Source organism: Cupressus sempervirens, chromosome 11 (assembly GCF_028749045.1).
Source record: "Cupressus sempervirens isolate cs-2001-9-10 chromosome 11, ASM2874904v1, whole genome shotgun sequence".
In the NCBI taxonomy this organism is placed as follows: domain Eukaryota; kingdom Viridiplantae; phylum Streptophyta; class Pinopsida; order Cupressales; family Cupressaceae; genus Cupressus; species Cupressus sempervirens.
Genome location: NC_143128.1, coordinates 87,489,160 through 87,561,248, shown reverse-complemented (window position 1 = coordinate 87,561,248; position 72,089 = coordinate 87,489,160). Strand labels below are relative to the sequence as shown.

The 72,089-nt window shown below is 33.4% G+C and overlaps 1 protein-coding gene across 2 annotated transcripts; it reads right to left on the bottom strand.

Moving 5' to 3' along the window:
- Window positions 1-11,642: 11,642 nt before the first annotated feature.
- Window positions 11,643-52,206, bottom strand: LOC149528354 (uncharacterized). 2 transcript variants are annotated; one of them, XM_089811008.1, is made up of 18 exons: window positions 52,114-52,206; window positions 51,432-51,988; window positions 43,192-43,266; window positions 42,925-43,035; window positions 40,212-40,323; window positions 39,246-39,291; window positions 39,083-39,154; window positions 32,755-32,817; window positions 32,502-32,656; window positions 32,352-32,416; window positions 31,447-31,597; window positions 27,501-27,606; window positions 27,283-27,418; window positions 14,271-14,338; window positions 13,889-14,053; window positions 13,722-13,794; window positions 13,530-13,638; window positions 11,643-12,333 (listed from the first exon to the last, which is right to left on the bottom strand). In XM_089811008.1, exons 2-17 carry the CDS (start codon window positions 51,982-51,984, stop codon window positions 13,580-13,582), a joined length of 2,010 nt encoding a protein of 669 aa, XP_089667134.1. In that variant the 5' UTR covers window positions 51,985-51,988; window positions 52,114-52,206; the 3' UTR covers window positions 11,643-12,333; window positions 13,530-13,579. The 2 variants fall into 2 exon arrangements, with proteins under 2 accessions (XP_089667134.1, XP_089667132.1); XM_089811006.1 differs by having other exon boundaries at window positions 11,643-12,319.
- Between the last annotated feature and the right edge of the window lie 19,883 nt (window positions 52,207-72,089).

Genomic DNA, 72,089 nt, shown 5'->3' with positions numbered 1-72,089 from the left:
GCTTTGGTCGAGATTGGTTCAAATCACTCTCCTATTTCTATGGCATTGGACCCCTTGCATAGAAAGTGAAGTTATCCTTTTAGATTTGAAAAGATGTGGGTGGGACAGCCTAGTATCTAGGACAAGATTTAGGAGTGGTGGGCTATTAATATTAAGGGTACAACCATGTTTAGAGTTGCCAAATAATTCAAGAATGTCAAAGACAAAATAAAAATATGGAATAAGTTTGATTTTGGAAATATTTTTGAATCCAGAGCTTATATATTATTGGATATTAGCCAAATTTAGGAATCCATCCAAAAATTGGGATATGATGAAGATAGATTGACTAAAAAAAAATCCTTTCTTTCTTCCTATCATATTATAGCTAAGGAGGAATTTTATTGGAGGAAAATGTCTAGATCTATTTGGCTACGTGAGGAGATGGAAACACTAGGTTCTTTCACCACACTACTACCAAGCATAGGATGACCAACACAATTTCTATGTTGTTTAAAAATGATACAACTATCGAGGAAGAGGAAAGTATTATTAAGGAAGCTCAAAGCTTTTTCAAGGACCTCCTTACTACAGATTCTACCTTATCCAAGGAGAATTGGGATAGACTCTTGGGTCATATCCCTGTTATTATTGGAGAGGATCAAAATAAGAAGCTTAGTGTCATTTTCTCAGTGAATGAGGTGGAAGGGGATCTTTTTCCTTTCAAGGTGCTAAGTCCCCGAGTCTAGATGGTTTTCCCATGTTCTTTTTTCACCATTTTTGGAGTATTATCAAGAATGATCTAATGAAAGCTATCCAAGAATCCTTTGGTGCCAAGAATCTTCTAAAGGAGATCAATGCTACTTTCTTGGTCTTAAACCCTAAGGTGGCTAGTGCTGATTCTATGGACACATTTTGTCCCATTACTCTTTTCGATTATTTTTACAAAATCATCTATAAGGTTCTCACCTTGAGGATTCTCGAGATCCTTCCAATAATTATCTCTCTACATCAATTAGGTTTCACCCATAGAAGATAGATTCTTGATTCCATCATTCTGGTCCATGAAGTCATACATTATCTTGAGACTACTCGAAAGAAAGGGTTTCTTCTCAAGTTGGACCTTTTCAAAGGCTATGACAGAGTAGATTGGGAGTTCCTTTTGAAGATTCTCTCAGCATTTAGTTTCCACAAAAAGGTATGTAAGTTAATCTTCCAACTAGTGTCAACTTCTTCCTCGGTGGTTATGGTTAATGGGGTACCTTCTGCTTTCTTTAAACCTTCTCATGGTTTGAGGAAGGGAGATCCTCTCTCCCCTATATTTTTATTATTGTTGCAGAATGCTTGGGAAGATTTATCTCTATTGGTATTAATTTGAAATATTTGGAAGGAATTAATCCATCCTTAGATAATAAAAGTTTCTCTCACCAGCAATTTTTGGATGATGTCATATTAGGGGGAGTTGCCACTATCAAGGAAGCAAAATCTTTGAAGGAGTATTTGAACTATTATAGTTTTGTGATTGGTCAGCTTATCAATTGGAACAAGAGCTCTTTGGTTTTTATTAACACTCCAAAGGAGAGGTAGAGAAAGATTATGTGTATCTTGGGTTGTCAAATTGTAGATTTTCTGTCCATCTTCCTGGGTCTTCCTCTTGGGCTCAAACCTCCTAATTATTTTTGGGATGGTCTTGTGGAAAAATTTAAAAGGAAGTTGGCAAATTGGAATATACTCTTTAGAATCTCCCCACTTATTCTCTCAGTCTATTCCAATTTTTTTCTAAATCAACAAAGGCTATTGAGAGAGTCCAAAAAATATTCTTATGGTCAGGAGTTGAAGATCATACAAGAACACCTCTTATCTCTTTGGATAAAGTATGCCTTACCAAAATATTTGGAGGCTTGGGACCGAGAAGGATTTGATCATTCAACCAGGTTCTATTGGCCAAACAAGTGTGGAGAGTTATCCAAAGCAATGGAGCATGGGGTAGAATTTTAAGCTCAAAGTACTTGTTTAACCAACCAACCTTTTAGGATTTTCTAGGTTCTGAGGACATCTATAGGGGCTCCTTCATTTGGAATGGGCTCTTAAAGGTGAGACAGATGGCTTACTTGAAAATTAAATGAAAACTAGGTAATGGAGAGTGTACTCAGTTTTGGGAAGACAATTGGTTGCCCTCTGGAATTTTGGAGAACATTGAGTTGTTCAGTCAGTGCAAGGAGAAATATGTTGCAAGGTTTGGAACCAAAGTGGTTGATTATTGGGAGAGAGTGAATGGATTAATTTGGGGGATTTTTTCCCACCTCTTGATCCTATTTTGCCCATGCTTTCTTCTATCATCTTGAACAGGAAATATGACTCTGGTTTGGGCTGCAACAATCTTTGTAGACTTTTTTGTTGCTTCAACTTATCATGTTTCCTTAGGAGCCCAAGGTGTTCCTCCCTATTGGGCTAAGGTTTGGATTTCGGTTCTTATTCCTAAGGTGAATATGTTTTTTAGATTATCCTTCGAAATAGAATTCTCACAATTGATAGCTTGAGTAAAAGAGGTTTCTATTTACCCAAAATGTGTATCCTTTACTACTTAGAAGTTGAATCGATGAATCACATTTTTATTCAATGTTCTTATGCTAGAGACATTTGGTCTTTTTTTTGAGAAAGATCAATTTGTCTTGGATCTTCCCTGAGGAAATCACAAATTGCTTCTCTGAATGGTCCTTTCATTCTCATTCTTCCAAGGAGTTCAGAAATTTTTGGTCTCTCTCTCTTCCTCGTAATCTTTGGGGCATCTAGAAAGAGACCAATAATAGATTTTTCAAGGATAAGGTCTCCCCCCTAGGGTGGTCTTCTCTAAAATTGAGAATGCTATAGTGGAGAACCTAAATACTAAAGTATATGGTGGTATTAATCTAAGGGGGATTATTAGGAACATGAATTTTGGGAATTCATCAAAGAAGAGGAGGTTGGTCTAAGGTTAATTTTGATGGGGAAGCTAAGGGTAACTCTAGGTTGGTCGGGTGTGGGGGAGTGATAAGAAACCATTTTGGGCATTGCATAGTGGCAGTGGCACTTCCCTTGGGAATTCAATCTAACCATTTAACCAAGGGAATGGTTACCTTCAAATTACTAAATTGGCTAAGGAAAAAGATGTTACTAAGATTTAGTTGGAGGGTAATTCTTTGAACATTGTTAATTGTCTTCAAGGCCACACTAGTCCCTCTTGGACTACTGATAACATAATTAAGGAAACCATTGACATCCTTAATTCTATGGAAAATTCTTATGTTACCCATATTTATCATGAATCAAATATAGTTGTTGATTCTATTGCAAACATGGTGGTGAGGTGTGACCAAAGGATGACATGGCAGGGAAGTGTGAATTATCCTAGCAACGTCATCTCATTCATTGATTATGATAGTATTAATGAGAAAGGAGGAGAAATCATTAAAGGAAATTAAAATAATTAGAAATGATCAATTGTTGATTTTGAGAAGTAGGAAGGGGTGAAAGGACAACATTTGTAATTATACTTTTGTTCTTTCACATGATTTCTAGGTATTTTCTAGGAACCTTGGTGTCTCACTATGTGCAATCTATGCTCGTTGTTGTAGTCATTGTAAGCTTCACCTGGTATAGTTCTATGTTTATCAAATACAAGAAGAAGATCATGGGGGTCAACGTATGAGACAAGAACCTTTAAATTGTGATAAATGGAGATAGAGGACAAAGGTTTGGGAAATTCTGGAGAGAGGTGGCTTGATTGCTTTCATGGAGAGACTCCATGGTGGGAATCTGCAACTCACCGAGCTCTTCCTACAGAAATGGACCAAGGGAACATTGAATGTTGGTGGACGGAACTTCACCATCAATGAGGATCTCATCTCCAAAGTGACTATTATTTCGATTGTGGGTAGCAAATTCTACATAGACCAAATAATTTTTGATGCAACTATTGAGGAGTTTCCTAAAGAGTCGGATGAAACTGAGGCCCTTGTTAAACAAGAAGGAAAAACCCCCTTCCTCACTTGTGTCTCTCTAATTGAAGCTTCACCAGCCAGATATGTGTCATCAACAAACTGCAAGTGAGACAGGGGGTCCACACTATTCGCTACCCGAATACCTCTCCATCTATCTTGCCCCCTAGCTTTGGAGATTAACCTACCCAAAAAAATTTCCATGATAATAAACAAAAATGGAGAAAGAGAGTCACCTTGTCTTAAGCCTCTAGGAGATACAAAAAATTATTGTGGACTATCATTAAGTAACATTGAAAACCTGGGTGTAGAAATGCAGTTGTTAATCCAGTTAATCAGACAAATTTATTAAAAGCCCAGAGTAACAACTACATGCTAATTACATCATAAGCAATCTTAATATCTAATTTGACCGTCATTTTAAATAGCTTTGAAATCTTCACAGTATGTATTTCCTAGTGAGCTAAAATCATTCCCTCATAAATAGATCAATTGGGGGGGGGGGGGGGATCACTTTGTTCCTCTGAGATAACCCTTAACAAGACAACTTTTAATTTGTTTGCTAAAACTTGGGCAATAATTTTATAGATTATGTTGCACAAAGAGATAGGCCTATAATCATCAAAAGTCACCCTAGTCTCCTTCTTAGGGATTAAGGCAATAAAGGTATTATTAAGATCCTTTAGCATTACACCTCCAACCTTGATTCTTCAACTACCTCATGAACATCATTGCCCACGATATCCCAAAAGATTTGATAAAAGGTTGCAGGGCATCCATCTAGTCTTGGGGCTTACTCACCCCCCATACTAAAAACAACTTTCCTAACTTCTTCCATTGTAATAGAAGCATGTAACATCTCATTGTGATCAATAGTACTCATTTTAGGAATAACATCCACTATGTTTGAAAAAACAACATAAATCTTGGGAAGGGGGATTAAAGACATCATCGCAATTCTTGACAGTCTCCTTGTTTATATCACTACTTGAAGTCAAAGCATCACCAAGAGCATTATTGATACAAAAAAATGGATTGATGGCTCTATTAACCTTAACTGAAATGTGGGAAATTTTTGTAGTCCTATCTCTTGCTACCTACAAGGTATCCCAAGATTTTTGTCTCCAAATATTTTCTCATGAGTAAGAATTTCATAGTATTGTTTATTGAGCTCTTTCTTTCCCATAACTCCTCAACACCCATCCCAGTCTCTATAACTCTAAAGTGTAATTATACCAAATGATTTTCAAGTTTAAATTTTTCCACAAAGATATTCTTGAAAGTCTCACAATTCCAAATGTTTAATTGTTCCTTTACATATTGCAACTTCTTAAAAATTGCAAAGGCTTTATTTCCTTTCTTAACAAGAGCAACCTTCCACCAGACACTCACTCAATCATGTAAACCTTTGTGTCTCAACCACGTGGATTCAAATTACAATACTCTTTCTAGGGTAGAATCTCCATGCATCTTGAGACTGATTGGATAATGGTTTGAACCCATAAAAGGAACGATCTCTGCATAGCACACCCAATCTATAGCCCCCCAATCACTAGCCAGCATGAATCTAACTAACTTCTTGGTAATATTAGAAAAACCACACCTCCTATTAGTTCAAGTAAATTGTCCATTTTGTAGGAAAAATCAAGTAGTCCATGTGTGCAAAATTTTGTTAAATATCATTGGCTTTGACTAACCTAGCCGTGTCCCTCTTTCTTCTCCGCAAGATTCAAAATAGCATTAAATCCACCTCCCAATAGAGCTAGATCATTACCATAGTTAGAGATAACCCTTGAGAGGGACTACCAAACCTCTATTTTGCCTTTGAACTAATTGGGCCATATACATTGATCAAGTTCACATTGGTGAACAATTGCTTAACTACAATTTTAAACCACAACCATGAAGAGCCTTTGCCTTGTAATGTAGCCTCTATAGTTCCTGGATTCAACAAAATGCCAAGTCCCCCTGGAGTCACTAAAGAATTAGAAAAACTAATGAAAATTTATGCCTAAAACAATCCATATCTTCCAAATTTATCTTGGTCTCCTGTAACAAACTAAGTATGGTCTCACCTTATCCAAGCACCTTTTAATCACAAGCACTTTTTCAGGGGCATCGCAACCCATGGCATTCCACAAAAGGACCTTTGCGATGCCCAAGAAAGTGTGTAGCTCTTTTCTAATCTGAACAATCTGACCTAATAGGTAGCGCTCCCTGCTAGAACTAGCTTATCTTGAGCAAATTTAGGTCCCCATTTTTTCCTCTCTACATTATTGGGTTTACTTATATTTGATTGAGCTTGAGCCACTATTATATTCTCCAAGATATCTGGGATATCAAAAAGGCCCAAATCATCTTGATCATCCAAAATCCTCCAATAACCCTTCATCGGAATTTGAATCCAAACCACCACTACTGTCACGAGCCCCCTCAAAGGAGGATTCTAGATTTTTGATAGGAAATAATGAATGTCTTTGAAAGTTGTTCCCATTTTGCAAACTACATTATCTTGTGGTTGTTCAACCTATGATTGAAATTAGTTCATTCTTTTATTCCCCTCGCAGCCTTGGTTTGTCAGTGGAACTATCATCCTATTAGAAACAGTCCATGCCTCCAATCTCTCATGTTCTGTTAAGGGAGTAGAATTATTGCCCAACTTAAAGCCCAAAGTCCTACAAGCATTTCCCTAATGAGTATTGTTGTCATTAATCAGATTGGTTTTCCCAATCACCACCCTATTGTTTTTATCCCATTGATCCCCCTTTAAAGCCTCATAGCAATGCTCAACACGTATCCCCCCACTAAAGAGTATATCCATTTCAGGCTTTTTAGTGAAGACCTAGGCTCATGTAGAAGAGTCAACACCAACCCTCGAGCCTAAGGTCAGGAATAGAACCTCCAAAGACTAATTTACCCATTTCTCTAAAATCATGTCCTTAACAATCTATAATACCATATCATCCATTGAATTTTGCTCCAGTCCCTTTCCTTTGCCACCTATCATCCATGTATTAGTTGGTTATGATCCACTATTAAAACTATAAGATTTCTATAATCTATAAAAATGTTGTATAATTTAAGAATTCAATTCTGTAAGATTTTTTTGTCTTCTACTACTCTTGCATCTTGATGATGGATCACTAAGTGTGATCTAAAACGTTGTAAAAAAAATCTTACACAATTGAATCCAAAAATTATACAGTATGATCCACTATGATTTTCTGTTGTGAGATTCCTTCCCCAACCGGATCTATATTATGTTGCAAATGGGATAAGCTTCTTGGTAGTGTACTAACGTTCTAATGCTCGTTGTATGATCCTTCTTATCTACCCTTTCCTCATGTTTCAGATTAATTCCCACTTTATCTCCAATGATTCGCATGGTTGCTTGATCAAGATATTCAAAGGTGCAAATGTTAAAGTAGTTTCAGTCAGATAAAACTCACTCTGTGTGTGTGTGTGTGTGTGTGTGTGTGTGTGTGTGTGTGTGTGTGTGTGTGTGTGTGTGTGTGTGTGTGTGTTTAATCATGATAATTAACAAATATTATTGATAACTAATAAGAAATAAAAAGACATGCCTCTTAATACCATATACATATGCATTGAGAAGGTAACTTGAAAAACACATAAAAATCTATAAGTGTTATTACAAGTTACAGTATTTTTGGAAAATCTAGGAAAATTAACTTTATATCGCGTAGAGAATATAGTGAAAGTTTGTAGTTTCTAGAATCATTGCAAACCTAGTAACACAACTTTTGGTGGTCTCTGACTAAAAGTTAGCATGTCACTCAACATGTCCTAGCACTAGTGAATTTTTTTTTTTAAATATCTACTATGACAAAATTTTGAACCACTATTACCAAATGGGAATATTGAAGATACTCTTATTGCTAAAATTGTAGGCGCAGTCAAACTCGAAGCAAATACAATGAATACTACGTAAGGATACATATGCAACGAAAACATCAAAAACTTAAATAAATTTGGATACCTCTATTCATTAAGTTATGATATGATATTTTCTGTAAATATAATTAGTGGTTCAAGTATTACAATCATCGCATGAGGATTTATTTTTATTTTTTTTAAATGTTAAAATTTTAATTGCTTATGGAGGATAGTGAAGACAAAAATTGCACAAATCCCACAAACATAACAAGATAGCAAAAAATATCCCTTATATATGAATTGTAAAGATATTAATGAAGAAGTAATATTTGTAATAACCATCTATAAAGATGGGGTGTCCATCACCAACAATCTACAATTTGTAAAGAATTTGGTATTAGAAGATGAGTTTGAAATTGGAAGGAAGTCTTAATTAGGATCATTTAGTCCCAAATCTCATAAGGTCCAACAAGAGTCATTATAGTGGTTATATTATCTGATAATAAGAAAACTAAAGGATTAGCAACAAAAATTTATTTTAAGCATTGTGCATTTTCTAAGAATAAAGCAGCGACTGAAGTGATGATTGATACTTGGAAGATCAATATTATTTTCCTACTACAATTGAGATCGTGTAAGAAGGGTATCCTTTTGTGACTGAAGAAGCTTTAAAATTTATTTATCGACTTAGGAATTTAGAGTTTCATTAATATGGGAAACCTTCTAAATACTTGAGAGTAAGAAAAATAAGTACATAAAGAAGTTTGCCATACTTGATGTGATGTAGAACTATTCAAAGATATACGAGGGAATTTTACATTATGGGGGAATAATGACCAATCATTTCCATTTGAATCATCCTTAGTGGAGATGTCAAAAAAGACACTATCAAAGTTCCCATTTAAACCATGCTTAGAGGGAAGAGTATTCAAATGAGAGGCATCTCTCAAACAATTTGAGAGTGTACTTACTCTACAAACCTTCATAATGACAACTGGGAGCACAGACGATGTACCAAGGTTTTCAACTAAGTATATATTAGCTATTACATTTGTCTACTCATTGTAGTCTCTCTCTTATTTGTAATTCTATATGCATTTGAGTTATTTGCCTTGATCTTTTCATTTGTCTCTAGAGATGTTCTTGCAACAAAAGATGGTTGATACTTTACACATATTGTGGAGAACTCAATCTTATGACAATAGCCCCAAAGAAGCTTTTGAGTTCTAATTTGTTAGTCATCTCATGAAGCGAACATCTTTGATGATTAAGATTATGAAGCATCCTTCTATATTAAGAGGGAGCCCGACAGTTCATTAGAGGCAACCATGGACAAAGAGGGAGCAAATAGAAGATATGCTTCAATCAATTTTTTGATGACCTTGGTTGTATTGATTCAACGAGAGAAGACCATGTCGAGATGAATCCTCCAATGATTAAAAACTATAGCAGTTTAAGATTCATGGGATAAAGTTTGTTGTATGCAAGCTAGAAGGCCTAATGCTATTAGGATACCTATTGAACTAGGGAAGCATGACACGACTTGCTTACTAGGAGGTTAGAAGGATGATAACAGATTCAAAGGGAATATGACACTTCATCCAAGAGAACCTTGTACTAAGAGGTTAGAAAAGTTGACATCAGACTTCGAGGGAGGTTTGACACTTTATTAGTAACCTTGATAAGGAAGTCAAAAGGTTAGTGCTTCTTCGTGAAGAGAAATCTCCAAGTACAATACCTTGTAATACATTCTCATCTATGAGAGAAGTTCGAGGTCAAAACCTTATTATCTTATATCCTTCATGATGGATGTCATGACAACATATGACAATATCTGTGGTGGCTTCATGTAAACTTTTGATGGCATGTGTGTATGAGTCTACACCCTATGTACATGAGGAAGTGATAACTTTCAAATGATTATCACTTGTACTTGCAAAGGTTGTTGGAAGATGACAACCTTGCAATAACTTAAAATCATGTTATACATTTTATGTAAATGTTGAAATAGATCATGAAAGTCTTTATCTTCTAAACCAACAATTGGGTGTTAGATGTCATTAAATTGACGATCTATAAGTTGATTGTATAGATAAATGATAGGTATATGATGAATATCTTGCCTTGATATTATGTGGATACGAAGTTTTGATAGGCCATTACTCAAAGACAATGGTGAAAATCATGTGCTTATATTCTGATAGGCCAATACTCATGCTCTATAATATGATATATCAAAATAGTATTTGGTGAATATCATGTTGATATTCATATAGGCCAATACACATTTAATATCATACAGTGGAAGTCTTATGATTAAAGATTCCATTAATGTGTCATTCCTAAATACTATCAATGGTGTACTATTTACTTGTGTTTATCATTCTAAACTAAGAGGAAGTGTTAATGTTAGTGTAGTTTCAGACAGATAAAACTCATGGTGATTGTGTGTGAGAGAGAGATTACCATATGCTTAATCATGATAATTAACAAATATTATTGATACCTAACAAGTATAAAAGGACATGCCTTTTAATATCATGTACATCGAAATTAAGAAGTCAACTTGAAAAACACATAAAAATCTACTAGTGTTATTACACGTTACAGCAATTTCATTAAAATCTATACTGAAATCTCATTGAACTGTGTTTTTCGCAAGTTGCGAGTTAAAGTTGGGACACTGGTCTAGCATTGAAATCCCCGTCGTCAATGAAAAAGGGACCACTATTGATAACCCATTCCTTATCAGTTGTCGCTGACAGTATCACCGGAAAAAATCCATTACCTATAGGTTTAACCCTGCATCCTGCACAAAAAGTTTTAGAGCAACACTCTAATCCTAAGGTAGACCGATTCCCAGTTGACAAAAAAAGATAGAATAAAGCTGACAACATCACTCCGTTCATTTTTGTCTATGGAGACAATGGAAACCGAAGAGCGATTGAATTCGTTTATTACCGGTAGAGACTGGGTAACTGTAAAGGTATTGTTTTTAGGCCACGCCAAAACTCTTTTCGTTCTTTGAAGGTTAAGTTTTCTCTTGCCCTTGAGCCACCATAATCTTTCCCGGCCAAAATAGTCGGATCTATCTTTAAACCCCACCCCATAACCAAAACTCTCGCAGTCAGCCCATCGATTGAAATTTTGCCATCGTCGATCCTTTCAGCCAGAGAAGAACGACCCATTTGTAGAAATTAAAAACTCGTTCTAATTATGCCTATTTATGCTGAGATTGTTTCTTTGCTTCGAAATAAACCTATAATGTTTCACTAAATATATGTTTTAAGAATGCATAAGAAAAGCTACCGCCATTCATAAGCTATGCCACCCATGACCACTTGACCTTAAATATATGATACCTCGAAAACCCACCTCTACCGACCAAAAGCACAACACACAAAAAACTGGAAAATATGTCTACCATGGTTGTAAACACCATGCAAGGCAGCAAAATCGAGCATTCATCTAAACATTTAAACCAGGCCAATATGTAATGAAACCACAAATATATCCGATTACTGGCGTTAAAACCAATGCAATAAGTCATCAAACACCAAATAGAAGTGATTAATAAGCATCGACTAACCACCGTGAAAAAGCCCAGGTACAAGGGGAGTCGTTAATCCTCCCAAAAGTTGAGAATTGCAAAAATCAATTATCTAGGTGTCTTCCAGGAAATCTCAACATTAACAATGAAAAATATTTTGAACTGTCAGGCAAGCTATCTACTAGAAAGACCACCACAACCCAGGAAATAGAAAACACATCATCAATATCAAGCCCAGCAGCTATAAAAAGAAATCAATTTTTGTTAAGTCGGGCAATTACAAATGCCCAGATTCGGTACAGCTCACCAGGTTAAACAAGTTGTCAAATCTGAACTTTTGCATATATAATATAGCCAATAACACTATATTATCATTGTAATAGAGCCACTCTACATTGGTTTATTTTTGCCACTCTGCATTAGTTTATTTTTGCTGGATTGATCTTTTTGGAGAGCTATAAGAATCGCCACTGATTCCCTTTTTTATTACAGCAAATCACCAATTAGAGTTTTAATTACAAATATGTTCGGCAGATTTGAAAATGAGTCTTGTTTATATGCAAGCTTACAGTAGCCATATCAAAACACTTCCAGAGCCCAAAAAAATTGCCAATGATTTTGGCTTTTCCCACTTCATAGACAAATAGCAGAAACATTTTACCACGCTAATTATATTTTACCAAACCACTCAAAAACGTCTTTCGAGTATAAAAGATAATCTTTGATAAATCACTGCCCCTATAGAGAAAATAGATGACCAAACTCTGAAGATGCCATTAACCACAAATAATTTCTCTCTAAGCCCCCTGGCATCCCATATCTGTGCTTGCAACAACGATTACAAATTAAAAATAGGCAAGCAATTCAAGACTTTTGTGCAGGGTGTCATCCAGGCAAAAATCCCTCATGCGCATGATTCCTGCACACGCATATCTAATCACAGTAAGAAATTATAAGTGTGTTGCAAACTCGAAAAACACACAACACAACAGAAAATGTATATATGCTCCCATTTAGACACCATGCCCTAGAAATTTGACAAGCCTCTAATAAATGATGTAAAATGTCACGTTTCCTATTAAGCTCAAACAAAGAAGGATATATTTTGTCAGGAACAAGGAAATGCACATTCTCATTGAATGCGGCATAAAACATAATTCAAAGTAACACAAAAAACCTTGGCATTAATTTATTAAATCAAAATGAGCACTGGGTAAAAAATAATTACATTATTAAAGGCAAGGAACTTGTACTAATCTTGGAAGAAAGGACACAACAGAAAATGTATATATGCTCCCATTTAGACACCATGCCCTAGAAATTTGACAAGCCTCTAATAAATGATGTAAAATGTCACGTTTCCTATTAAGCTCAAACAAAGAAGGATATATTTTGTCAGGAACAAGGAAATGCACATTCTCATTGAATGCGGCATAAAACATAATTCAAAGTAACACAAAAAACCTTGGCATTAATTTATTAAATCAAAATGAGCACTGGGTAAAAAATAATTACATTATTAAAGGCAAGGAACTTGTACTAATCTTGGAAGAAAGGACATAACAAGGTGCTCTATAATCCTCAGAATGAGCTTGGTATCTTCGACAAATATTGGTGCTACAGGTTAGCCTTCCTCAATTGTGCCTCCCTTGTCATGGTTGGTCAGATCTAGAAGGTAGCTGGGAGAGATTGGATTATCTTGAATCAAGCCTTGGGATGAACAAACTATCAGTGAGCTACAGCAGCCAAAACTCTCCAAACTTGGATAAAAGAATAATGGATTTGAATGTAATTATTCATCATGGATTTGATAATGGGTTGGCCATCAAAAAAGGAAGATCAACTATGAAAGATTGTTGTTTCAATGATTCTAGAAGCGGATAAATAATTAGTTTCCAGACCTTTCTGGAGCACTTAGGCTTCAAATTGCCTTGAGAATGTTGGTCTTTTACTGCTCTTGCCCTTGTTCGGTTTTGATATGAATTTTTCAAATTTGCAGAGATATTTAGATGTAAATATATAACAAAAGGATAACACAGAATTCCAGTCCATAGTAATAATTTCTTATAAAAATACACTAACATAATTTTTATTACGGTATCATATATGTGATCTGGAAAACATATTACCAGACATTGAATCATTATGAGGGATGTAATCTCATCAAATGATGCTTCCGTTATTCATGTCTTGCAACTGTTGGTAGATTCACTATTTTCCCAATTGCAACTGTTCTACCTGCAAATAACAATACAATCAAATCAATTCTAGGACTACTCTGTAATTATATCTTGATCTACAAAACCTGCCATTTGACTAACCTTCATCCCGTAGCGTAAACCTTCCAAGTTGTGGAACATCAGAGAACTTTTCAACACAAATTGAAGCATTGACCTAAAAGTTTAATTAAAAAATGTTAAACAATAATCAGAATTTCAATAATAAAATGATCATAATTAGTATGCTAATTGACTGAAAACTTAAGTACCTGAACACGGCACACCACAACTGCACCACTTTTAACAAAAAGGACCTTCTTCTTTATTGGTTTTTTTGTCTTTTGATCAATTTGATGTAACAATTCCATAATCTCACATTCCTCCACAATGGAGTGTATATGCAATATAGCTTTATAGCCAGGGGTGAATATTGCCTGGAAAATCATATTTCAAAGTACCAGACTCAGACAACTATAAAATCAGCACAGGAATAATTAAACAGCAAACATAAGTCGATGGCTGTAAACACAACAAACAAAAATCTCATTGAATACAGTGAGGAAATTTGAGTTTATATAAGTTTGACACATTACAGATAAAATCATAAATATTTATAATGTCTAAAAGCAAATTATATAAATTTTCAAGTACCTTGTGGTCCAATAGTTCCAGTATCTGCAATTGAGCATCAAACTCGACAACAGCAGGGACAGGTCTTGCTGTAAAATGCAACCATGTCTTCCATTAAAATGAATTCACCATCCATACTTCATACTTTTGTATAAACTAATTATAAAGAGAAAACATTCAAAATGCTATTCACCACCATGCTTCTGAATAGAATAAAATTCAACAGTACACAGATTTATGACAAATGTGACAGACACCATAGTGGGCTTCAAAAGGAGAATAAAAGTTTTAAAATTTGATGGGTTGAAAAACTTGTTTACACATTCTTCAGAGAAAGATAATGTGCGCTCTACATGTATTGGCAATTGCATTTATGTTTCCAAGACTCGAAAGCAGGGATTTATGGTGTATAAATAATAAATATTACAGTAGCAAGCACAGTATTAGCACAAAGCTAAACACTCCCTGCAAGAGATTTGTTTTTGATCGCAGAATTTTCAATTCATTTTTGTTCCAAATCAAAGCATTTTCATTACAGGCTCTTCTACTAAGGCAATTTTACTAAGTTGCTGATTCAGATTTGGAGATGGGTTTGGGTACAAGAATCCACATTGGATTCGTGAAAGAAAAATATCCCACCATGATTTTATAAAAAAAATATCCCACCATGATTTTATGTATATATATATACATATATATATATATAAATGCATTATATATTAAAATATATATCTATGAGCATTATATGTATGAGTTTGGGTACGAGAATCCACATTAGATTCGTGAAAGAAAAATATCCCATTATGATTTTATATATATATATATATATATATATATATATATATATATATACAGAAATATATGCATTGCATATAAATATATATATATATATATATATGCATTATATATTAAAATATATATCTATGAGCGTTATATATATGGATTTGTGTACTTATTCCAAGTTTGGCCTGTGGGTCCCTGGGGATCCATGCAGAATTGCACCGGATTCCCCCAGGTCCACATGGACTCGTGCTGGATTCACCTGTGGCCCGGATTGACCCTCTTGGTCTGCAGATCCAGACAGCCGCACAAAGTCAAATCCAGACCCTGTGCGAATCTGGTACAAATCAGATCTGATTCACGGTGTAGATATGCAAATCCGATAACAAAGCAATTTTACACATCAAACTGTTAATTCCAACAAGAAAGGCTTGCAGCATACAAACATCTGGCCATTGATTGTATTTTAAATATCATTTCATGAGCATTAGCAAATGACAAATATAGAACATTACACATCACTTCACCCTTACACCCATTTTCAATATAATCTGTGAAGATGTCTGTCTTTACTGTGTACCCCTTAGGATGTTCCTTGTTATGAAGGGCAATTTGAGGAACCAATCAGTTGGAAAAGAACAAACAAAATAGGAACTTTAAAATAACATTTGCCATGTTTTTCAAATACAATCATATCCCAGCAATCCATGAGAACACATCCCATTATCTTTGAGGCTTTCCTGAATGTCGAAGATGTTATTGGACAAAGTGTATCTCCCCCCATGGCACATTTTTCCTGAGTTTTTTCCATTCAGAGCAAATTTAAATATCATTTTGGCATCCTCAAGTTGTTCTTTTAAGATGAGAGTTTGGGGATGGCAGTGCATTTCAAACAATGGGTTGAGTAATTATATTTGTCATCAACTAAATTAGCAGGTTCGCAAGGCATGGCCGGCTATATGATAGCAAGCTTATGGTGTTTTTGTTGTTTATAATATAGTTTAAAATATCTGTGATATACCGGCATTATCGCGGATTCAAAGTGGCCCTGTTATAGAGGACAAATATATCAGCAACAGTATATTCAAAGATATCGCTAAAAAAAATCGCAATTAATTGCCATTAAACGCAACATTCCTCCAAACATATCATTCTTCTTTCCAGTCAAACTAACATCCACGTCATCACGAAAAAGATGGAATTTTTCTGTTGTAACTTGATACCGTAAAGTAACTTCTTTGACGTGCATAAAGACTCATTCTGCTGCCGTGCAAAAACTCTCTTCTGCTGCACACATAAGTTCTTGTTGCTGCCATTTTCTAAAATTTCTGAGACACAAAGCGGAAGCCCATTGCACAAACATTTCTCAGAGGAGCGCTTCTAAAAAATGGAGATTTCTCAGAGATGACCATCGTTCATTTCTCAAAGACAGACCATCGTTGGAAGTTGGAACTTGGAGCATTTCACAGAGCAGAGATTTTGCAGACGGCTATGAATAGATTTTAAGTTCTATTGAATTTATAGTGTATGCTAGTTTAGGATTTAGTATTTGCTAAAAATTTATGTTGTGTTTAAAGTTAAATCTAATTGTGTTTATTAAATTTATACTTGTAAATGTATATTAGATCATTACATTATATATAATCATAATTTCACATTGCTTTCAAAATTGTTAGAAATTATGTTTGATCTCAAACTTATTTACTTTATGATTGTTCATTCTTGTACTTGTAGAGTGTAGACTTTGAGTGTCAGTGCAGTACCTAATACCTATAGAAACAGGCTGAATGGTAGTGGTAGAGGTATGGACCCTTTATGGAAACATGGGATCCCAAGTGTAATCAATGGACATGTCGAATGTATCCATTGCCATAAGCATGAGACTTCAGGCATAAGCCGATCGAAATAGCATCTTGCAAAGATTCTATGCAATGATATTACACTGTGTGAAGTATGTTTGGAAGAGGTTACAAGAGAGGCTTTAACAAGCCTACAAAAATATGCACAAAGTAAGGCAGAAATAAAGAGGATATTCAAGGCCATGGCAGCCCCAATGGAGACTTTTAGTTCTACAAAATCAGAAACAAGTGGAGGTTCTTCTATTGGGCCTCAGATGCGAATGGGTCTCTAGCATACTTTTGGGTTCCACGAAACACTCCTGGTGCTTAACCCGTTTTGCTAGGCACTGCATGGAACAAAGAGATACATGAGAAGACAAAGGTGGCAATTACAAGATTTTGGATCCACAATGATATTTCCTTCAATGCTTTATGTAGGTGGTAACTTCAATTTCTTTGTCGGGTAAGGGGTTCAAGCCCCCAAGTCCCTATAAGGTGAGTGGGTCATGTTGCTAGATGGCGAGGTAAGAAACATTCATCAGCTTGTGTGAGAGCAAAGAAAAGTTTGGGAAGAAAAAGGTTGCACTATTATATCTGAACATAGGAATAGGATGCTCATCAACTTTATAGTTGCTTCGAGGGGGGCAGTTGGTATTTCTAAAATTAGTTGATGTCTCTGATCAAGTAAAAAATGCAGAAAATTTGTGTAACATATTGAATGAGGTGGTAATATAAGTGGGAATGGCTAATGTCACCCAGATTGTGACTGATAATGCAGTTGCATATGTAGCAGCCAGTAGACTTCTGATAGAGATACATCCTACATTATTTTGGAGCCCTTGTGCTGCCCATTGTCTTGACTTGCTTCTTGAGGATCTAGGGAAATTGAGTTGGGTGGAGGAGGTGGTTGAAGATGGAAAGGTTCAAATTGGCTTGGACACATGTATTCGATGATTAGTTGTTGATACGGTCCTACAAGACCTCATATTTGATGAGTTGCAAAGCTACAAGAGGGAAGAGGAGCCATTGTTTTCTTCTCTTGATTGCAAATGTAGGAGATACACCTTGCAGCTACGTAAAAAAGAACATGTGTTTAGCTATATCATACCATTTATTTCGCTTGTGAAGTTTATTAGAAGTTTTACCACATCATAAATGGTTTTTAATCCTTGCAGATCTGTGGTGGGAAGATTATGATACCACAACGCCTAATCTTCAACAACTTGCCATCCAAATTTTATCGCAGCCTTGTAGTGCTTCTGGCTGCGAGAGAAATTGGAGTACTTTTCAAAACATACACACAAAGAAACGTAATAGGTTGACACAAAAGCGCCTGAATGACTTGATTTATGTGAAATACAGCCTTCTCTTGCACGAGAGGAAGGTGAAAGGGCAAGCTTCATATGAAGCACTAGACTTGGATGATATTGATCCATATTCAGCAAATTGGATTGCTCCTTCTAATGGTGAGGATGTAGATGCGGATGTGGGTGAACCTTTGTTGACAGATGAGTAGCTAGCTGAGTTTGAGAGAGAAGCAGATGACTAGGATGCAAATGTGGCAGCACGTGAGGAGGAACATAAGCTTGGTCATCCATCAAAGGCTTTTGTCGAGCATGAGGCACCTATTAAGAATATTGTAACAGCAACTACTTCAACACCACCCACCCAGCAGCAACAATCTCTTTTGAGTTTTACTCATAGATGCAATTCATGATTGCTAGTTTAAGTTTTCATTAATACTGAAACTTGAACTTATTATGTATTCAAAAGTAGTAGTTTCATGGAGTTCAACTTCTATATGTATTTTACTTATTTATATTCAGATGTTGTACTTGTTTTTTGGTATATGATTCTAGCACTATGTTAATCTACTAAGTTCTACTTGCTATGAATTTTTGTTTAACTAAAAGCTTTGATTGATATATGGTGGATATCTCAAATTATAGTATATTCTACAAATCTGGTGTGCAAGTATGTGTTTTTAAAAATATTTTAAGAAATTGTATATTTTCAAATGTTCAATAAAAGTGCTGATTTATTGCCAAATTTTTCACCGAGTTTTCGCCGATTCCGAGTTTTCAAAAATTTTGGGTTGGGCGATATATTGCCAATATCGAATTTTTTAACTATGGTTTATATGATGTTATGCGACATTTCAATCCTACTTCATATTTCTAGGCTGCATACACACACTTTTACATTGTTTTTCTACTAACAAACCCAAACCAATCGAAAACCCCATTTCAATTTTTTGCCCTACCAGCAAACCAGGTTCTTGAATAAAAACATAAATTAAAACATATTTTAGCCAAAAAGCAAAAATAACCCCAAATAAACACATTAATAAATATAATAAAGCAATAGTTTCAGTTGGCAATATAAATTTTAAAGGTCAAGCAAATATATTAAACTTCAAAGCAAAATATAGCTGTAACCTCAAAAGAGGGTAACATTAAGTACCAATTTATATGGTAACACTGAATAAATAAATACACAAGTATATCAATACTTAAAAGGATAAACAAACAAGGGGCACATGCGCCAAAGTTCCTGCCTTCATGTTTTTACGGTTGACTAAAGTAGCTTTTGCAATGATCTCTATCTTGTCAATGCCTCTGTGTTTTAAAGATGGAAAAATATGGCTCAAGATTAGTTTTTTTTGTATTTAGTGAGGAACTAATGGAAAATGTTGAAGTGTTTTTTAAAATGGAAACATTCATAACATTTTTCTGTTTATATACAACTAAGCTACTGTTGATATCAAGGATGTCTATGGCCCATGGGATAGAATGTTATAAGAAGAGAGAATTAAAAGAGAGAATGATATGTTAGTATAAGGACAAGTAAAGGTAGAATAATAGAGAGAGTTGAAGAGAATTTGAAAAATATTAATAATTTTATTATTTTCAAAAATATATAAATAATAATAAAAAATTATATTATATGGATGAACTACTCATTTCTACCCATTCAATTATAAGTTAAAATATTTAATTAAAAAATTGTTAATTATATAAATCAAAGTACCAAAATATGTAGTAAGTTTGAGGGGTAGTATTGATGGTATAAAAAAAAAGAGCAAAATTGTAAAAGTAGAAGATAATAAATGTGTTTAAAATAAGAAATATATTTAACTCTATATTTGATTAAAATATCTATATACAAATTATAGAAATAAACATCAATATAAAACTAGTAATAAATATATTTAAAATAAGAAATGTAAAACATTGAAGTCTATATTTGAACTTGGTAAGGAAAATAAATAAGAATAATTAATATTTATTAGACATATTTGTGAGGTGGAAGATTAAAATGATTTTTTTTTTTTTTAAAGTTTATCTACTTGTCACAAATTTGGAAAAGATAAAGTTGCAATTAATGCATTCATTAATAGAGGTGTTAGAAAAATGAAATTTTTTTTTAAGTTTATCCACTTGTCACAAATGTGGAAAAGATAAAGTTGCAATTAATGCATTCATTAATAGAGGTGTTGGAAAAAAAAAAATCTATTTTTGTTGAAGAAAATTGAATTTTTTCATTGCCTTTTTCATCATGAGCCAATACAATTTTTTTTAAATTGTATTTTTCAATTCCAAAAAAATATACAAGTTTATATAGCTTTTCCAAACATTAGTATATCTTGAAATTTTTAGATTATGTAACTAATATGGAACTTCATGGTTCCATTAGTTTCCTGCCAAAGGCAAGAACTAATAATTACTTGTAATGCCTTGTAATGTTGTATTCGACATTTACCACATTTCTAATAAATGTAACTCACTACTACAAATGCAATAGACATTTAAGGTGTTTAAAAATAAAGCAGATGTTTCTATTAAAGCAGAACCAGGAAAATATTGTTTTCTATAGCAAATGCAGCGTAATGCTCCAAAGTTTGCCCATACAAGAAGCCATAAAATAAACATTATAAATTTCCAAATGGCTGTACAGATACTCAAGCTTGAATAGAAAATGAAGCGAGCACAATACACATGTAAAAACAGCCGCAGCACTAACAATAATAACACCAACACCAAAATAACAGGTAAGTAGGAAGAGGCAAAGCGAGGGATGCTGGCCTTCCTACCACATTCTTCTCGGCTTTCTAACTGTAACAAAACCATTTGTACAACTCCCTCACAATTGACAGAAAATTCTCATACATACACAGCAAGGGTTCATACATACTCATAGTTAGATTTCATGATGGAGCTAACTTGAGTATGACCCAACCATAGAATTGACAGGGTAGTGTGACTTCATGAGGTGCCCAAGAAGCCTCCTATCCTAGGCCCAAGGGTGGGTACATTGTTCCCCCATGGCATCATGTGGCCCTGGCAATACATATGAGCAGGGCTACCTAGTGCGAGATCCTGCTACTGTTCTCCTTCAGCTTGTCATCCTAACTTTTAAGTTTGAGCACCCATTTACCATGGTAGGGACTGTGAGGAATATTCACAATAAGGTGCGTGAAAGCCTATCCCTCCTAAAGCCCAAAGGCAGTCCACTTTATCCCCCTCTGATCCCATATGGGTTCCCCTGTCACAACCATGATATGGCCTGCATAGGTGGGCCTCATTACCATTCTCCCAATTGCAACTACCATACTTCCCTCGCCATGATTAATTACAAAAGTAAAGAGATATTTGTTGTCTTATACACTCTTTATTAAGTCATTACACCAACAATATACCTATTATTAGATAAAATAATTAAAAATTTGACATTAAACAATTAATATGGATACATGCATATGAAAATGCTTATATACAATCACTTACTATAGTATTAGGTCTTTAAAATATAAAAGTGAAAAGAATAATTATCACCCAAAATGGTCATTATCTAATGTCTATCAAATGACCAGCAAAATATTGTAGTATGGAATTATTCTTCATCTTTCTTTCCCTTTGGTGTTCCTTTTATTTCTCAGTCATGTTCCATTGAGATTGGGATAAATTACAATTGTATATCTTGCAAACAGGGTGCATACCAAAAGACACACCTAATGACCAATTATTATTGCCTCTTCTTTCTAAATGTGCACTTAACATTTATTTTGGTTAGCAATCTTATTATCATCGATTAGTTTTTTATCGCTATTTTCCTCTATTTAATGTTTTCTTGCCTATGTTATCTTAGCCAATCTTTCCTCCTAGTCACTCCTTGGGTTACAAATGTTGATCATAATTATTTCTTAGCAATTTGACTCCTATGATCCTCTTGCTTTAAACAATCGATTATATCTCACAAAATTCTCATAGAAATCAAACGTAGGAGAAATTGTATTGACTGCTAAATTCAAACCATGTTATATGTCTCTTTCTAGTGATTTGCCAACTTTGACCTCCATTGAAGAAGATATGGTGGCGTAAGTCCATGTACTCAACATTGGAAATAAGAAAATTGGAGCTTTCTGGAGATATTATGTCCCTGAGAAAAGATAATTGGTATCACTTTGGAGAATTCATTGACTCTAGTAAAACATCGTTGTGAGGGTAACATTTTGTGCCATTGTTTTCCTTACACACATGAATATTGGTTTAGAGTTATTAGTGAAAGAGGATCGATTAATATATATTCTGTAACTTGTAATAGCATTTGTGGATATTTTATGTGTTTTCCAAATTACTATATGAATAAATATATATGTGATATAAAGAGGCATGTCTCTTTAATATATTAACTAACATTAGTTATAGTTATAACACAAGTAATATACTATCAATATATTATAATGATTATATAACAAGATATATATATATATATATATATATATAATTCCATATATAATATTTGTCATATATTATTTATATATCTCATATATATATAATATAATTTATCTCACAGAATTATAACATTAACAATCCCTCTTAATGAAGAACGATAAAACACATAGATATTACACCATAAGTAATATTTCAAAAAGAATACATGTAGAAAATCTTTGATCAGAAGATTTTCAGTATATGATACCATATAAGTATTGGCCTATCAAAATATCAACACATGATATTCACCAATTACTATTTGATATCATATTAGGTAACATGAGCACTGGCATATTAGAACATCAATCAAATGATATTCACCAAGTACTCTGAGTAATGGCCTATCAAAACATCAACCAAATGATATTCACCCTACTCAATGCGGTAATGGCCTATCAAAATATCAAGGCAAGATATTAACCAAGTACCTAAAATATATCTATACAAACAATTTGTAGATAGTCAAATTAGTGACATCTAACACCTAGTTGTTGATTTATAAGATAAAGCCTTTCATGATTTATTTCAACATTTACACAAAATGCATATCATGATACAAGTTATTGTAAGGTCGTCACCTTTCAATAACTTCTCCTAATACAAGTGACATCATTTGAAAGTCGTCACTTCCTCATGATGTACACAGGAGGTAACATATACACACATAACAAGAAGGTTCACAAACTCTCTCTAAATATGTTATCATCCTTCTGACTTCATGTCAGCATGTCATGTCATGCTTCCTTGTTCAACAAGTATCCTGATAGCATAAGACCTTCTAGCCTTCATACATGAGACTTTATCCCATGAATCATGGTCCTTTAACTACTATAGTTTCTGCTCATCAAAAGTTTGACTGAAGTATATCATCTATTTTCTCCCTCTCTTTGTCCAAGATTTCCTCTAATGAACTGTCAAATGCCCTTTTAATGTAGAAGGGTACTCAATCATCAAAGATATTCATTTCAAAAGAGCTCACTTCATCTAGCACGATTATCAAATGACTAATGAATTCTAGATCAAAACTTCTTTGGAGCTACTTTAATAAGCTCTAGTCCTGCACAATATCTGATAGCACATCCAATGTACCAATCTTCTTTTCCTGGAAGAACATCCCTACACATTGTTGATGGTGTCTCTTCTTTGACATCTTTTCTCTAAGGATAGTTCAAATGGGAATGAAACATTGTTTATTACTCCCCACCACAATGTAAAATTCTCACACTTATATTGTTGAAAAATTTGTACCACATCAAATATTGCAACCTTCTTTGTGTTCTTTTTCTTCTTCGCAAAGAATCATTCCTGGGAATCAAAGAAAAGAACAAGAACATAATAAATAAAATGACACTTATATTATAAAGGATAGTTCAAAAGGGAATGAAGCATTGTTTATTACTCCCCACCACAATGTAAAATTCTCACACTTATATTGTTGAAAAATTTGCACCACATCAAATATTGCAACCTTCTTTGTGTTCTTTTTCTTCTTCGCAAAGAATCATTCTTGGGAATCAAAGAAAAGAACAAGAACATAATAAATAAAATGACACTTATATTATATGATATAGTTAAAATATTTACTATGATATGAAAATAAAATTAGTATTCATGAGGTAATAACCAACAATATTTATCTCAAGATGTTCATTAACATCCTTCGTGATGCCATCTTCTTTATTCCTTCCTGTTTATAACGTACTCCGAAATCATTCCTCATAATCCTTTAACAACAGGAAAGGAAGCCCTTGTTTCCCAACATAGACACTCGTGAGAGATGACATTATCTTCAATGTAGAATGAATATCACAATATATAAGGAATCACTCTAGTATTACTAACACCACCTCTCTCTTTTCTAGTAATGAGTCATGAGACCAAATGACATGTCTATGGATATTTTAATTTCTACACCTTCCCATTATCATTAATTAAACAATATCCTTTCGACTATTAATTTCCATTTTATTATAGTACCTCTCCAATCCATTACTATATTTGTCATGTGTCTCATATGATTTCATTCTTTGAGATATTGACATCGATTGTTCTCCGTAACGTATACTGTCGTCACTATCATACAACGATAATAATAATTATAGTTACTGTCCTCTATAATTTAGTCAAATAATCTGATATTCCTCCATCTTTAATCTGCGTCTTTATTGCCCATCAATTATTCCTATAATTTGGAATAATAAATGTTTAAATTATTTCCATCCCTTGTCTCTTTGTATCTTGATGTTTATAATAATCCGTGATCACAGTTTCTACCCATGTAGAGCCATCCAAATATAAATAATAAAATAAATCTTCCATTTCAAGCATACCCTGAACCATTGCAGTCCATAGCATAGTCAACGTGGGTTCATTTTCAATCTGCAACCGTGACTTATGATCTAAGAACTTGATTATAGGCTGAAAGAGATCTGACAGGGAGGTTCAAGCTAAAAAAGATGTATTCACCATCGATTGTTAACTTTTGTCTGCATTCACTATGCGAGATCGCTCAGGTATTGTGAATTAAGTTAGTGTCGCAGGAGTCATTCCAAGTAGCAATAAAACATTGGCAACTTGTATTGTTCAGCATGAAATATGATGTTATAGAAGGGCCATGCCAAGTGCTAGTCAACCTTTCTAAGTCCACGTACTCCATAGCTCAAATGGGTTGCTTAATTTACTGCTAAACACTCAATCCATTTAGCGACTGAGCATTACTCAAGACCACAACCCTCGTGAATCATTTGTATCCCCATAAGATCTGCACTTGGCAAGTGGACATGAAGCATTTGATCCACTTGTAGCTTGATCTACTTATAGTGAAGGTGAAGCCACGACCAATAAATGATTATGAAGCTTGCAATCTGCATTATTAATGTGATTCCAATGCATGTATTATTAATAAAGTTAATGTGAGGATGCTATCTACAACACATATAAATGCGTCAATGTTCTATTTATATCAGTGTCTATACTCTTGGGGTGGCATTGTGTTACTACAATTTCAGATCAACTTTATGAGATTGTGGTACATGCTGACATTCAACATCTTTGAAATAACTGCGACCCATACATGCCCGAGCATTCAATGATACATGTGGTGATCAAGACAGTTTGGAACTATTGCGATATTAAATACGTGACTTCATTGATCTTCATACCCAACAATTAAGCAGTACATCTCTACATCATTGTGAACAGGAGGTCATAAAAACTAGTGAATGTATGAATGATCACAAGCAAATCTTTGTAACGTATCATACCAATGCTGCATAATGATATGATTATATAGTTCGGGTGACCATACAACACCATCAAGTCACTGTCATTCAAGATCAACATACAGATTGCCAACATTCAGATTCTCATGAGAATGATATACAGTGAATAGTTTGTTCGACACCATCCTCCTTGTTTCAACTCTTGGACTGTACCATTTTAGAAACATATTCAGATACCTATTCCATCTGAGGCATAACCATATCTTCAGATCAGATACATAATTCGTATCCTTTTGTGATTGTGTAATGGCAAGTTCACATAATTAGACCACTGTACTGCCCCCCAAAACTGCAGTGATGGAGGCTCATCTTGTCTACCAATTTAGAACCAGAATTTCCAGTACTCTGCAACAGTGAAGTGCTACATTTCTCTACATGCCAAGTCTAATGCAGAGGTTATCCTAAAAAATTCTTGATCGATAAACATCTTATTCTCATCCACAAACCACTAGCTTGACATTGATGATATCAAACTTAGATTATCCAAAACAAGTAAAATCTTTACAACTGAAATTATATATAATTTTTCCCAGGATTGAAACGTGCTCTGATACCATGTTAGTGAAAGAGGATTGATTAATATATATTCTGTAACTTGTAATAGCACTTGTGGATATCTTATGTGTTTTCCAAATTACTATACAAATGAATATATATGTGATATAAAGAGGCATGTCTCTTTAATATACTAACATTAGTTATAACACAAGTAATATACCATCAATATATTATAATGATTATATAACAAGATATATATATATATATATATATATAATTCCATATATAATATTTGTCATATATGATTTATATATCTCATATATATAATATAATTTATCTGACAGAATTATAACATTAACAAGAGTCATACCATATCAGTCTTCCTTAGCATATCGAGGGGATTAATTAAGGTGTTTAGTCTTTACTTACCACAGTTGTCTGCCAAATCAACTTATACAAATCGTATGAGTCTAAGTCACAACTCATAACCATCTACTTTGCTTATTGAGGTAGCAAGGCACATAATCCAGTGCAACATTGTAAATTGAAGGACGATAAAGAAAATAAATTTTACAGCAAATTAGAGTGACAACTTATTTACCAGGTGTGCTTAAATAAAATCTTACCACCAGATTCTACATTAAAAAAAAGAAATATCCTGACTTCTAAAAACAGAACAAAAGAAACCTATGGAAAACTCATAATCCACAAATGATCAAACACATTCACATGCATCAATTGTAGTTGTCAAATCAAAATTTATACATGAGCAACCATATCATAACAAAACAAACTTGCACAGATGGCAACTCCAATAATAACAAAATAGTGGTTTGCAAAAATCAGCTAAGTAACTCACAAATTGAAGATAAAACAAAGCCTGTTGAGATATCTTCCTCTTCAACACCAGCTAATTTTACCCGGATATTTTCACCGGGCCTTGCAATCCTTATTTCACCACTGTCTCGGTAGACAGCCACAACTTTCACTTGAGCCTGTTTAATAAAAATATTTGATACGTATCAGCAATAGTTAAAAAACAGCTTAGGACAAATGGAGCATAAGCGTGGAACTCACCCTATTTGGCATAACAATCAAACTGTCACCTACTCTTACACTGCCTGACTCCACTTTTCCCATTACTACAGTTCCCATATCCTTGAACTTATCCATTATTGGCAACCTGCACAAATAGATTCTGTTAAATTTCTTACCCCCTTCAAAATAGTAGATCTATTGAATTTATACATGAAGAAACCAATTATTTGTGAAATGAGAATACTAAATTATGTGACATCAAATGAAAGCTTGGGAATGGATTGCAAAGAAAAAACAAATTCTACAACATTTAAAATTTTACCAATCTTTCTTCCATGCTCCCTAGTATCATACGCATATTTATCAATAGGCGTTCACAAACTCCGTAAATATTTGTCAGTGTATAAGACTCAGATTTAGATGTCTATTCCTAGATCCCAAGTCAAGTTCATTTTTATTTTGTAATTAGAACGACAAAGTTGCAAAAACATTATGACTTATTAATTTTAAGGTTGTGTTTGGTTAAATGGTCAGCAGAAACATTGTTTAAAATCCAGTTGAAACTTGAAAAAGTCAAAAAAGTTATATTTTATTGCCAAAAGACCAAAATAAATCAACAGTATCCACTGGTACTAATGTAATAACATTAAATGAATCCAAAAAAATGCCTGCCAAAAAAACAAAGAAACAGCAGATATTTTTACAACTTTAACCCTAACAAAAAGTCCCTCCTCTTAGATGCCTTTCATTTCAACGAATGTGTAATGTCCCCAATATAATTAAACGGTCCAATTAAAAAGTGTTGTATGGCCCCAAAACTCAATTATAATATCTTTCAGGCCCCCTTTTATTTAAAAGTTAGTTATGTCTTTTGGCCTATCAGCTCATTTGTAACTCTTTCAAAATTTCTCAAAGCTCATATATAAGGCTGAATTAGTTGTAATCCATATATAAGGCCAAATTCATTTTAGTTGTAGGCATGGTAAATCTCATGTTTTCTTTGCGAGTGTGAATTCCAATTGGAGTTCAGGGAAGTTGCAGTTTTGGAGGTGTAATATCCTCCCTATTCAGGGTTTGCAGTTTTGTATCTCCTCACCCTATTTTGCAAATGGATCTATATGGATTCAATTATTAATTATCGCAACATTAGTCTTTTCTTTGAAAGCTGTGTAATCCCATAACACCTAATTCTGAGTTTAATCTTCGACTTGGAAACCAAAATCCACTTACATATTCATCAGCATCATTCATAGGCAGAGTTACCAGACCAAGGGTATAGTTCCATAGGGAAGAGAAGGTGAAATTGTCGTATAGAAGATCTTGTCGTACTAAGTGGGAAGACCGAAGGTATACATAGGAGAAGACTATCACTGTACCACATAACACATATGGATGGCATTCTCACTGTATGGCAAGTTGCATCTAGTTGGTAACCATATGGCAAAGACCGTACAGTCAACTGGGTAGTACATGGGACTTAAGCGAACTGTTCAGAAGCAAATAGATCATACGAAGTGGTAGAGCCATGCAGATGTGATATTTATGTGTCAAGGGAAATAAGTCTCTATTATATCTGAGTAGTAATTCAATGAAAAATGCTAAACCTAGTTCTTCCTAATAGTCTTCAATTGTTCCCAATTAGGTGCATGTCAAGTGGCTAGATTTTCTTCTTGGAGTTGAAGACGTTGATTATAATAGTGTTCTTCTGAATCTTTGTTTAAATGGAGTTCTGATTCTCCTCCTCCCAAACCCTCATAACGCCTATTATCTACCAGTCTTACTTGTTTCTCTAACAACTCAAGTTACAAACTCCATATCTTTGTGGTTAAGGGTTTTGGTCAAGACAAATATGTCGTCATACCAATATAAAAATGAAAGGATAAATTAGAAGGAAAATATGTACTATCTCGAATCATCTACAAAGGATATCTCTTCATCTGTGAATTCAATTCCTAAGTCCTTTAATATGCATATGCTGGAATTGTAAACATCTTGTTAATATCCTAGATTTTAGCATATAAATGTTTGTATCATCTAGTTTTTAGAATAATTCTCATTTCTTTCCTAAGCAAGGGCCACAAATGACTCCATCATATAATCTATCAAAAAACGTAGCATGACCAACAAGAATAGAGCATCAGCAACAAATACCAGTAAATAAGTCCATAATGGATGTGTCATGTTGGAATAAGCAGAGGTTAGAGTTGAACATGTCAAATTTCAAAATAATTAAAAGCGGAAGGAAACCAAATCCTTTTGAGTAATGCTTGTGTATGGGGGTTCCCTAAAATGGGTGTTAATTGTTGTAGTAAAGTTAAACAAAGGAGAGGAATACTCTTATCTGACTAGTTAGAAAAAGATCATTACAACCAGAAACGACTAACAATTAAAGACAGAATAGAAAGTTATTAAGCTAACTAAATGAATCAAAGAACAAAGAGTTGCAAACATTTGAATGAATAACACTAATAGGTGAATTCTTTGCAGGAAATGCAATATACTGAGGCACAGAAATGGTTAGCTTGCACTGTTTCCAAAGGCCGTTTAACCTCTAATTGCCTACTAACATGATGGTCGATAATGAAGCCATCCCTCCTACTATCCAAAGTCATAGAAGCCAAGGTAACAAGCAACTTCTCAAAATACTTCAATTTTTGTTGATAAAATCAGCAAAAAACTGAAACCTACATTTTTTATAATCGTGCAAAAATTCTTGATACTTGCAATTTTGTTCAAAAATCGTCCAAAAAAAAAAATCTGTTGCAAAACAGCACCACAATTTTCTGCAGAAGTCGCCAAACAATGCCACACTGTAAGAAGAAATCCCACAAAATTTTGGGGAAAATCATGAAAACCCCTTATTTTGTAAAAAAATGGTTAAAACCCACAATTTTGTCAATAACTTATGGAAACCAGCAACCCATCATAGATAAATAGGAACCTTACAAATCTAAAAGAAGATCTGAGGGGAAACCACGATTTTTGAGAAAAATAAAGCAAAACCCTCTAGCTCATAAAACAACAATTTGGGAAAAAATGTGGAATACCCTCCCCACTTCTATAGAAAACATCAACCCCCATGATCTTGTAAAAAATCACAGAAAAAATCAGTACTTTTGCAGACTCTAGAAATCCCAGGCATGAACCAAACAAACAGACAGCTGAAAAGCCCATTTTTAAAATTTTGCCACTCAAAACAATTTATTAGCACACGAGGAAATACATCTTTCAACCCATTTTTGCCCCTAATCCCTAAAACAATCCTGAAAGAGATGATTAGGATTTTTCTGCGAATCCATATGATTCAGATTCGGATTGATAAACATTGAATGATGAACTATATTTTAATTTTGAGATTGTGATGATTTGCTGATTTACATTGGAATCATGAACATAGACGTATATGATATGGTTTATAATCTTAGTGAATATTTAAATTTTGAATGTGAATGTGTTGGTGAAGTTATGAGTATCATACTATCAAATGTTTTAATTTTGTATATTTCTTTCATTTCTTGCATATATATTTATATATACACACACAAACACACATCCATACGCATCCACATCCACCCCCCAAAAAATCCCACTTATATAACAATAGTACTTAAATACCTATTTGTGTCCCAATTGGCAGTGACCTAAAGAACTTCACTACCTTTAAAATACTAGATAGCTAAGAAAAAAAATCATATATGGATTGAATAAATTGTTTATCATATAAAATGCCAATTGAAACCAAGTAGATATGATTGGAAGCTTAAAAATACTTAAACACTGACACAGCCAACAAAACAACCAAGAAACTTCTCATGATATCCTGAATCAACCATATATTAAATAAATTCAAAATCAAACTTTAAATAACTATCCATCATACATGAATGGACCCTTCGGTCAACAAGACAACAGAAACTTTTCATGATATTCTGAATCGGTCAAATAAAAAATACAAAATAAAAATTTCAATAACTATTCATCATACCTGAATGGACCCTTTGGATCTCTATAAGGCAACTCAACAGCATCCAAAGCTTCAAAAAGGCAAGGTCCATCCCACCATGAGCATGTACTCTTGGGTATCCTCTCTCTCAAATTAATTCCAAGAAGACCAGAAACTGGGAGATACTGCACATCTGAAACATTCTAAGAATTTTAGCTTCATGAAACATTAAATAAACAAGTACATGTACTCTTGGGTACCCTCTCTCTCAAATTAATTCCAAGAAGGCCAGAACTGGGAGATACTGCACATCTGAAACATTCTAAGAATTTTAGCTTCATGAAACATTAAATAATATATCAGAAAGCTGATCTGTACGTTCAAATCTGAAGACTGAAGAAAATGAAAGATGAATAAAAGCAATGGTCCCTAAATACACATCCCTAAATCTAATTAGAACCCTCCCATTAAGAGGCATATTTGGGATGCAAGGAAGGAGACTGGACATGCCCTCCAGGTAACTGTCTTTTGGACGAGGAGTCTAAGAGATTGTGGCATCTCACAGAATTGCCAGGCCATAACCCCTCTGTGAAAACAAAAAATGCATGTTGGCTTAATAGGTCTCAAAAGGCCCTACAACAAAAAGGTTTCCAGTTTTAACATACAAAACCCCTGCGACATATTCATCTTGTGATTTCAACATTTGCACTCTGCATTTTTATAATTTACTTTCACAAGCGAGAAGTCAATGTACAACTGACACAAGAGAAAAAAACCAGGAAAAGGGAAAGAACACATGAAATGATTCATGGGTAGCTTCTTCTTACTTACTTTAGGCTACTTTAAGTTTTCATTTTTACATATTATTATTTTAACATCATTTTTCTGGTTTTCCAAACATTAGACAATCAATATTAGAAAGAACAGAATCATCTTGTGTGACTTACCTTTTTTTACATTGTAACCACAACCCTTTAAGAATGGAATAGTCTTCTTTTCTATCTCATCAAACCTAAAAAAGTAGGGAATAAAGTTACTTCTCCCTTCATTGCAAGGTCAAAAAGGTCAAGCATGAAATAGTGCATGTGCTCTTGTACCTCTCTTTAGACCACTGGACAGAAGGCTCATCCATCTTATTAACTACCACCAACAATTTAGCAACACCCAATGTTTTTGCCAACATAGCATGCTCCCTTGTCTGTCCCCCTCTTTCAAATCCAGTTTCAAACTCACCCTTACGAGCAGAAATTACCTATTTTGAAGGCCCAAACATATAGTTAGGACTGTAAAAGTGTCTTGCTCTATGTCTCTGTAAGTCTGAAATTATTATATAGATCCACAAATTCATACCAGAACTCCCACATCTGCTTGTGATGCACCACTGATCATGTTGGGTACATAGTTTTTGTGACCCTGCACAATGACAATTATTACCATCTACGATTAAAACAATAATTATAAGCCATGAATGAAGCAGAAATCATTGTGCAGAAAACGAAACAAACAAAACTCGAGCTGAATCTATCCCATCTGCAAATGAAACACTAATGCAGCATCTGTTGTTGTCCAAAGAGCCATCAGCAGCCAGAAAAAATGACCAAAAATGGGTTGTTAAAATAGAAAACAGAGGGTGCAGAAAACACTGATTGCTATTATCGCAAAAAAGCTCCATACCAGAAGCGCAGACCAAAAAACAGCCAAACTGATGGACAAAAGGCAGCAAAGAACAGCAATTTGACCAAAAACGGGATGAACAATGATTCAAAATGAACCTTTGTTAGTTGCAGAAAAGAAATCGCAGGCATGTAGGTGTCATTTGCAGAAAACTAAAGCACAGTGGCTCAAAAGAACATACAAAATCCCTGCCAAAAATATCAGGCGAGTCTGCAAAAAATAGGTACCCAGAAAAACAATAATGTTTTTCAAAAAACTGAAAAATAAAAAAATTGATAGAAACTTTATAAAAACCAATTAATGGTATGAATGCTCTGATACCATATTTCTGTGAAGTAATTGGTGAAAAAACTTTGTTGTATTAACAAACAATTGAATAGATCGTTATCAAGAATTTACAAGAATAAGAAATCGAAGGTTTTGATTTACATATATTGCACAGATAACCATCAAAATGATCTAATAACATTCTACTAAAGCGACAGGAACTGTAGGTAGGCATTTTATTGTTTAATTTTTTTTTGTTTATACAAACTTCAAACATTATAATATAGGTGCAATCAATTTGTTAGCTGTCAGTTTGTTCCTAAACCCTAAATTTCAATATTAACTATTACAAATTTATAATAATGTGATTTAATTTAGTTATTAAATTTTATTTCCAATCTTTGAAACACAAATTGCATTCCTAATATGATGTGTATTAATAATTAATAATTAATTTACTATACATTTTCTAATTTTATTATTAATTTTCAAGGTTGCATTGGGACAGTGGTACTGGAGTACTTAGGTTACAGCTATTTTTCAAAATAGGGAATGAGAATAGTTGGGTATATCAAACTTTTTAACATTATTTAATATTTATAGAAAATCTGAGTCATGATAACAGTTTTCCAAACCAAAAACAGTGATAAAGTTTGCAGATGTAATGTAATGTTTTCAGTTTCCGATTTGCAGTATGTTTGTAATAATAATATATGACAAATGTTTAGATACATAACAGAGAAGGCAGACTTTAAACATGAACAAGAAGATCATGAATCATATAACAATGACATATTGAAAATGACAAAATTCTTCATGAACAGTGATAAAGTTTACTGTTTATCAGTATTGTATCCAAGTTTCAATCTGATAACGTATTGACTTAAGTTTGATAAACAACAAGCTGATACGCAAACAAAAAACCGAAATCTAAATCAAGGTTCTTCGCTATGATGCTCTCCACTGAGTACCCAATACTTGGGATGTGTACCCAGTACTTGAGTACATGTGTATGTGTCCCAGGGGTGTATGTCTGTGTACTCATGCAGCCCGGTTAATTTTAAATAATACATACTAATATATTATTTACATATCATATTTAACATCAATAATTTAATAAACATAATTGATAATTATTTAAATTTAATTGATTTGTATTTACATGTCTCAGGTGTCTCAGGTGTGGCACACAATATACAAAATCGTACATTTGAGTGAAAGGGTATTTGTGTGAAATTCTTGGAAAGAGAAACAAACTTTGTCCAGCAAGCAGATGCAAGGGTTCAAAGTAGATCAAGGCAACCACATAATAAAGTAAAGGGCTCACAGAGTCCACATGGTTAATCATCTCATGGTGTTACTCCTGGTATTGAAATAGATAGCCAGCCATCCATATTTGACGAGAAATGAAGATAAAGCTAGTATTCCAGAAAGAGCAAAAGTACCACTCATGAGGGCATTTAGTAATGATACTAGAGATATTTCTGACCAAGCAATCGCTAGGTCCGTCTGTGCAAGACATGGTAAGAAAAATCAACAAAGCTCCAAATGGAATACACAAGCCCACGTTATGAGAAGCTGTGTCCCACTTTATTGAAAAAAAGGGTCAAACATAAAGAAACTTCATTAGATTTCATTAAAGCCTCATGGAAAGAAACAGGTGCCTCTATAATTTCCAATTGGTGTAAGGATACAAAAAAATATACCCTTAAATAGTGTGATTTCATTGTGCCCTAAAGGGGCAATCTTTCTAAAGTTGTTGATTATGACAGCCAAATGAAGGATGCAAAGTTTATTGCTGGCATTCTTATACAATGCATTTCCTCCAAATGTTGTCCAAGTTGTAGCAGGCAATGCAAGGAATTGTAGAGCAGCTGGTATGTTAGTTGAGACACGATTCCCGCAAATATTTTAGACCCCTTGTGTCATACATTCACTCAACCTTATGCTACAAAAGCTGGGTATTGAAATAGCTTGGACTAAAGAAGTGTATGATGAAGTGCAAGAGATCCAAATGTTCATAACAAACCACCACTTGTCACAAGCTATTTTTAGATCCTTCTTGTAGTTAGAACTATAAGGTATTTCAAGTTTTGAACAATCAAATTCTATGTTATATTTGTCATACACACACACACATATAGTCTTCTTTGTTTTAAAGACTTATTTTCAAATGGGTTGCTAAGACCAAGTTCACATCGAACACATTGTCTTCGAGGGTAACAAATGTCAAGCAAAGTATTTTGATGTGGGATCATGTAGGATACCTTCTTAGTTTCACAGAGCCCATCCTAGCTTTGATGGGTTTTAATGACACGAATAAGCCATGCTTGGACTTTTATGATGGAATAGACTCAATGATTGAGAATATAAGATTGATATACCAAGGCCCTATAGAAAGCTTCTTCAAAGAGGTGCATGCAATCAATTTTTTTGTTGGGAGATGTAGCAAAATGACCAACCCACTCCATCTTCTTGCCTTTCCATCGACTCCCAAATAGTATAGAAGAGACTCTCGCTATGCCAACAAGGGTGCAACAATATTGTAATGCAAAAGTAGGTGAAGGGTTTAGGAATGTTGTTACTAAACCCTTCCCTGATACAGAAATGAAAGATACAAGTACAGAGTTTTATGATTTTGTGGCATCCATTGCATTTTGTGGTTTCCATTGGATTTTGTGGTTTCCAGTGGTCTTCATGACAGGTATAAGGAGGATGCTCACTCTTGGTACTACCAATGGCAGCCACAAATCACCACACTTTCAACAATCAAAGTTTTATCACAAGTAAGCTTATGAATATTTATCCACTCTAAATCTGGTTGTCATTTAGAACTTACTATTAGCCATTTGATTTACAAAATCCAATTACAATATTGAAAATTGTTAATTTAAATTTTAAGGACTCTAGTGAGATCTTCTTTATGTCCAATCCTATCTCACTGGCTCCAAGGGATCCGCCCCCCTTGGTGGTATTCCTTGATTGTCACTCAGAGCACAGGGGTTGCTCCTCCTGCCCCATAACGTGGAGTCATTTTCGTGATCTGATTGTGGTCAGTCATAGTTGCTCCTTTGTTACATTCGTTGTTCACTGGTTTTCTCGGCCCTTTGACATAGTGTTGTCTGTTGTCCTCCTTAGCCCAATGCCCGTTGCCTTTCGAGGCCATCTTGGTTCTATTGTGGTCTTTTTTCCTTGGGGCTGGGTTGTTGTCTCTTGTCTCTCCACGGCATGTATGCTCACTTCTCGGCTCTTCACTTTGGGCTTGTTCTGATGGTGTGGGTCTCCCTCCTTTCTCTTTCTTTTTTCTTGCATCTCAATTTTTAATGTATCGGGTGTTACCCCTTTGGTAGCAATTTGCCAACAATTTTTTTTTTAAAATGACTAGTACATATCAAAATAATTGTAATGTCCCTTCTTAGTATACACCCTTGCTTCACTTCTAACTCCCAACTTTGGTTTTGGGTTCCACTTGTAAAGGAAACTTACAATGTTTCGCCTAAGTATTCTTTGATATAATTATTTAATGACTAGTTGATAACTTGATGTGAGAGTATCATATATGATATTTTGTAATCTTATTCAAGTATCCCTCCACTATACTTTAGAATTTAATTTAATTAATACTTCAATTATTTTGATCAACCTCCTATATATGTATGCATTGTCTCCTAATCTTTTGGTCCCCTAGAAATTTACACTTCAATCAATAAATATAACCACCTTAGTTTTCTTATTATCCTATATACTTATTAAGTCCCTTTAATCTTACGTTCAATATGATAAATCATGATTCCTTAAAACATCCTTATTCACCATATATGATATGAAGCCAAGTTAACCTTGTCTTCTATCACACCTTTATCAGTCTTATTTAAAACTTACTCCTCTTCCCTTTAGCATTATGCACCCCTCTTATTCTCACTGGTCTCAACCAATTTCACTTGCTTTTGTCGAGCCATTTTGTTACCCTTTGTGCCTTATTATGAATTTGTTTTTTTATCCTTTATATGTGTTGGGATGTGGCCTTTGGTATTGACCCTCATTCCAATGTCCACTCCTTTGATCTTTTTGTTTTTAACCTTATAATTTTGCCTGTGTATATTTCCCATCAGGCCTTCTTGTTCCATCAAGGACTTGTATAAATATAACCACAATGGTCACTTCCTAAGATGACCAGTAAGCATGCATATGTTAAACAAAAAACGTTGACACCCTTAATATATGGGCCCCCAACCCGATTGGTGGCGTTTGATTATATTATAATATGATTTTTTTAAAATTTATGTAGGTTATTAGTAAATATTATTATTAAGATACATACACATGGATGGAATAGTAATAGAGTATTATTATTGTTTTTAATAGAGTATTATTATTGTTTTTAATAGACTGATATTTACTAATTGTTAAATATTATTATTGTTAATAATGACACTATTTAATTACTAAGTATTATTATTATCATATATTTATTCATTATTGTGATCACTAAATATCTCTTTCTATCAAGATTACGATATTCATCTATTATCATTGTTCCTCACTTAAATTTCAATTAGGTATGTGCATATCCCCTTAAGGGATATTTTAATATTTCTGATCCATATTAATAATATATCCCATTGTATTTTAATATTTCTGATCATGTCAAATTGTTGGGTCTCAAGGGAAGGGTCACGACGACAACTAACATTGAAAATGGTGCACAGAATTGAAACAAGAAATTGGAAAGTATCAATAAGCCTATCAATAAGAATAACCATATGCTGAACCCAGAGTTTGGGGCTAAACAATAATGTGTCAACCAAAAGGGTATCTAATAAATTATCTCATATATCTATTAGGTATATGTATATACCCTTGAGGGATATTTAATAATTATCTCATATCTCTATAGAGACACTCCATTATTTAATTATATTTTAATCATATTAATAACATAATCCATTGTATTTTAATATTTCTGATCATGTATAATTGTTGGGTCTCATTGAGGGAGGGGTCATGACAATAACAAACATTGAAAATTATGCATAGAATCGAAACAAGAAATTGAAAAATATCAATAAGCCTGTCAATAAGAATGACCATATGTTGAACCCAAAGTTTGGGGCTAAACAATAATGTGTCAACCGAAGGATAGAAAGAAGATGATTGAAAACTGTACTGTAAATTCTTCAGTCTTTTTTATGTTAAAATCTGCTAGAATAATCTCTAATTAGAGACACTCCATTATTTAATTATATTTTAATCATATTAATAACATAACCCATTGTATTTTAATATTTCTGATAATGTATAATTGTTGGGTCTCATTCAGGGAGGGGTCATGACAATAATGAATATTGAAAATTGTGCATAGAATTGAAACAAGAATATAAAAAATATTGATAAGCCTGTTAATAAGAATAACCATATGTTGAACCCAGAGTTTGGAACTAAACAATAATGTGCCAACCTAAGGGTAGAAAGAAGATGATTGAACATCATAATGTAAATTCTGAAAGTGTTTATTATATTACCCCACTTTATCATTGTAAATTCTTGAAAATAATTTCATATTGTAAGTGACCCTTCTTAAGTGGGTAATATGTTTAAGCAAATCTTAAGGCTGTCGTATCCATAATATAAATTAGTCATACAGAGCATGTTAAACATTCCACAGTTCTACAATGCACTGCTCTCTAATACTACTGTGGATGATATAGAGCATTAAAAAGGGACAAAAGTTTCTTACCGGGGCATCAAGAATTGTGAACCTTGTCTTTTCAGTTTCAAAATGAGCTCTACCAACCTCCACAGTCTTGCCCTATTGACCAAAACATCAACCATGTAATTTAAGATTTCAATGATAAACTTAGGGAAATTCCTCCTAGCCAAACTCAGAGATGCCAGTTTACCTTTGCACGCTCTTCCTCATTTGTATCCATAATATATGCCATATACCTGACAACGCCCAGTGCAATAAGAATGCCAATGTTAACCAATAGTGCTCCTAAAAGATTTACTTAACAAAACTTGCATTTTAGCATACCTTGAAACATAGAAAAATAATAAATACAAAACCAATTTACCAATGAAAGAGTGACAAAATAATATCCCCCATTAAATGAGAAGACTTTTCACATTGAACATACTTCTTAAAATCTCAATTGCGGTTACTAAAGAATCCATTTTGTACCCCAATTTATCATAATGAGTGAATGAAAGTAATTCACCTTGACGTGAAAAGACCAATCTCATAAGTATACTGGCTTAAAATTCCAACTACAGTTACTACAAAATTCATGTCATACTTCAAATGTTATTTCATTACAAGCAGAACTCCCTCCCACCACTCTCTCCATGTTAAACTTCGTTATGTGATAAAAATCCATTTTGATTTAATCAAAATGATTGTGTAACACTCTACAAACTATTTTAATTTTTCTTAATTAGTCTATTCAGGAAGATCTCTTCCCTTTGAACATAAAAATTTATACATGAATTCCCATGACAGTCGATTATGGTACAGCTCAGGGGGATCTTTGTTTCATAACAAAATTGCAGTCAATACTTCTAAGTGTCTAAAGGTTTTTTTTTAAATTTAAGAATATACTAAAACGGGATTGTGAGAATTATCTGTTAGATTCTTATAAAGAAAGCTACACATTACTTGCATTGTGTAGCTTCAATTTTTTGACAATCGATGAGATTTAAAAGTAGCAAGCAAAGCAGAACAGAAGATTAAATCATAAATCTTCTGAATTATGCATGAAAATTTTGAACCAACATTTTCCCAGGTTACTTAATTATAAGTTCAGCATTTTATTGAAGACAAACATAGAAAACCTTCAGAAACAGAAACTACAAATCAAATTACTCACCAACTTTCTCGATGCTTTTCCTTCGCTTCCTTCTCATATTTTTGAATTGTTCTCTCATCCACCATATTACTCAAGAACAATATCTGCCCACCAATTGTTGATTTGCCCGCATCTGTCCAGAAAGTTCAACAATAGCATTATCAAGTCCTTGATTTCAACAAAAAAAATCAGTATAGGTCTCATAAACTGATGGAAACCAAAACACAAGATACAGTCCATCAAATTCATTAACTGTGAAATCCTCTGTTAACATTTTAACACTTAAAACCCCAGGACCTAGGTCCAGTTTGACCCCAGTCAAGATCCAGTTGGAAGTGTGTGTGTGCATGTATGCTACATTGCTGGGTTCAGGTGCTCTATGACCGGATACAGGTAGGTATTGGTTTAAGTTGAGGTATGCTGCCTTAGGCTATGGGTATAGTTGCCATTTACCATTTTGCTTTATTTTTCTGGTATCATTACTGTTTTGCTTTGCCATTTTATCACAGGAAGCATTTTGTAAACACCGTTTTGATGTTGCATTATTCAAAACAAGGACCTCTGAATAGTGTTTTCCATTTGTTTTATCAAAAACCCCATTTTAATCCAAGGTTGCATGGGGACAGGGGTACTTAGGGTACTGGTACAATACGGGTACCACTATTTTTCATAATAGGGGACCAAGGTACTTGGGTATGTCAAACTTTATTTTTAATTATACTTTTATATTTATAAAAAATCTAAAATTATAAATCATGACAATGGTTTTTCAAAATAAGAACAGTGATAAAGTTTGCAGATGCAATGTACTGTTTTCAGTTTCATATTTGCTAAATATTTGTAATAATAATATATGAAAAATGTTTAGATGCATAACAGAGAAGGCCGACTTTAAACATGAACAAGAAGATCATAAATCATATGACAATGACATATTGCAAATGATAAATTTCTGACTTGAACAGTGAAAGTTTATTGTTGATCAATATTCTATCAAAGTTTCAAACTAATTAGATATTGAATTAAGCTTGTAAACAACAAGCTGATACGCAAATAAAAATCAACAAAATAATCAGAAATCTTAATCAAGGTCCTTAGCTATGATGCTCTCCACCGAGTACCCAGTACTTGGGATACGTGTACCTGGAACTTGGGATATGTGTATCCGGTACTGTACGTGGGTACGAGTACCAGGGATGTGGGTATGAGTACCCATGCAACCTTGTTGTATTCTGTAAGATATGGGTTACAACTTTATTCTGTAAGACATCAAATATATATTAACAAGTTGTGTTACATTTATATTCTGTAAGCGTTGTTGGAGAAATACATAATCGAAAGCCCCATTTTATTGAATATATTATTTAGTAGATGTAATTATTAATATATAAATACAATTTTAATAAGTTATTTAATAAAATACAAATGGGGCATTTGTATTACCTAGTATACAGGATGCTAGCATCTCAGGCAAGACCGGGGGTTTTCTTCCCCATACTTTTTCCCTGCTGCCTATCTGATTTCAAACCCAAACCTGATTACAAAATTTTGCCATACTGGAACACCAGGTTCTCAAACCCAAATCTGAAGCTGAACCCCAACCAGCAACTTAGATTAAAACCTTGATCCCCTTTCTGTGGATGTTTAAAAGGCACTGACAAATAAAACATGCTTTGTTTTTCAATAATGCAAAGCCATACCACCACTCTCAGCTGTATAAGTCCCCAATATATCATACACAAACACGCCAATCTATCTATCTATATCTATGTGTGTGTGTGTGTATCATAGTCACCACAAGATGGGTTCTGAAGGACGACAGAGACGGATACCAATACTGGTACAGCTAATTTTCAAAATAGGAGACAGGTACTTTGAGATGCCATTTTTTAATATAATTTGATAACAAGAATCATAAATCAGTCATACAACAGTAAATAGTAAAAGAATTTTTTCTTTAAACCATTACACTGACATGAAATCAGACATACATCCCAAAAAAAAATTTGTCAGACATGCACTAAATAAAATCCGACATAAATCAGACATATGTTATCAGTAGATCTGATCACTATGGCTTCAATCAGATTTTTGTATCACCCAAAATGTTAGCATGAAACACTACGTAAGCTTATTTTATTTCTTGGCCTTTTTTCTGCATTTTAAAACGTTTCGGTTTTTTGGTAGGAAACATCAATTTTTTGTCAGGAGACTTCAGAGATGGGCCAAAAAAACCATGCGCATCAGGACATTTTCAGTACTGGAGACATGTCTCAAGGGCTGGGAGATGATATATTTATATATGTATATATATATATGCATACCCAGCTCCAAAACAAAAAGCGCCAAGTTTGCATACCTGCAATCCCAGTACCTTAAAATGAACCAATGACTTACCTGAAATCATTTTCATGGGCGATTTGACTTTTTTTCAAATAAATTGAGGGAGAAACTCACAAATTAACTGGTCTTCTGATTGAAATCGACTAACTAGAAACACTTCAAAACTTGAAAAATAATCAAGTCTCTAACGCCCGAAAACATTTTAAAATATCGAACCAAGAAGTTCCACCATATTGCATTTGTTTGAATGTGTTGTCCAAATCACATGGATTGCAAATAATCTACTACAATTATCCATGCACGATATATTTGTAGTAGTTCACAATGAAAAAAACTTAAACAGGAGAAACCTACAAAACAAAATCTTATGTACTGGAAATAGACCACCCACCAACATGACCAATGAAAACAACATTCATGTGCTGCTTCTTTTCCAACTCTTCTGGTTCTTCAAAATCCTGGACATTTGCTACATCCAGATCTCCTTTGCTGATGCTCATTTCTGTATAAAGGACATAAAGAATGAACCAATTCTTAATTAAAAAATGGGCCAGTCGGAGAGTCTTCCAAAATTTACTTTAATATGAGTTCTCCATTAAAAGAAACAATAATGTCATTTTAATCAACGAAGCAATTTGCAAAAACCGTCATAAATTACCTTGAGTAGCTTCTTGTTTCACTTCCTCCTTTAGTTTCAAGGATTGCAAATCAGATGCCACCCGATCCTCATACCCTGTAATTTCAAAGTGAAAAGTAACAGCATTCATCAGAATATAGTTTATCCAATGAATATAGCAACCTCGTAACCTTATAGACCAAACAATGAAATAGATTATACATGTAGAAGACAAACGGCACCTCATAACCTTCAAAATTTAATGTTAATAATCTATGTTGTGGAAGTGTGCACAATGCACTATCAAATATATATATATATATTGCATTAAACTTAATAATAAATGGAACTCAAGCAATACTTAGTCCAGTTTATCTTATCTTTAAGCAATTAAAGACAATAATGCAAACCATATTTTCAAAGGTCTTACAGTAGAAAATAATCAGAACACTGTATATTACTAATACTATATATACTTTACTTACCAGATCCAGAACAGGAACTTCATCGCTGGAGACTCATAACTAATAAATGCAGCGCTGAAGATATATGTATTGCATTCTTTTTGTAAGCATATGAGTGATGGAATATTGCCCAGTATTAAAGAAGCGTTGAAGGATATAATGTACACAAGAAAAATATTGTAGCAAGACAAATATTCTAGTCGGCATATCATGAAGTATTAGTGGAAAAACGTAATACTAGATACACATCATGCCATGTACAACAACCAGTTTTGCACTATTAATATGGAATAAAATAAGAGGATGAAATTAGTAAGATACTCAATGATTAGTATGAACAATTCAATATACAAGCAGCGACACACACAGAGAACCTGATAAATCTAAGGATGTGGCAATAAAAGTTGAGAAGTAATCAGCAAGAACAATAAAATCTCCCAGGTTTGATCAATAGCAATAAAAAGATTCGAGCTGTTGTGTGTATATGCCTATGCAGCAATAAAAGTCAATCCTGCTACATCAACAAAGTAATAAGAATGTTGAGTAATTTATTGTGTATCTAATATTTCAAAATTGCCATTTATGGAACCATTCAGAGCATGGATCTTTGTGTGTTTCAACTTTGAATCATTATGATCATATGATTTCTGTTTACGTCAGCAGAGACATACACATAGAACCTGATAAATCTAAGGATGTGGCAATAAAAGTTAAGAAGTAGTCAGCGAAAACAATAAAATCACCCAAAGTTTGATCAACAGCAATAAAAAGACTCAAGCTTTTGTGTGTATATGTCTATGCAGCGATAAAAGTCAAACCTGCTGCATCAGCAAAGTAATAAGAATGTCAAGTAATTTATTGTGCATCTAATATTTCAAAAGTGCCATTTATGGAATCATTCAGAGCAAAGATCTTTGTGTGTTTCAACTTTGAATCATTATGATCATATGATTTCTATTTACTTCAGCTACAACCTAAAATTTACATTTTACGTGTAACATAGTTACATATGCGATGGATTTATCATTTATGTTTCATGTTTATGTATGTTAACTTCTATTTGATGATGTTATAGTGTGTTTAAGTTATATTCAATAAAAGGTGCATGAAATAAATTTTAAATTGTTAAAATCTCTAAATTTAAAGGATTTTTTTAATTTGCTGATTCAAAGCCGATTCATGGCCGATTCACAATACGATTCAGCCTTACCGATTTCGATCCGATTCTGATTCTCATTACTTTGATCAAAAGAGACAAACCAACAAAACAATGAAGTTGGCAAAATTACCTTAGTATTGTCTTTTATATAATACAGACAACAACTAATTAATAAAAGTGACTCAAACAGTAAACCATACAAGTTTACAGTTGTAAGCAGCCTAAAATGATCGCCTAGACTATGGGCCCCCATTCGTCAATTTATCAATTTCCTGAGTCAATGCATTGCAATATTTTATTAAATCAATTCAAATCACTTTCCTTGATCAAATCGTAATTAATTTAATTATTTCAATATTTCCTAAAATTTGATCATCTTATTCTAAATCTTATTTAATTAAAAGAAAATTTCTCTTTTAATTAAATAAAATAGCTCCTATTTAATTAAAAGAACTTGCTCCCTTTTAATTAAATAAAATCCTCACTAAATCTCTCCTTACGATGAAAAAAAAGGAAATAAATTAAATATAAATAAATAAATAATTATTTTTTCTCTACACTTAAATGCACATATTTCTAAGTGGGATTCCTCTTTCCACTTTCTTGTCAAACACCCCTCTTTTCTCATTGGTAGAATTTTGTCTCACACGGTTCAAGCCTTATTATCCCATATTGGTTGTGAGAAGCCTCCCACCTCCACAATTGACTATATAAAGAGCCCTCTCCTTCTCATTTGGATAGAGGTTAGTGGCTATAGCATTGTTATGTTGCATGTTTGGAGAGCGATTTTGGAGGAGTTTGAACATTAAGGTTTGAGCCTTAGGGTTTGGACATTGGTGCTTCATTGCAACTTCTCTCTTCTTGTCTTCTTCTCTCTTGCATCCATGGCTTCCATCATCATGTTTCATCCTTGCATTTTCATGCTAGATTGGTGTCATATTTGCTTTCATAGATTAATCTTGCATTGTTATTTCCTTTCATAGATTACATCTCCTTTTTTGCATTGCTTTGCATTGTTATCATTTAAATTAGCTTGCATCTTCATTTGCATGCATATTTTGATCTTTGAATCTCTCATTTATGGTGTAATTGAATGGGCACAAACTAGGTCAAACTAAAGGCCTCCATTACAGACCTTTGCACTCCATGAATAGAGAGCTATGAGTCGCCATTTGAGATCTCATTTTTTAGCAATCTTGGATATAATGACTCATAGAAGTGTGTCAACATTTTAGCACACAACAATAAGACATCTCATGAACAATAATGAATTTTCATAAGCAAAAAATAATGTACTTCCCAAACCCTTGCTAAGGTTAATATTGTATACCTGGGAGATACAAATTAAGAGTTGCAATGCTATTTTGAAATTTTCTATTTGTATGTAAAATTAAGGAGCACAAGCTCAATAAAATTAAAAGACATGATACTTCTTTAAGTGACAAGTAAATTTCAACAATAGGAACTCCTTAAGCTGTAAACCTAAAAATTGAGAACTAATAAAATATATCCTTAATTATCAAATACATCAAATTACTTTGCAAAAAAGTTAATATCAAGTCTTTTGCTAAATTTTATTATATAATTTCCTTGATATATGGCAATCTAACACAAGCATTTTGTAAATTTTACATGAATGGAATATAGAACATTTATGTCTAAGCATATCATGCTGAAGCAAAAAAACTCAACTTTATACACTAGATATTAAATCCAAGTGATAAAAAATCAAACTATTACTAACACTTAGGAACTCCATATGAATGTGACAGTACATTTAAAATATGCAGCCTGAAATATTTAACACTCATCTGGGATTCCTGCTACTTGGTCGAATGTTAACTCCACATTCACTCTAGTATGATATAAATACAATTTCTAATGCCACAAATAACTCTCATTTATATCATTGCATTGTAACTAGTCTTATTTTACTCGTGTCTCGTAAAAAAAATGAAGTGTAAACGGATATTTAAACCGAACAATGTGTATTATTAACAATGTATGGTACACTTTGAATATGATCACATTAGCACAACAGAAAATGTCTACCATATGAGGTATGGATGAAAAGGGACCTCTTAAAGAAATATCATCATCTTAACATGGATGCTTGTGATTTCAGAGGTGACGTCCATAAGATATGGGTCATTGTGAAAGCTGCTGCACATCACAGTACTGTTACTCATACTGCCATATTTTCCCACCCTTTTGCAATGTCATAAAGGCAGTTCAAGAAGCATCTTCCATCTTTGTCTGGGAAAGATGCAACAAGGTTTCCCACTAAAAATTCTTTATTTCTAAACAAGGAAAACAAAATGACAGCTATGTCCAAATATTTCAATTAATAGTATTATCTCCGGCAGATTAACACCAGCAGATACAAAGGAGATTTTTTCATCTACTAGGTTAAGTAGTATCACATGAAAAAGAGCACTGAGTATGTAGTGAAGTTTGGGCTCGTACACTATTTTAAACTATTTTCTGTCGGGACATCATGATGCTGGAGCATCCAAGGTGTAAGAGCAACCTTGCATCACCAAAAATAAATAAATAAATGAGGAGAGAAATATTACGAAAATGCAAGAAGGAAAAAAAAGTGGGAAAAGTCGTAAAACTGCTCTTCATAACTTTTTGTTTATCAAGGCGCAGAGGAGGCATTTTAGAAGTTTGCGAAAAGTAACTTATTTAACATAATGTTGTAGGCATTTATTAAATTACATCATCCATTTAATATTTGTCACAAGGTCCTTGCACCTTGTCTAGTGGTTAAGCTTAATCTATTTCCTTATTGGTCCATGCAAGCAATGTAATTTGGTGGTGCTTAATTGTAACTGGGTAAGCATTTAATATTTGTAGCTATGGTTATGGAAACCCTAATTAAGGCTTATGTGATTTAATCTTGGCCCTTGATTTCAATTCAATCTTGGATATTTGTTGTAATTGAGCCCCTATGTAAAGGTTTTGTCACATCATTTTAGAGGTTGTTGGTAGTTGGAGTTGTGGGAGTTGTTGGAGTGGTTAGGTTGTTTGGAGCGTTGTAAGGTCCTCGTGAAGAAAGGATCACATCCTTAGGAAGTTGTAAGCTTGTAAGCTCTAGTTTGCATATTTGAAAGCCAACTCGGCTAATAATTGTAGAGGTGGTGGAATATATATGTCAAATAAGATTCAACATTTTCTCTTGCATTCTCAAGTTGTTCTTGTGTTATTGTTGGGCTACATCTAAGGGGTGTTGTAATAGCTTCATATTATAAGAACTCTAGTGATCTCTTTCAAGAAAGTTGTAAAAATATTTTTTCGTATTTGAAAGCATTGTCAACATCCTCAATTATCATCAATCCACGTTTTGTCAAGCACTTTTACTCTCTCTTTGGCTCTATGTAGTGTTGTTGTCTTTGGCTATGAGTTGGTAAGGGTGGTGTGGCCCTTCATCACATCATGAGGTCTCATGATTAGCAGATGTAAAGGTGAACTTCAACAAAAAGAGGCAATTTGCTCATGACATTGATGCTTACAAATTAGTGATCCAGAAAGTACGATTAGACAGTATTATTGTTAAAGAAGATTATTTATTTGTTGCAGTGCCCAGGACTGATGAACATGAATCCATGTTATGTTGTCTCGACATGATGTGGATAAAGGTTCTACAGTTGTGAATTGCTTAAGGATAACCAAATCTCAAGAAGGGCAGACTGTAATGCCCTCAATTTACAATTAAATAAAAACTATCTCGCAATGCTCGGTAATAGCTGTCCTAGAATAATTGGAATCTACTAAGCATGCAGCGCTGAAGATTAGGGATGTCTATTATTTCTTTAAGAATTAGTAATAATGAAACTGATATGAAATATTAACTGTTGCCTGTTAACAAAACAATGTACATAACTAAGAATAACCAATGAGAAGGTGACATTGTTTGGGCCCAGATATTTTTTAATAACATTTTCCCTTGTTGAATATGAGTCAAGTTTCTAATCACCTGAATATGAAATCCTCTAGCCCAGAAGTAAGAACGAAACACCTTAATTCTAACATCCAAGTTAGTGGATGAAAGACCTCATTTAGGCAGGCTTAAGAGAAATTTTCATTGATATTTTATTGAAGATAATCACTGCATATCAGGGTAAGAATGATACAAGAAATAAGAGGACAAGTTCTATATTTTCTACAAATATTATAAGAACTAAGTATACATTATTTAATAAATCATCAAGCTGTAGTTTCTAAGTTAAATTCATACTTCTAATCAATTATGCTACAATTATTGAGTTAAGGACTAAGTATACATTATTTAATAAATCATCAAGCTGTAGTTTCTGAGTTAAATTCATACTTCTAATCAATTATGCTACAATTATTGAGTTAAGGATCATCATTCATAAAGAGATTCAGGCAAATTTAACAAGGGGACAATACATTTTTATATTTATATCGCCTCAAAAACATGGCACAAATTTTCTGAGATTTGCAAATCTACTCGTCCAAGCGTGTGGAGAATCATAAACAAAATTTATTCTGATTGGAAACCAGTGAGTTAAAAAGAAAATTGCTAAAATTTAGGCAAACCCAATTTTCAGAACTTTCCTTATATTATGTTACTTATAGCTTTCCAGGTATAGGGTGAACCTAGCATAGCATTTTAAGAAGCTTTGCATTTTGTATTACTTAGACTGTTATAGTAGTATATGTTTCTGCGGATGGTAGGGTTTTGTTTTTTAGTTTTGGTCAATCGGCTCTAGATGCAGGGCACCACTAGATTTCCCTTAGTAACTACCAGGTAGAGGACAGTAGGGCCAGAAGGCCCCAGTTTGCATATAAATATTTTTACACTATATGTGGAAAGAGGATTTTGTACAAACCTCCAAGGCGCAAATTACTATAATTGTTGAAAGTGGGTAGCTGTAAACTTAAGAGTGGTAGAAATTTAGCAGAATATTATAGCAACGTGCCAATGTGGTTATGTAATTATTTTCAGAACTGAATATAAACAAATGATATGTTATAATCTTTCTCTTAATGGTATGTTTCTTAATTTCAATTAGCAAAATGTTTGAATAAATTTGTTCTCAGAAATTCAATGAAAAATTAACGCTGAGGACACCGTCTATTAAAACTCTGGTTCCTCTATCCTCATCCAGATTAAGGCCTGCGTGTAACAAAATTTAAAATCTCTATGCACAATCATATGAAAGAGAAGCAATATGAAAGGAAATCAAGGAATTAAATAAACTCCTTGGACAGAGTAAAAAGGGGACTGCAAATAACAGTAAGCACTGAATATGGTGGCTTTAATAAAAGTTAAAAAAGCAAATAATCTGTATAACCTCTCATAGATGCTGCATTGTGTTAAAGTTGAGCTTAATATAAGGATAGCTATCCAGAAGGGATTAACAAAAAGATGCAAATAAAAACACTCTAACATTGTAGATAGAAGATTAACAAAAAATGCATAAAAATATCCAATATGACATTAAACCCTTTTAGAAATCGCAACAAGCACTGCAACACACGATTAGCATTCTATATTGTTACTAAGGTCATACAATTCATTCAGAAATATGTAGATTTCTCCTTTCATGGTGGATAGGTAAGCAGAGATTAAATAATGACATGTCGCAACAGGTGAATAAAAACAACATGTGAATGCAGATAAGGCTAATTCTTCTTTGAATGCTTTTCATAATGCATAACTGGCATATAAGTTATATATTTGATATTAGACTTAGCCTGGATGCTTAACGAAGGTAATCTCTGACAAATATTAAGGAAACAAAGATCATTTATAGCAAATGTTAGTGCAAGTGGCAAATAAGAATAAATTAAAAGGAACTAAGCTGCAGACAGTTATTAACTTTCATTCTGTGGAAAAAAAAATTGCCTTCGGCCCATAACTTGCCATTAAAAAAATAATCTCAGAGCATGCAGCGAATCATAAACAAAATTTATACTAATTAGAAATCAATGAGAAAGCAAGAAATGTGCTGCTGGTAGAAAATACATCTGATTTCCTAAACCCTAGCACAATGCATGTCATAGTATTAAAGTGGATTAAAAAGTGTTAGATCCAAAAAGTATTCAGAAATAACAACTTGCGGAGATAATCTCAAAAACCCATCAAGTTTTGTTTTTCAGAACTATTTCAGCTAAGTTTTTTTCTCCCTACAAATAGCAAATGGTAAGAAAAAAGTTGTACGATTGGATTTAATGATTTGGGAAAAAATATGCCAAAAACTGAAAACAAAACACCAATTCCCTGAACCCTTGCACACCATGTGCTATTCTCATTGAAGAGAATTGAATCCAGTCAAATTCAAATATGGCAGTAAGAAGCTCAAAAAGCTACTACGAATATTTTTCCTTTATAGCAAGCTTATTTTCCCAATATGAAGCAAAGATAGTAAAAAACATTGCTCGATTAAATGTCAACCAAAAAGAAACAGTCTCCAAACTGGAAAATCAACATAATACCTACTTCCCCAGATCTTTACATTCATTGTGTATCAATTTATTAAATTGGAGTATAACACAATTTCTTCCGGATAGATAAAAGCAAACAATACCATTTGTGATTGGTGATCAATGCATAAACAACAAAATTACAAACTTCATTGAAAAACAGCATACGAAGCCCCCAGTTCCCTTAAATAATTTATACGCACCATTAGTCTGTCCATTGGCAGCTGAGACAGCTTTTGCCTCGGCTTTAACGAATTTATCGTCAACCTCCATCCGTGCATCGTCGCCCCTCAATTCCCCTCTCTCAAATTCCTCGCTCTGCCTACTGTTCGCATCATTCCTTCCCTCACTTTCCGAGATTTTAACTACAGGAGCCTCCTCTACAACAATATTACCAGCGGGAGCGTGACTGCCAGCTGGCGGTGATGAATAAAAAGCAGGCGACTGCGAACCGGAGGCTATATATGGGGGGCTACGGCCAAACGATTGAGGATTAAACCCTACAGGAGGATTTCCAGTGTTTATTACAGGATTTGTTGGATTTACAAATTGTGGGCGATTCATCGGATTTACTGGATAAAAGGCAGCGGGAGCTGCCTGTGGAGGTGGATTATTATAATAAGGGTTTTGAACAGGAGCAAAAGCTGGGGCATTTATATTGAATGAAAATGAGGGGGCATTCGCATTCAGTCGAGAAGGAGCCGGCGGATTCGAAGTTTGAGCGTCCATGTCTTCCCACGAGTCTGGCTCGGCCATTTTTCTAGGGTTGTAAAAAACAAAACGAAAAAAATATCGTCCCTATCAATTCTAACCCAAATCGAGCAAGACGCAGCTCAATAGAAACAGCACAAATCAATCAATCTAAGAGGAAGATAAAATTCTTACCTTCACGCTCTGAAAATCTTCAATCTGATACTATAGGGTTTACTGGTCACGCACCCTCAAGCTTGACAAAAGCTACGATATAAAAACTGCGGTGAGGTGAAATGAATGGGAGGTGGATTACTATGAAAAGTAATTCTTATTTCTATTATTTTTATTTAGTGAGATGCTGAAGACTACGTGTACTTCAAGCGGAAAATAGAATATCTCTAGACAATAATGTCTGATATTCGATTTGGAAGTCAGTGCTTTCTGTCTTTTATACTAGCCCTTGTACCTAAGAGGTATAAGGGTCAAGCTGGTTATTATTATTTTAATTCATTTATCTCAATATCACATATGCATAAATGATAACCAGGTTTGTTATTATTATATTATACTAATGTTTTCGGTGAATCCATTTACAATTAGTTTGCATTGAAAAGTGTGCATACATATAAATAAACCACATTTCTAGTGTTCTCGTGCTGACTATTTTTATTTTGAATTTTTAGAGAAAATAATTCTCTTTTTTGATTGGTTGTTCACATTTTTTCTGGGGTTTTAATTATTTTTACAACCACAAATTCAAAAAAAAATCGTCCAACGGCAGAAAAAAATTTCAAAACCAATAATGTTTTTGAAAATTGATATGTCTCGAAGCTTTCATTGGGGTTTCTAGATTGCTCTGTGGAAGCTTCCAACATAATTTATTTTACTTTTCATCCAATCTCTTTTCGAAGATTTATCCAAATATTTAAAAGACTATGGTTGATTTAGGATAAATGCAAGATTGCCAGGTGAAAAAGTGTGGAGCTATAGTAGCAGACATAATAATTCCCTATATTGAAGCAGCAATAGTGATTTTCCATATTGAAGTATTTTGAATAATTCTATTTTTCTTGCAATACTTTGTGGACAAATGCTCGCAGTTTATTGTGGGTATGTTGTATTAAAACTCTCTATTTTTAAAAATTTATTTTATATTGATTATTAAAATAACCAGTTCTCTGTGCCTTAATATATTTTGTTTATTGTACAAAATTTGCATGATGGATATTTCTGTTTCCTTGAAAAAGATATTCTCAACTAGATATCTTTTCTCAAATCTTTTGTAAAATTGCAAAAAACATTTTAAGCTCATTTCAAAAATTTCTCATAGAAAACAAATTCATTTTCTAAAATCATGTGCTCATATGTGTTCGCTATCAATTGTTGAACTGAAAAAAATAGCATTGTACAACTCTGCAACTTTTTCATAAACTTTGAACTATGGAAACATAGAGTCTGGGTACTCCTCTATCTTTGAAATCAAGAGGGTATCCATCTTGGATCTAGCTCCTGATCAAGTAAGTGGTAAAATTGAAACCTGTACAAAGAACAAGAATTATAAGACCTAAAAATGTCATATCCCATTTTACGGTGCAAATGGAAAGCCCCTGAAGCATGATATCTTGAAACTTTACATAAATTAAAGATACAACCAGTCATGCCCAAATACTTCAAACTCATTTGAAAATGCCAACATAAAAGTGCCAAAGTACTACCATTATACAAATTAGGTATTCAAAACTCTAGATGCCTCAAAAGATGTTTTTACAATATTTTCCTCTGATCCAACAACATACCATAGATTTCAACTAATATTAGTTGTAGGCAAAAGTACTTATTAAAAACCCTCATTTTATACATGATATTTCATAACAATTTCTTCAAAATTATCATCTTATACTATCAACAGTTCCTTAGGACACAGAAGTACTCGAACCAAAGTCAAGTACATCATGAACTTAACCATTTTAATTGAGCACTCTATGCCATAGTACCAAAGTGGAATGAGCACAATTAAATCTCAAAAAATTATCTTAAAAATGACAACTTATGTTAGAATCTGAAAAGATTAATAACCCAGAAAACTAGTGCAAAGAGTAAATATCTAAACTATGAATGCAAATGATACAAAATCAAAATAACATCATAGAGTTAGTCTCCAAGAGAGTAATGCAAATGCTGGAAGCAGAATAGCATTAAGAGGATGCAAAAATAAGAGATGCAAATACAAGCCAAGTAGCATGCTTATATAGGCTCAGAAGAGGGAGGAGGTGGCAACACCAACCAATGAGGAGCAACCATCTATCGGACTAAAGATAGCAAAGTATCTTCCCAAGATAGCTAATGGATGCTCACATGTAGGAAGGTGACACCTCACAACTATTCACCTAATAAGACATGCTTTATTAACCTAAGCGATATTATTAAAAGTGTAGGAAAAACCTAGCAAAATAGGAAAAATTAAAAACTACACTAACAACTTAAAAGCACAAACATACTTTGAAAAGTCTTTTTAATACTGTAAACCATGTATGGTGTCAGTCATGATTATCATTTCCAAATTTAGATGGCTCTGTGATATTTCCCTGCAAAGAATAATCCTTGTTATTTTTTAAAAAATCAAGGAGATTTAAAACTTGAAGTGCAAAGCGTAATAGACAAAGAGAACTAATTTGGGAAAATGATTCATTTTCACCAGAGGATAATGATTTTTTACTTTCCCTGAGACTTTGATTGCTTCATTCTTGGTGTTACTGAAATTTACAAAGGGATAGGCTATCCTCCCACTAAAAGGTACCAAAAACAAAATAAAGTTGAATTTTTTTCCTAGATTCATGAAAATGTAGTGATTTTTTCCACATTTTTTGGTATTTTCGACTACAAACTATGTAGATCATGAAGATCAAAAGATGAAATTTTCAAAGAAATCCATGATGTTTTCGATCTTTTGCAAATTGATCAACTATACATTTTTGTGGGAGGATAGTTGTGCCCATTTACAAATGGTAGTTGCCTTCCAGCCTCCTCCTTTCATCACTTACACATGCAAGCTAGTGATGATTTCAAACATGCATCACAACACGTGGAAGGAGTTCACTATTTATTGGCAGCTACATACACCACTACGGTCTCCAACTTAATTAGCATTTATGCTTTCAAAATGAAATTTTTATTAGCTCCCCATAGGCTTTGTAAAGTTTCCCACCATTTCAAAATCCCTTTTATGTTCTCATGAATTCTAAAATTCACATTCATCATGTTAGGCTAATATTGTTTGTTGATGTGACTGTGAGCCTATTATTTTTATCAAGTAATCTATAGTTTTTTAGGCTTAGTTTTCCTATATATTGTTGTTTTATTTAGATTAATTAATAGATATGGTAGTAGACAAAATTCATGTCAGATAAAGTATTTTACATATATACATAGTTGGTTTCAACATTAAGCCTATATTTACTTCTATAAGAGCTTAAAAGAGCTGGAAAGTTATTTGGCTTGGTGAAAGGGAGCTTTAATTTTGATATTGAATGTGTGTTTGTTATTATACATTGATAAGATGGGTGTTCCATGATCCAAACATCTTGGATAATTGCATTGCTCTTTCGTAGAGATATTTTCTTCTATAATGATATGTAATATGTAATATTCTTTTATTCCAAATCTTTTATATAAAAGTGTTGATAGCAATCTTTTATGATTTTATGTAAAAGTGTCATGTAGAAGACTTCTTTTGAATAGATCATTGCCTTAGGCCTTAACTTGTTTTATATTCAACCTAAAATTAGCAAGACATTGTGCTTTTAAAACAAAACGAAAAAAGAAAGACTCTTGTAAAAGTTTGATATTTTAAACTATAAGTAATTTGTTGATATATTTTAATCATTTTAAATATAATATTTCACAAGCATTAAGAGCTTTATTACCAATATTAGTAGATGAGTATTGTGAATAACTTGTCAAATCTATTGGATGTAGGTCCACAACTTGAAGAATATTTATCAACGCACAAATTGATATGAATGAGTCTGGATACATCTTAAATAATATACAATTGTTTTAAAAATGATTAATTTTCTATGCAATTGATACAATTACCTCTTAAAAAACATTGTTGGGTTAGAGTAAAGAGGTCTCTAAACCTTTTTATTTTGGTAAGTTGATTTCACAATGGTGATTTGATATTGAGGGGTTCTATCTAATTCAAAGAGAATATTTTAACTTTAAAAAATACTTTTGAGAATCTCTTCTATGCTAACAAAAACCTATGTTTGCTTTGAACTTGGAAAGGAATTAATTAAATCAATTTACAATATTATTAGATTTTTTAATATTATTTATTAAAAAATTAGTTTTATAATACATATAGATAGATGAAGAGACAATTAAAAATTTTGCATGGACAACGCCTCAATATTTATTTATTAGGGACAATGTTCAATATTGAATATATAATTAGTAATAGACAACTTTCTTCAGCTTATTCTTCTCTTCAAACAACTACTAAAATGCATTATATTTCTCCAAGGCGAGACTATAGCTCTCCTGAGCTCTTGTTTGCTTTGCTAACACCGCTCTTTTTGTATACAATAACATTAGATTCCCTTACAAATTTTCTTATAGATAGTTTTGTCTTGTAAGAAAATTAATATTGCTAAACTAGTTGTCGCATGCTTTTGCACATGCAACAAGTGTGTCGATAGGAGATGAGATAGAAAAATGTAGAATGAACATTAAATAATGTAAATATAAGTTTTTTTAAAATGAAAATTAACTAGCAGTTGCGCGTTTATGTACATGCAACGATTAGCCGATAGGAATGATTTATGTAATTGAATGAAAGAAAAATGATTATGGTTAAATTTAGAATTATAATTAGATTAGGTTTTAAATTTAACATAATATTTAATTAGGGTTATAGTTAAGTTTGAGGTTACATGTTTCAAGTTGGCCAAGATTAGAGTTAGGATTATGATTTAAATATATCTTAAATTTTTTATATCACTTAGGATTAATGCTATAGTACACAAACATTTCTTAAAATTAATTACATAGTGTAGGATTAGGGTTAACTTGTTTATGTTTCAAATAGATTATGATTCAATTTGGTTATGTGTAAATATTAAAGTTAAGTTCAAAGCTTAATTTATTGGAGAAGATTTTGGACAATATTGAAAACTCATTATTTCTAGAGTAATGGTTCAATTTCTAAGTATGATTCAATAAAGCTTAATGTTGGGTTAATGGTTAATTTATTAAGATAGATGGATTTATATTTTTAGTAGGTGAATACAATTTTCAATCCATAAACAAAACTGAATTAAGTTAGGATTAACATAATGTTTAAGGTTTAAGCCATAGTTAAGGTCACATTGTAGTTACATTATGGTTAAAGTTTGGATTAAGGTTTAGCCTAGGCTTAAGGATTTGGGAAAATGTTTATGGTTAAAAATGTAACTATGAGTTTTTTTTTAAATGAAAATAAAAAATAAAAAAGTTAAAGATTAAAACATAGATATATAATTTACAATATTTAGGAAATTTGAACATTGCTTAAGAGAAGTGTTTAATAATTTCAAGATTTTACAATTAAATTCAATTTATTAAAAATGAAAAAAAAAATTTAAACAAAAAATTATCAAAAAAATTATTACCAAAAATTAATAAGAGAAAATACAAAAAAAAAATATGAAAAATAGCGACATCTCTAACAAATATTCTATTGACTAAATAAACTATAGAAACTAAAAAAAAAATTCTAAAGAAAAAACTAAACTAGTATAAAAATATATAATTTAAAGTAATTTAAAAACTAAAACCTAAATCAATTGAAAAAATCAAAAGTTTAATATAATCTAATGTGAAGATCACAAGTAATTATTTTTTAAATAAATAAGAAAAGAAAAACAACAATTAAAAGTGGATATTTAAAATATAATCTTATGTGAACAAATTAGATTATTAATTATTTTTAATTTAAATAGCATAATATATATATATTTTTTATCGATAATAAGATATTTTATTAATTAAAAGGAAATTACATAGTCTGACTACATTATCCTTTCAAAAGTTTAATCTTCCTTCATCTGAGTCTTACAAACCTCCCCTACTTACAAAAAATACATCAGTTTGACCATTTGCTCACTTTACATTTCTTTATAGCTTTAAACATAACTTTTTAAATAATGTCCCCTTTACCCAAATAAACACCAAAAGACTAAAAGCTTTTACGATTCAAACCAAAACCTGCTATAGGGGGCCAACTTATTGCATGTTCAACTCTCTGTCGCTCCAAAATGCTCCCTTTGAACTTTGTTTTCCATCCCCAGGCACACTTTTTGACATTGAATATCTTCCACCGAACGTTACCACCAACCTTGGGTTTGTCTTTCCACCTTCTTGAAACAAAAAACCAAGAAACCCAATAACCCTTTTCGCTTCTATTGTTCATATCTGGTGGCGTCAAAAAGGATTATGCCACCTTATCACAAAAATCAAAAAACCAGCGTTCACCATTCACCGATGCCCTCTGCAGACACCTCCACCCGAACACGATTTCCTTGGAATGGTCATATTTAAGGATTCATGCCTTTGCTACTCATTGAACTCCAGGATTGCATTTTTGAGAGCGTTCCATGTTGTTCGACGCTCATTTACATAGGTCTCTCAATCCAAATATCCTCGAGGGCAATTCACAAATGGTAAGATACCCTTCTCCCTACCTTCCACCTCATCTTCATAACCTTCAGAAAAATTGAAAGCCCAGCCTGGATGGGCCCATTCTAGCCATGATTCTATGTTTGGAATCAGTTCCTCTTCAAACAATTATTTCATTACCCACCCTACTACTCGTTCATGCTCTCTGATTTCTAAGCCCCAAGCCATTGCCATAGCAGCGATATCTACCTGAACTTTCCATCTGTGCTCTGAATCCTGAAAAAGGGGGCCCAATGTATCTTGTAACGCATCCACCATAGCTTGAGACGGGCATTTTACCATCTTCTTCAGCCTTTGGCCTGCAACTCTCCCAAAAAGAGCTTTCTGTTGTCATTGGGTTTTGAAAGTAAATGATGGCTCCATCTCTGCTAATTTACACCTCGCCCTCTGCAATAACTGACTGCACTATGTTTCTCCTAAAATTTAGACAAAGACAAATGCCGACTTAAAGGCAATTATTATCTCTCCCTGCTAATTATTTATAAGACCTGTGGAGACTTCCACTTGAAGGATTTCACATGCTTAACAAGATTTATGAGATCATGCCAAGTTGTCTATCACATTAATTAACTAACGTTGTCCTCCTTTCTAGCATGTGTTTTTAGGATATTGAAAAGTGCTCCTTTGAGTTTTTTAAATAACATAATATTTACTCAAATCTTTTAAATAGATTAATAAATATTATTTATTTAAATTAAATTTATCAAATATGGAAAAAATCATTTTTAAAAACTCATCAAAAATCTATTATGAAAAATTAATAAGAAAAATACAAAGAAAAAAAAAATGTCTAACAAATATTCTATTGACTAAATAAATTATAGAAGCTAAAAAATAATATTTAAAGAAAAAATTAAACTAATATAAAAAAAAAATTAAAATCTAAATCATTTTTTAAAATCAAAAGTTAAATGAATAGATCACAACATGAGCTAATGTGGGGATCACAACTAATAAATAGAAAAAAGAAAACAATATTAAAAGTGGAGATAACAAATAATAAATATCAAAACAAGAGTTAAAAGTAGAGGGAGATAAAAACTGGCTGGTAAATAATTAACGGGAATGATTTTCAATTTTTTGGCCAAACTAACAACTTTCTTGCCCAACTTGCAAATTTTCTGTCAAAAAATTAATTTCTGGGAACAAAGTTCCCAACAAATAACCTATCAGCTAAAATATATATTTTTTAGATTACTCAATGGTATGTATGTTTGAACAAAATTGATTAACTTGGCTTGTCTTACTATTTATAAATCTTAGAAGTCTTATCGTGATCTATTTGACCATGGAAAAACATTAGCTAGTATTATAAGTGACCTAAACGTTTCTATAGTTGTGAAAATCTACTTATTAATTGAATTTGACAAAGAGTATTTGCATTACATGAACGAATGACTCGAGAGAATTAACCATACAATGTTGGGATCTAAAGTATATTACACTTGATAATCATTTTGTATCCTTCATAACTACAACAATACATGTTCATCATTTCAATATTGCCCATTAACTTTGGACAATCAAGAGAAGTTACCAAATTATGAATAGTGTATTAAAAAAATTATGGTAAGCTTCAAATTATCATGTATTTGTGATCTATGCGTAGTTGTAATATTTTTTAAACGCCTAACATTAGTAATGATAACTAATTTGCACACTAAGCCATTAAACTGTGTGAAAGCAATTATCAAATTGATGTTGATGATAGTTGCGAATTTGATATATGTAACACAATATGTTTTGATTGGAGTTTGAATTATGACAAATATTGTGTTGTGTCTATTATCTTTGCCAACCTATTGTTAGTTTAGTTAACTTTGGATAGATGTTTGTCCATGTGTAGTTAATTAGCAAATAATTATTTTGCTAACTAATTTGTTAGAGTTAGGACAAATATATGTTAATTAATTGACCACTTTTAGAAGAAACTAGAAAATTGACTTGGTCAAGGTTGGTAAGTTGTTTTAAATCTTGACTATCGATTGAGAATCAATCTCAGTCTTTGGTTTTCCAACAGGAGTAGTATAAAAGGGGGTCAGGGGGGGCATTTGGAGAACAAGAAGTTTGTAGAAACATTTGTAGTGTTAGCAAATGAGTTTGCAGCGATAGCAAGCAGTCTTGCAGTGTTAGCAAGGGCACAGTGATAATGTTGGGGATAACAACAGAGGAATATCAACAGGATAAATTAGAAGATTATCTAAGTTCTACTAGTGAGAAGCAAGGAATTTTGTATATCTTGATTTGCTGAAGTTAATATAATTTCCTCATCTATAGAACTAGCTTTCCCTTAGAGGTTTTTCCAGAGACGATTTGTCCGAAAATATTGTGTTCATTGTGTTATGAATTTCTTTCTGTATTTTTATTGGTGAAGTCACAGTTGTGTTATTTTTTGATAATAGCTGAGAATTTATTTTCAGCAGTTTAATAATCATTTACGATAAGAGATTAATAATCAGTGACTGCAATAGGAATTTTCACACCTATTTGGTGGAATTAATTGAAGAGTGTGCTCTCGCATTTTGTATTTCTTATACTTTTAGAGACTAGCTAACATCATAGAATTTCAAGAGAGATGTAATTTAGGGCATGTTCTTTTAGCATGATATTCTAGCAATAATATCAATTGGCTAAAACACTTGTACACACATTTTGAAAAAATCTAGATGCTAGGTTTATTCCAAATAAATCAAGCTAAAATAATTCTTATACATTCTAATTGATACCAGAAAGTTCATAATATCAATGAAAAACAAAGTGGGGGATAGAAGGTTCATGATACTAGAATGCTACCATGAACAAGAAGATGATTATGAGAGAGAAGTTGAAGAATACCTGGATGAACCAGGGAGAAGATGTCACAAGTTACCTCACTAGGCTTAGACTTGTCAAGGACGAGTTAGCAACTATTGGAGATAGCCATAGTGATGACGAGCTAGTGAGAATAGCCCTAAATGGGTTTACTAAACAATGGAGTGTCTTTGTTCAAGTTGTTAATGGATGAGATACCTTACCAAGTTGGGATCAACTATGGATTGATTTCACTCAGGAGGAGTTTAGACTAAGTCTTGTCAATGGGGCCAACAAGAGTCAGAAAAGTGAGGTGGAACAGGAGAAAGTCGCCTTGGCAGGGAAAGGGAAAAGCAAAGAAGGGGTCTAGTAAAGCATCAAATTCACAAAGTGAGAAGAAGAAGAAGAATGATATTTGTAAGGTCAAGTGCTTTGGTTTTCATGAGTATGGTCACTATGTCAGTGATTGCCTAGAAAGAAAGAATGCAAAGAAGCATGCGACAACTTCAGTAAGTGTAGAAGAACTCTTCAATAGAATGGAAGATGTGTTTGCACTTATAGGTTGTATGGTGAGCTCAACCTCACAGACTATCTGGTCTATAGATAGTGAGGCATCATTTCATATGATAGGTGTTAAAGAGTACTTCTCCAATTATAAGGAGGAGAACACCAATATCCAGATTTCTATGGGAAACTTGTCCAAACTCAACCTAGTTGGGAAAGGAACTATTCAGTTTCAAAGGGAGAATGGAAAGATAATTCTACTTCATGATGTGTTGCATGTATTAGGTTTGGGTATGAATTTGATTTCTATATTTGTTCTTCAGGATAGGGGGTATAATGTACTTTTTAGAGGGACACATGTGTTGATTAAGCACAAGGATTGGAAATCACCCATAACTATTGGAGTTGGGAGTGGTTGCCTTTATAGGTTGCAGTTTGATACTCCTAGGGCACTTATGAGCAACAAGAATCCTAGAGATCTTAGAGAGCTATGGCATAAGAGGATGGGCCATATTCATCATGGAGCACTCAAATTGCTTCGTGAGACGGTGACAAGTGTTCCAGAAGTGAGCACAAAGCATGATAATGTATGTAAGGGATGTGTGTTGGGGAAGTTTGCAAAAGCATCTTTTCCATTTGAGGGTGTTCTTGATCTAGTGCATTTAGATGTATGTGGATCGATATCGACAAAGTCTCTCAGAGGATATGAGTACTATGTTACTTTTATCGATGATCTCTCTAGAAAGACCTGGATATACTTCTTGAAGACCAAGGATGAGGTTTTCGATCGATTCCAAGAGTTCAAGGCTCTTGTGGAGAACTTGACAAGAAGGAAGATAAAGGTTCTTCAGTTAGACAATGGAGGTGAGTACAAAGGAAATAACTTATAGGATTTATGTACAAGAGAAGGAATCAAGAGAGAGTGGATTGTTCCTTATAATCCACAATAGAATGGAGTTGCTACGAAAAAGAACCATTCTATATCAGAGGCAACAAGAGCTACGCCACATGACCAAGATATGCCCCACTACTTATGGGCAAAAGCATGTAGTACAACAGTCTACATTCAAAATAGGGTTCCACACAAGGTACTAGGGAGGATGACACTAGAGGAAGCTTTCACAGATAAGAAGCTTGATGTTAGTCACTTCAAAATATTTGGAAGTTTAGCATATTGTCATATTCCAGGTGATACACGTACCAAGTTAGATCAGACTATAGAGAGGGGGTACTTTGTTGGGTATAGTGAAACCTCAAAGGCATATAGGATTTTTATCCCCAGGACCAAAAGAATTATTGTCATGCGTGATGTAAAGTTCATGGAGGACAAGGCATGTAGAAGGTCTAGAGACTTGCCAACAGATGATCAGAGTAAGCAGCCAACAAAGCTCCAAGGCTTAGTTAAGGGTAGCAAAGCACAAGTACAGTTACTAGTACAAGTGTAAGCTCAGGTGGTGAAGATTCACAGAGTATGGAGCAATACGTGCAACAGGAAATGCATCTAGAAGACTTAGAGGTTGATATTTCATCCTTTATAGTTGGCAGCAAGAACCATGAGGTTAAAGAGAAATAAAGGGATACGCAGGAGTTTGTGGGAGCTCCTAGAAGGAGTACTAGAGAGTGGAGACAACCAACCACTTCAATGACTATGTGGCATCAGTTAGTCAATCGGTAGATAGTGAGCCTTCCAGCTATCAAGAGGCTATAAAGCATAAGGTATGGTGAGATGCTATGGTTGAGGAGTATAACTCAATTATGTAGAATGATGTGTGGGAGGTAATGCCTAGACCAAAAGATAGAGCAGTAGTTGGATCACGCTAAATCTATAAGATAAAGCACGATGTAGATGGTAGCATCAAGAAATACAAGGCAAGGTTTGTGGCCAAGGGGTTCTCTCAGAAGGAGGGAATAGACCACGAGGAGACATTTGGTCCAGTTTCTATACAAGTTGTGATCTCATTTGCAATACAGATGGGATGGCATATCCATCAAATGTATGTCAAGACAACATTCCTTAATGATGAATTGAAGGACGAGGTATACATAGAGAAACCATAAGGCTTTGTAGCACACAGTAAAGAGACCCACATGTGCAGATTGAAGAAACCCTTATACAGACTCAAGCAGGCTCCCAGAGCATGGAATGAGTGCATTAATACATACTTGTAGGAAATGGGCTTTGTGAAGAGTGAAGTGGGTGCTAACCTCTGCTACTTGATGGTTGAAGTTCTTATTCTTGTTCTTTATGTGGATGACCTATTTCTTATAGGTGCACTAGGGCTTATAGAGGATTACAAGAGGGACCTTGCAAAAGAGTTTGAGATGAAGGATTTAGGACTTATGCAATACTTTCTAGGCATGGAGGTGTGGCAGATAGATGGAGAGATTTTCATTGGTCAAGGAAAATATTGCATTGACATCTTGAAGAGATTTGGGATGGAGGATTGCAAAGCCATGTCTACACCCATGATCACAAATTGGAAGAAGGTAGCTACATCTAAGGAGAAGGATGTAGATCCCACTTTATATAGGTAGTTGATTGGTTTGCTTATGTACTTGGTCAACAGCAGGCCAAATATTGCATTTGTAGTGAACTCACTTAGTTAGTTCATGGTTGAACCAAAGACAGTGCATTCGATAGTGGCCAAGCATTTATTGTGTTACTTGTGTGGTATAGTTGAGTATGCGATCAAATATGTTTAAGGTGAAGGTATCAGGTTGATGGGCTATACTGATGCAGATTGGGTAGGAAGTACAACAAATAAAAGGGGCACTTTAGGGTGTTGTTTCAGTTTGGGATTAGGAGTTGTATCTCGGTTCAACAAGAAGTAGAAGTTTGTGGCTCTGAGTTCAGCAAAAGCAGAGTACATAGTAGTTAGCATGGCAAAATGTGAAGCTTTATGGCTTTGAAAGTTGTTGGTAGCCTTGTTGGGTCAGAAGGTTGAGATTACTGTGATACACTACGATAATCAAAGTTGCATTGAGTTGTCTAAGAATCCAGTATTTCATGATAGGTCTAAACATATAGACATTAGATATCACTTCATCAAAGATTGTGTACAATGAGGGGTTGTTTAGCTATAGTACATACCTATAGAGGAGCAAGTAGTAGACATTTTGACTAAGGCATTAGGGAAGGCAAAATTCATCTTCTTCAGAGATAAGTCAGGTGTCATGCAGAATAACTTCCTCGCTAAGAGCGAGTGTTAGTTTAGTTAGCTTTGGACAATTGTTTATCCATATGTAGTTAATTAGAAAATAATTGTTTTGCTAACTAATTTGTTAGAGTTAGGACAAATATTTGTTAATTAATTGACCACTTTTGGAAGCAACTAGAAATCGACTTGGTTAGGGTTGGTAAGTTGTTTTAAATCTCGACCATTGATTGAGAATCAATCTCGGCCGTTGGTTTTCCAATAGGAGTAGTATGAAAGGGGTTTGGGGGGGGCATTTAGAGAATAAGAAGTTTGTAGAAGCATTTGCAGTGTTAGCAAATGAGTTTGCAATGATAGCAAACAATCTTGTAGTGTTAGCAAGGGCGTAGTGATAGTGTTAGGGATAACAGTGGAGGAATATCAACAAGAGAAATCATGAGGTTGTTTGAGTTCTACCAATAAGAGGCAAGGAATTTTTTATCTCTTGATTTGCTGAAGTTAATATAATTTCCTCATTTGTAGAATTGGTTTCCCTCAGGGGTTTTTCCAAGGACGATTTGTCCAAAAATATTGTGTTCATTATGTTGTGAATTTATTTTCGTATTTTTATTAGTGAAGTTGCAGTTGTGTTATTTTTCAATATTAGCTAGGAATTTATTTTCGGTAGTTTAATAATCATTTATGATGGGAGACTGATAATCAGTGATTGCAATAGGAATTTTCACACCTATTTGGTGGAAACAATTGAAGAGCATGCTCTCACATTTTGCATTTCTTATACTTTTAGAGACTACCTAACATCAAAGAAATCCAAGAGAGATATAATTTAGGGCATGTTCTTTTGGCCTGCTATTCTAGCAACAGTATCAATTGGCTAAAAGACTTGTACACACAATGTGAAAACTAGATGCTAGGTTTATTCCGAATAAAGCAGGCTAAAATCATTTGTATACATTCTAATTGATATTAGAAGGTTCATAATATCAATGAAAAACAAAGTGGGGGATAGAAATTTGTGAACCGATCAATTATTTGGAAAATCAAATAACCGAGAAATATTAAATACACTTAATTAAATGTTTGAATGAATATTTGTGAGAGGGTGAGTTGAAAATTAAAAGCATCCTTCTACAGATTAGGTCATTTTTTAATGGTGGCAAATTTCTCTGATAGGGAGGAGGACATGCATGCAGGTGGACTTCCTTGTTGAGAGTACGAGGACGATATTGATTCATCATTTTTCTCATTGATGAATTTTGTGTTCTATTACTATTTTTAGATTGGTTTTCTTTTGCCTTTCTAAAAGAAGATGTTATTTTGAAGAAACCATTATCTTTAAAATTTATAGTTTCATTTTGCTAAAGGCAATGATTAAAACCCACATTTAATCTTTCATTAATGAAAATGGGAAAACATAGAACATTATCTTTCTATTGTTTTAATCTTTTTTTTTGGGATTAGGATTTCTACATTTATCAAGTGTTTTATTTATTTTTTTGATCGGTAAATGGCCAAGGCCATGATAACTTTTATTAATAACAAGAGAGTAACAAAAGCTTTCCTCGTTCAAGTGGGCACTGGTAGGAAAGAATGGAGAAGAAAACCTCTAGTCTAGCCCGGGACAGAAGTCCTATATCATTACATATCATGAAAGGGGCATACCCCAGTGACCTAATTACTAGTTTATAATAATTACATTGCGATCAATGCAAGGGTACACCTCTTACAATTTATTTCATCTGGTCTCCATAGAGATGTTGCTATATAAAAGAGTACCAGACTTGACCGCAACTTGCAGCAATACAGATCTACCAAACAAAGAAGCTATCCAGCTAGCTAAACACCACAGGAGGTTAGAGTACAAATAGATAAAAGGCTCTAAAAACAATCCTAATAAATAATTGCTATAATTAGATTAGAAACTGGCATAAACAAAAAAGTCTCAAAGGAACCAAAATGCTTAAATTATCATCTAAAGCTGCCAAATTAAGTAATGATATTACAAGAACTATTAACTATTCTATCCATACTACATCTATCAATGACATAAGGAAGACCAGAACATCTGGCATGACCACATACTTTGTTAGAAAATCAATAATCAGAGAATTTGGATATCTGACCCAAAGATGATTTCAACTTAAACCATACTCTCCTACACCAAATCATTTAAGCTCAAAATCATCTTAACTTGCATACCACCTATAAATCTATAACGAATGCCTTCAAACATTACCATTCCTCTGTATATTCAAACTGAAAGCATAGATAAGAATGTGCATATTCAAACCGAGGGCAAGGATAAAGATATAACCAAAGAAACATGATGGATCTGATCAGGCCAACCCTCCAAGAAGCTCCTTTCTTCAACATTCCATAATAAAATTGCAGGGATACCAACTAATAATGTAACCACAGGGGAATACCAATCCATCAAAGATAATAATAATGATTTCAGAAGCCAACTCGAAACACGAATTAACAATAATCGAAAAAATTAGAAGCGACATAAAGCTAATCTTTTAGGGATCCTAAAAAACTTGGCAATGACTCTAGAGGCTATAGAACATGTAGTGCCTGCCCCTAGTTTACATTTTTCGAGCTACATTTATGTTATGATTGCCAAACTCTTTTAGGCCAATTTATGTTTGATGAGTAGTATTATTATTTTAGAGATTATCAGATGATGTTTACACTCAGTTTATTATATGATGAGATTACTTGGTACTCTATATTTCATGCATGTATGATGATTATTCAATGGTTTTAGTTATCGATGATGATTAGTTAGATGCCTTATTATTTCATGTGCCTCTTATGGATACTTACCCCATACTGCATGTGTATGGTGTGCGTGCTGTTTTATTTATGTATGGTGTTTCTGATATGGTTAAGGAAGGGAGTCGTAGTCACCTGCTAGTCGGGATCTACACGATGCACCACTTCCTACCATTGCCTGTTTAGCTTAGAATATTGTGTTTGTACATGCGTGGATTTTATGCAGGTTGCAGGTACCGGGTATCGACTTCCTTGAATTGTCAGGATGAGCGTACCCTATCGCACTGTCTCAATGGTAAGAGAGGGGAGATAAACTCTTAAGTCCAAATCCTAAACCCTCTAGCCAATTGTCCTAATTGATAATTAGGACAAGTATCTGAGTTAGTACCCTCCGAATGCATCAAATGATGTAATTTTGTGATTATAACCTTTTTGTTTGATGTGGTATGTATTTTTCTATGATGGGTTTTCGTATGTTGCTTTATGAGTCCTTGGTGTATTTTCTATTAACTAAGTCTAATTAAAAAGACTAATTAATGATTTAATTTAATAAGGAATTAATTATGATATCTTTATATTTAATTAATTAATTAATTAAATAAATAAAAGAATTAAAGTTGGAAATTAAAGTTTAAAATATATTTAGAACAGGATAATATTTATTTAATTTAATAATAATATATTTGGAGTTCATTTTTAAATAAATGCTAAATATTATTGTTATTTAAATTAATTAAATATGTTATCAATTAAGTTCTAAAATAAATTAAAAAGTTGAAAGATATAAATTTATTAAGAATTCTAGATCGCATGATCTAATCATGAGTTAAATATAAGAATTAAATTAAAAGATTAAATTATAAAAATTAATAATGTTATTTTAATTTCTTAAAAGTGCACATAAGATTTAAAATAATAAATTAATTAAGAATTGAAGTCAAGTGAAATTTTAAATAGAGTTATTTAATAATTCAACTTATTGTGCATGAAAGTTGAATGCAAAAGAATTAGAAAAGATAATAAAAGTTAATTTGAGTTAACTGAGTTGTGCAAAGAGTCTTCTCGGGTAAACACACAATTAGTGCCCCGAATTGAGGAGAATTTTCTTATCACAACTTTGGGGGTTCATTTTCGTAGGATACGAATTTGGACGAGAATTTTTGGGAGGAAGACAATTTTTGGAAGCAAATTTCAGAAGGCTGATACGAAGAAAGTCTTGAAGGGGAAGGTTATTGAGAGGAGCGAATTCGCATACAGTTTTCTGGAGGTTGCATAATAGCATCAGGATCAGGTAGGGTCTTGTGTTTTTTATCCATTAAATATGCAATTATCCCTTCCTGCCTTCTTCGTGTCTGCGGTTTGAAGATCTGTATTCTCTGTGATAAAAGTTTTAAGCTTTCAATCTTGTGAAGCTATTAATTATTCGTCAATAATTTCTGTATCCATGGAGACTGGATGAATTAATTAGAACCCTTGTTTTCTTGATTTAGAAATTAAGATCTAATTTGATAAGGGTTTTGTTTTAATGATATTGAAAAGTTCTAGATAAAAAAATAAATAAATAAATAAAAATAAATAAATAAATATATATATATAAATATATATATTTATATTTTACATAATTATCCTTGGGAAGAAATTGTTTTGTATTAAAAATTAAACAAAATTAATTTTTAATAAAAACTTATTTTATTTCGAATAAAATAAAATCATATAAAAAAAAATATATATATAAAAAAGAAAAAAAGAAAAAAAAGTATATATATTAATATTAGTGGGGGGGAGGGAAGTACCCCGTACCCGCCCCCACTGTCGGCGCAGGCCGACAGTACCTGCGGCCAAAGCCGACGGGCTATAAACGTTTGAAGATTTCGTTTTTTTAAAAATTTTTTTTATATAATTTTTTTTTTAATTATTAAAAAAATGAATTTTATTTAATTAAAAATTTTAAATAATAAAAATTATAATATATTTAATTTTTTTAATATATTAAACTTTTTAAATATTTAATAAATAAATATTAATTGTATAAAAATAGTTGTAGATTTTAATTTTGTTTAAATATTAATAAATTAACTTTTAGTAGTGGGATTAAAATAAATAATTAGATCTAATAAATATTGATTAATTTAATTAATATTAGTTTAATTAAGTTAATTAATAATGAATGTTATTTGACTAAATTATAAATTTGGATATTGATTTAATGTAAATTATTATAGAACTGGGTTGTTCGAAAAAGGGTAGTTGTGAAAATTTTGTTACTTGAATTCGACATTAAACTAAATCACAAACCTTACCTTAACTTAAATAATATACTTTCAGATCCAATCTCTGAGACTTTGATGTTGACTTTGTACTTTGAATGTTTTGGGGTTGGTTTAGCGTTGACCAGTTCAGGTTGTTACCAGAGGCTCGGGGTTTGTGAATGTGATGTCTTGATGATTTGGTCTCGATCTTTCTTAACCTGACCATGGTAATGTGATGAAGTGCTCTATGACATGATTGTGTTTACTGTTTGTGATTGCTTTCCAGTTTCCTTGTGTGAAGCTGAGATGTATGTATTTGAGAATACCTAACTTAACCATTTTTGAGTCTCGATCAGTTATATTTGATAACCATTTCTGAGTCTCGATCAGTTATACTTGTATTACTTTCTGGTTGCTCATTAGAGAACCATTGGATTTTGTGACTTATCATTGATGCCTTCAGTTGCTGATAGAGAACTGTCGTGATTACTTGATTACTATTTGATGTTATCTGTTGCTCATGAAGAACTGATATATTTTGTGGATTATCTTTTTATGATATTTTCAGTTGCTCGCATAGGACTGAGATGGTTTTATTATGATTCTTTGATTTATGAGTTCATGAGCTAGGGTAGGTTATCTATGTGTAGAGTCGGGAAGTGGCTTGCAATGGGGGTCGGAGCCCTAAGTGGCTGCCTTGAGAAACCCATTGTAAGTCGTTTTTAATAAGTGAAAACATTTACACTAAATGAGAGAAAATGAACCTAATAAGATAATTGTATGTTCTCTCCCATGCCATGAGTGCTAGTACAGACTAGGATGGGGTAGAGAGGACGCTTGGTTACGACCTTGCATACCATAGTATGCCTCGTCAGTACGAGAGGATACTAGTGGCCGCAGGATCAGTAGGGACCCGGGATTCCTAAGGGATTGCTCGGGTAACTTCTACATGACTTTTGCGATGACACTTTCTCGCTTGCATATTAGGTTTCCTACGTGTCTTGTGGTACCTCTGGGATTTAGATGTCGGTCATTTTAGGAACCCTTGAGTTAGCATACTTATAGGATTTCCTGGACTTAGAAAGTATTTATGATTATAGGTTTTGTTATCCTATTTGGGACTTGAGACTATCTCCTCAGCACGGTGGGAGTGGACCATTTAGGTTCCACGCGGTCGGGTGGTAGTGCTTTTACTCTTACCAATGAGATCCGTTCCGTGGTCACCATGGCTGGAGATTTCGTGATTGGCATTTACCTTCACTATGTTCTTGGATTAGTATGATGGATGGTTAGATTTTATGATAGATGTTTTATCATTATGGATGTATGGATGTATCATGTATGGTGAATAGTTTCATATATTTTTACTGTACTTTGTATCATGGATTTGAGGATGTTGTATCTTGATCTTTACATATGTATATTCTTTTAAGCCTTTCATACCCTGTGACATGTACAGTGGATGAATGAGCATTCCGAATTAATTTGCCAAGGAGCATTCGGAACAAATGTATATTATGGACATTGGAGTTTCTGATTATTCTTTTATATGTATGTGTTAGTTGTTAGACTTAGAATTAATTAAATTTAAACGTGACTCAACGTCTTGGGATCTTTAAGAAATGTAACTTGCAATGTATGTTTGTCGATGATTACATGTTATTGCTTCCGCTACTACTTGTTTGATGTGTATGTCATACTTTCTTACTTTAAAAAAAAAAAAATGTTTAGCAAACTTAGTGAAACTTTAGGTTAATTCTTTTGGATCCCTTGGCGGGGCGTTACAGAACATTTATCAAGTGTTAAGGTGTTGTTGGGAATTATTTTTCTAACATTTTAAAAATAGTATTTTTGTGATATTGATATCAGGATTTAACTATGTAGTTTTTGAGTCAAACTCATTTATCCATGTTTCATGACTTGTGATTCACACATAAATCCATCTCTCATGAGAATAAATGGAACACTTAGCACT

Excerpts from the sequence above, each read along its gene's own strand:
- LOC149528354 (XM_089811008.1), bottom strand. The coding sequence starts at position 51,984 with ATGGCCGAGCCAGACTCGTGGGAAGACATGGACGCTCAAACTTCGAAT. Across the intron at positions 40,324-42,924 it reads TGTTTTCATTGGTCATGTTG|ATGCGGGCAAATCAACAATT; the intron begins GTGGGTGGTCTA and ends CTTTCTGGACAG. Across the intron at positions 14,339-27,282 it reads CTTTGTTTTATCTTCAATTT|CAAGACCTGTCCCTGCTGTT; the intron begins GTGAGTTACTTA and ends TGCATTTTACAG.